Source organism: Sander vitreus, chromosome 14 (assembly GCF_031162955.1).
Source record: "Sander vitreus isolate 19-12246 chromosome 14, sanVit1, whole genome shotgun sequence".
NCBI classification, from domain to species: domain Eukaryota; kingdom Metazoa; phylum Chordata; class Actinopteri; order Perciformes; family Percidae; genus Sander; species Sander vitreus.
In genome coordinates this window covers 22329139-22401227 of record NC_135868.1, presented here as the reverse complement: position 1 = coordinate 22401227, position 72089 = coordinate 22329139, and the positions used below count along the sequence as shown (strand labels likewise).

The 72089-nt window shown below is 41.3% G+C and overlaps 4 protein-coding genes across 5 annotated transcripts; 1 reads left to right on the top strand and 3 right to left on the bottom strand.

Moving 5' to 3' along the window:
- Positions 1 to 16109: 16109 nt before the first annotated feature.
- On the bottom strand, positions 16110 to 47481 carry lpcat1 (lysophosphatidylcholine acyltransferase 1). The gene is made up of 14 exons (XM_078267627.1): positions 47238 to 47481; positions 38134 to 38273; positions 36890 to 37104; positions 35266 to 35378; positions 35067 to 35127; positions 31403 to 31461; positions 28731 to 28765; positions 27833 to 27887; positions 27068 to 27150; positions 26805 to 26930; positions 20852 to 21005; positions 18501 to 18599; positions 18283 to 18424; positions 16110 to 17226 (listed from the first exon to the last, which is right to left on the bottom strand). Exons 1-14 carry the CDS (start codon positions 47322 to 47324, stop codon positions 17099 to 17101), a joined length of 1497 nt encoding a protein of 498 aa, XP_078123753.1. The 5' UTR covers positions 47325 to 47481; the 3' UTR covers positions 16110 to 17098.
- Positions 47482 to 50509: 3028 nt separating this feature from the next.
- mrpl36 (mitochondrial ribosomal protein L36) lies at positions 50510 to 50893 on the bottom strand. Its single transcript, XM_078268332.1, has one exon. The coding sequence runs from the start codon at positions 50891 to 50893 to the stop codon at positions 50510 to 50512; it is 384 nt and encodes a 127-aa protein (XP_078124458.1).
- A 1358-nt stretch (positions 50894 to 52251) lies between these two features.
- ndufs6 (NADH:ubiquinone oxidoreductase subunit S6) lies at positions 52252 to 53647 on the top strand. Its single transcript, XM_078268141.1, has 4 exons — positions 52252 to 52433; positions 52650 to 52703; positions 53140 to 53262; positions 53507 to 53647. Exons 1-4 carry the CDS (start codon positions 52290 to 52292, stop codon positions 53573 to 53575), a joined length of 390 nt encoding a protein of 129 aa, XP_078124267.1. The 5' UTR covers positions 52252 to 52289; the 3' UTR covers positions 53576 to 53647.
- Positions 53648 to 57930: 4283 nt separating this feature from the next.
- irx4b (iroquois homeobox 4b) lies at positions 57931 to 63428 on the bottom strand. Of its 2 annotated transcripts, none has more exons than XM_078268122.1 (6): positions 63173 to 63428; positions 62571 to 62759; positions 62171 to 62277; positions 61666 to 61822; positions 60965 to 61118; positions 57931 to 60611 (listed from the first exon to the last, which is right to left on the bottom strand). In XM_078268122.1, the coding sequence occupies exons 1-6, from the start codon at positions 63215 to 63217 to the stop codon at positions 60028 to 60030; spliced, it is 1236 nt and encodes a 411-aa protein (XP_078124248.1). In that variant the 5' UTR covers positions 63218 to 63428; the 3' UTR covers positions 57931 to 60027. The 2 variants fall into 2 exon arrangements, with proteins under 2 accessions (XP_078124248.1, XP_078124247.1); XM_078268121.1 differs by having other exon boundaries at positions 57932 to 60611; positions 62171 to 62283.
- Between the last annotated feature and the right edge of the window lie 8661 nt (positions 63429 to 72089).

The window sequence follows — 72089 nt, the reverse complement described above, 5'->3', positions numbered from 1 at the left end:
ACTATTGATGTCTCATTTGTTATTGGCTACGATGAAGATAATGGAATAAAGTAAGGATCGAGTATCACTAGTGCATAACAATAAACTTGTCATCGGCATACCTAAATGTGTTCGGCTTTGTTAGTGTTTGGTTTCATTTAATCAATCTGTTCCACAATGGCAACAATTTACACCTATTTGAAACCTACTGCAAGTGGTATTTATTATATGTATGTTCAATCAAATTGTTCTTAAAAGGGTTGCATTTAGTGCTGGTGCCACTGAGGAATAAGATTCATTCAGCTTTTAGCTGCTTTAAGCTTCTTTTAGCTAGGTTTTGGTTCTCCAAGCCACACATTGCATGAACTACTCATACAAATAGATCTTACATTTTTAATCTCTCTTAAGTGGCATTAAAGTGATAAAAAGTGATTCCTGATTTCTGACAGCAGGACTGAAACACGTTAAACTCCTGAAAAGGTGACATTTTAGAGCTACAACTTTTAAATCACAGGTTCTGGCCAATGTTTTGCTAGCAAGGAATGACAACAAGAGCAGCACGTGTAGCCTAACTAAATGTTTGCAAAAGTGAGTACTACATGCACAATATGAAATGTATTCATATAATTTGCCTGTGAGATCTGGCGTGTGAGGTGTAGTTATGGGTACAGCGTGCATGGCTGTGTGTGTGTGTGTGTGTGTGTGTGTCTGTGTGTCTGTGAGCTGTGTTTCTGTCTGAATGAGTACATCGTGTTACTTTGGGAAGATGAGTCACAGCTGTGAGTGTGACTCATCTCATCTCACCAACAGGAGGGACACCTAATGGAGACAAACACACACTTACTCTAGGTCACAACTTGTCCTCAAAATGATATTTGTTTTGCAGCACTTGTATGCTGTGTTTACCGGCCTGTTGACGTTCCAAAACCTCCTCCCCCCCCCCCCCAACGCAGTTACTTGTAGCAAAGGAGGACACAGAGGATTAACAAAACTTGATGGACTCTTCAGAAGAGGTAATTATCTTCAATCAAGTTTCTGCGCACGAAAGTCGCCAGACTTCACCATTTTGTAAACTTAGCCCTACTGAGAAATACAGAGAGAGTTGTGATGCTTGAAGCCTTTTTTTTCCTTCCGTCTCTTTCTTTCTTCCTGTGGCAAAATCATTAACACATCATGCCTGCATATGAGCTAGCATCAGTGTCATCGCAGGAACTATTTTCTGTCTGTGTTGTCAACATGCTCTTCGCACACTTTGGGCGCACGTTTGCCCGGCTGATTTACTGGGTTTGTTAGCAGCTGTATGTATGTAAGTGCATAATGAGATGGAAAAGTTTAAGTGGTGGCAGCGTTTCCTGTGAAGAGGGAGGCTGATACACTCCACTGACTGCAAAGCTCGGTGTGTGAGTCACACTGTTGTGGGAGAGAATCACACAGCCCAGGATTGGGCCGCAGTCTGCTCAGCTGATTGGCAGACCCATCCATCCCAGTGGGTGGGTGCTGTATCTCTGGGTGCCTGGGAGTCTGCTGCACTGATAGGATACTGTAACATCTCATCTGCTGTGGAAAACCGATAGGAAGCGGGAATGTTTCTCAAACAGTGTTTTGGGTTGGGTACTCTTTGGACAAAAACGAGACTGTTGGCAGTCATCTGGAAAGAATTATTCAGTCCGTATTTCTTTTATTTTTAATTTATTCATTATTTGACCAGGAAAGCTTGACTATGATAGGCTACATCTTTATAAATGCTGAGAAAATAAAGGCATAAAAAATAAATAAACGTCACGTTAGAAGCTACAGTAGCAAATGTGTATGTCATTTCAGTATACTCCGATGAAGTTCAAGGAGCCGAAATGTGTTGCAAACAGATTTTTAAGGAAAACAAGAACAAGAAAACAAGAACAGCTGCCTTGGCCTTGGTTGGTGTTGCATTTTTCCTTTTCCCACAGATGACAGTGCAGATGATATGACACCATGTTGATATATTTGAGTATGTACACCCAAAGATGAGTATGTTTTTGACAAAGATCTGTTCATTTTATACATCTTTTGCTTACAGGGCCTAAAATACGTTCGCAGTCTTACACAAAGATGCTGCCCAAATGTAACACAAGACTAAAAGAGGCTTCCACACTACCACAGAGTAACTGGCCCAGGGGAAGATGGCAGAGGGGAAGCAGTTTTTTGATCAAGGGGGATCGCTGGGCAGCCGGCACTGCTTTTAAAAACGCTTTGCCTTTTTGGGAAACAGTCTTGCAGGTTGGCGGTTGTCAGGACGGTTTGCTGCACGGCGCTGTGAAACCAAATTAAGTCTACAGCTAAGCTAACAGATCCGCAAAGCTACTAAAGGCAAAACGTGTGAGCATGCTAAGATGTTTATTATAACAATACTAGCATGCTGATGATTAGCAAGTATGTTTCCCATGTTCACTGTCTTACTTTAAACATTTTTGCTAATTAGTACTAAACAAGTACAAAATATAATATATATTATTATTATTATTTTTTTTTTTGCAACTCTCCATGCTCACTCCTCTGCACGTGCGTGCAGAAATCATACATACAATTTTATTTTGGGACTTCCCTGTTGCCGTGCTACACATATGGAAGACAAAGTTAAATCAGGCGGCTTCTTCGAGCAGGTATCATGTAATGGAAAAGCAACTTTAGAATCACCAATCACATTGCCACAAGTGGATGTTCTGGTGTTTATCACACCTGACAATCATTCCTGCTGCTGCTGCTGTTTCTGTTTCCACTGCCTGCTCCGACCTGCTACTGGCTGCTGTTACTCTCTCTGCTATCTGCACCCTCCCGCCTCCTCCCCCTCCGCTGGTTTCTTATTACCACACTTACATTGACATCTGTTGCCTTGTGCATTTACAGTATGTGTCTCTGATATCTCAGCGATCTGTATCTGCTCGTGTGTGTGTAGCTCTTGGGGGGATTTTATGTGCTTGCCTCAAAACCGTGTGCAACTTGGATTCATTTGAGATGCAGCCAAGGAGTAACACCATCCACAATTGGTGCAATTTAAATGGGCTTGAACCCTTTAACATTAAGTGTGAAAAACACACAAAACAATTCAAAATTTCATCGAATTTAATAAAGATGTTTTAAAAAAGAAGAATTCTTTCAAACGCCAATGCTAAACAGATGTGACCATTGTGAAGAACAAGAGCTGGACAGGGAATATGAGTAATTTGCTAGAGAAAGAAATGCCATGAGAGAGGAGAGGCAGGGATAGCAGTCTCACTATCCCTCTCATTTGTCACTACATGCCTTCAGGCTGAAATTAGCATTTTCCTCTAAAAGAGTTAAACATGCATACAGCTCCATTACAAGTGAAGCAACAGCAGGCAAGCACATTGTCGATGAACTCATCCGAATTCGAGAAATGGTTATGGTTGACCACGCCGATGTCTCACTCATCACGACATGAAGAGATGTTTACCTCCGCAAGCACAACTCAATCTAAGCATTTGCAACGGCCACATTCTTATCGGAGCAGTGCATTATGATACAGTCCATCACCATGAAATACTCAACTGCAGCCTGTATGTGTGCAGGAGTTTGACAGAACGAACAGCAATATGGAGAAACTCATGTCAGTTTGTGAATGTTTCCATGCAGTATCATTTTACTGCAAGGGTACTTCCAGTTAGGTGCTCTAGCATCCCACTACAACATATACCATTTGAGGCTGTATCAGCCCTGAGGTGTATTCTCCATGCATTCAAGATGAAGTTCTCTACATCCCACAACCAATCAGCCTTTGCTTAGTTGATGTAAAGGCAGTTACACACCAACCAGACAGCCGACCGTTGGCAGAAAAGGCAGTTGGACTGATCAGTCTCCCCAAGTTGGTCAAAAAAGTGCCTCGGAACACACCGAAGCGACGAGACGTAATACGTCTCCATAACAGCAGGTGGCGCTAATCTGTATTGTTGCCCAAAAATGAAAACTGGCAGCTGATTGGACGAACGTGTCACATGGGTCTGGCTGCTGCTTCCGGATTTTGGATTTTTCAACCGGCCATTAATGGTGACTCATTCAGCAGAATACGATCTCACATTGTACTAAAATAGTTCACCGAAACGTGTTCCTGAAAACATTTTAAGTGAGAAATAGGCCGTGCAGTTGCTGAATCTGTCTTCATTTCAGATCAACAAAGGTCAGTTTAAAAGATTTTCGTCAGATTTTGAGAGGCTTGGTCACGCTCATCCTGCTTGCCATTTCCGGGTGAGTCCCGACTGCACTGTCTCCGACTGAGCATGTCAGGTCGGCCAAAATGAAGGCTGACAGCTCCTCCAACGGACGAAGGCACGGAACACACCAAACGGACTCGAGTCACTGACCTCGCCATTATCGGCCCGGTGTGTGCCATTAGAGTTTCTGAAGATGAATCAAGATCTGGTGGGCAGACTAACACCCTGTTTCATCAGCCAAAAGTCTCATTACACGAGCACCTCCTCCCACAGCAAAAAGAAAAACTGTGAAGAACGGAATATTTATAGCTGATATATCTTTTAATTATTTACAAATGAAGAGTGCACAAAATGAATTGGAAAACGCCAACTCTAAAATGACTTGATTATTAAACTTGACTTCATAAAGTAAATTAACATTAAAAAACCAATGCCAATGAAACAAACATGAACTTAATTCAGAGTAAAGTAAGTTGATTAGTTATCAACCTACGTGCTGTGACACTGGAGTGGGTTAGGTTAAACCCTAATCAACATTGTGGTTATGTTTAAACTGATGCTGCTACATTTGTAAGGCAATTAAGTTGTTTTAAAAAAAAACAAATGTGAACAAGACTGTGTTTTGGAAAAGTTTAAAATGTTTAATGAACTTTTGTTTGATGTGATTCTCTGGGGATTGAGTTGACATTTGTGGTTTTGAGTGAAATATCACAACAATTATTGGATGGATTGCCATTACATTTGGTACACACATCCATGTTCCCATCAGGATGAACTTCAATAACTTCGGTAATCCCCTAACTTTTCATTCAGCGCCATCATCAGTTCAAAAGTTGAATTGGCCCAATACTTTGGTTTTGACATTTCTATAAGCCTCAGCTATACTTTGTGTTTAGTGCTTTGTTAGCATGCTAACACGCTAAACTAAGAGGTCGCATAAAGTTGCATAAAGTAGCCTGGACCTCTATTTATGCAAATGAGGAGCAGGCAACTCGACGCCACGTCCCGCGAACGTTGCCTCGACGCTACCACAATGCATTGCCAGGCTGCACGCATAGACAATGAATGGGAAGTGTGAAAATGACGCAGCCTGTGGACACATACCTTTAGTCTTGTTAAAGTAATGTCGCCTCAGTTATGGGAAATGAATTAACCTTATTGAATATAAAGAAAACAGTATTTTGAATTTCAGATGTTGAAAGGAAAATGTTAATTTTCGTTTATTAGTGCTTAAATTGTTTCACTGATTGGCATTTGTGTAATTATAATTCAGTCAATCCATTACTTTTTTTTTAATTCAAATGTTATTGCCTGTCAACAGGGGCTTCGGACCCCCAGAACTCCCAGTACCCAGGGCCTTCATGAGGAGGGCCCAAAAAGATGCTAGAATGAATAGCTGTGGATGCGGGGAGGGGCCCATACAAAATGCATTTCTACAGGGCCCAGAATTTTGTGCTACGCCCCTGCCTGTCAACAACACACCTGGGAACAATCTTTGGTTACACTTTACTTGAAGGTCTCTACATAAGAGTGACATGACACTGTTATGAACGTGTCATAAACATTATAAACAAGTCATAAATGTTTATGACATAACGCTATTGTTTCATTCGGTTTTTGTCATGACAAGTTAGGGTTAGAGTTAGGGTTCATGTGTCATGACAGTGTCATGTCACTCTTATGTAGATACCTTCAAGTAAAGTGTTACCCAGTTTTACATCTTTGCATTTCTACCAGGTGTTGCACTTTTATTTTATAAGACATCTTACACCGATACATGATGCAACAAGAAACAAGAAACACAGAAAGTCAACGGTACTGAAAATTAAATATTCAAAGCTAAAGATCTTAAAAGCTCCCAAAAGTCAGTTGAAACCTTATAATTCTTCTGTCGTGATAATAATATGCCCATACACCCACTGTGATTGAAGCAACAACTCACTGCTTCGCTGGTGCTTGTCAAAAGTCATTCATTCATAAAGGAAATCACTGAGTGGAGGGGAAGTTGAGGAGAAAGTACGAAAAAAAAAGTAAATTAAAACACTTCATCACAAAATAACTCCAGGAATACATTAAACATTAGATATTGATGATATATAACAATGTTGGATGATCTGGTGGACTTTAATGTCTATTTTAATAACTTCATTTTAATAACTAGCAAAAGCCTTTTTTCCAACAATTTCCTGTACTGTGTTGATCTATCTTGATTAAGTATTTATGAGAGGAAGGTGATAATAAGGCAGTTATATCCAAGGCTGCAGGTATGCAAAGACGGATGTTAATCAAGTGGTATTGTAGTAGTAAGTAGCATTTTGGATTATGTGTAATAACAAGTGGAGATCTTCAGTAAATGTTGAGTTCTGTTAAATGTCCTCCTTTTGATTAATAACATAACAGTGTATCTTGATAGGCAGCATTTGCGTAATACTAATTTACAGGCTGTGAATGTAAATATGTAAGAATGCTCCACTTAGTGTGCCAACGGAAGGCAACACTGTCATCATCAAGAATGAATGAAGTAAAATAAGTACTTTCGTGTTTATAACAGCTTGACTGTGTCTCCTCTCCTACAGTATAGATTATCTCTTTTTCACAATGTCAATTTAAAGTCAACAGAGAGGAGAGTCCAAACACGGCACTCACCTAATCAAAAGTTTACATTGGTTTTTTTTTCCACTGCTTTGTCTGAAACCAATCAGGAGATTTGGCACAGTCAAACACCTCTTCATATTTGCAGTCACCATTGGTTTGTTGAGCATTAAAAATGTTAATTGGAATTTTTTAAAAGGAAAGAAAGTATCGTATTACCGTCCCACCTCCTCCAGTCACAGCCTGTCAAAATGCAATATTCCAAATTAGATTGTATTTGGATAATCTTTTGAACTGTAATAGGTTTCCAGCCAGCAGGCATATTACTATTGGCACATCATTATTAAACAAAAGTGACACCGAACCATCACTTTGCAGGCGGCGCCAGATAAACGTTCGACACCGTGCAAATAATATTAGTTCTGCTTCCAGAGTCACTGGCTTATCTCTGGGATGCTATATTGGGTTCATATCCCTGTCGGCTAGCGAGGGCCTTCTGACGGAAGTGTCTAAATTTATGAGTAGCCCATATGTGTGAGGTGCACGTATGAATAGGCTGCTGTGTGTGTGTACTATGTAACATGTGTGTCGCACATAACGCTTTTAAATGTAAATGCTGTGTGTGTGTGTATTTGTGTGTGTGGATAGATAAGTGTGTGTGTGTGTGTGTGTGTGTGTGTGTGTGTGTGTCTGCTTGTGGGTTTGTGTGCAAAACTGGACACATTCATATGTAAATAAGCATAATAGTGTATGTGTGCCTGTATATGCAGACGCGACCAATATCATGGCATAATGAGATCCGCCACTGTTGGTTACCCTCAGACAGTGGTAATTATGGCTGCAGTGAAAAGGACTGATGCTGAAGGCAGGATGGACGCTCACACACTAACATATTGAACCACACACAGGCCTCCGTCCCACTGACAGCCTGCTGCAGGCAAAATGACGACCTGTCCATTTGGCACCGGGATGGGAATAGGAGTGCTGCTAACTGAATATGATAAATTAGACCTGCATCCGCTTTCTAATCAGCTTTACAAAACCTTCATACCTGTTATAATATTCAACACCAGAAAGATACAGGACATTCACAGTGATGTCAAGTCAATAAAAAAAACTGATAAAGAACCTTAATATAAGACAGCATGATGCAGAGCTAGCAATAAAAACAAGAAATATGAAACAATCCATATCATGTAACTCACTCAGTTTGATAATGCTTCCAGGAATGCCAAATTGAACATCATATCTCCTAACAGTTGGTAAAGCAGGCTATAGCTTGTGTTAAATCGACCAAAAGAATAGTCCTTTATCCAGATGAAGCTTGGTTTGTAAAACAATGTGTCCCTTAAAGACCAAAACCAACGATTTATTCTACCAACAAGTCATATTTCTCTGTGCCATAGAGATCCATTGTTGACTAAAAACAAAAAAATCCAAGAAGCTTGCTTGCTTGCCTGTCTGTCTGTCTGCCTGCCTGCCTGCCTGCCTGCCTGCCTGCCTGCGTGTCTGTCTGTCTGTCAGACACATCAATGAGCTACACTATTGGTGACATGTTCCTTCATTACCATAAACATCAGCACTGTTGTTTATTTTGAGTCAATCCCACAGACACCTAGCCAGACATCGCCAGACCAAATTGCGAATGCGAGATTGTCTCAACAAATGCACTATTTACTACGGTTTGAGTGACATTTGGTAAAAACCACAGGGCCCAGCTGTTTTTAGGAAACATAAAAAACTTTACACTTAAAAATCTGTTTTCAAAGATTTAAGTCTTCAGTATAAACCAATGAGCTTGGGGCAGAGAGCCACAAATGGTGTTTGGTGTTTTAAGCCCCAAACGTTGCCTTCCAGGCAGCGCAGCAATGATTATGTTTAGGGTTAAGGTTAGGGTTACGGTAGCTGCCTGGAAGGCGACGTTGGGGGCTTAAAACACCATCGAGTGCCACAAACAGGGAAGGGAAGTTGGAATTTAAGTATTGAGACTGATGCTCTGTTGGTGATGGTCTGTAGTGTTCATAATAGCTTGTAAGGGTATATGCCAGCGTCTTGTCTGAACTTTAGGACCTTAAAGCCACTACATTTATAATTTTTGTGATTATACCATCTTGAAAACTAAACGTTTTTGTTCGACAAAACTATTGTCTATCTTTGTTAGTTAAAAGTTAGACAGTTAGAAATTGGCCATTGTCATTTATAGCCTACATTATATTATTGCTGGCAATTTCCAAAAAATGCTTCAAAATGTTTGATTTTTGAATGTACTTCCTGTACCACCCCAGGTAATTAATTTCATTTGAGTGTGTGAAAACCAATTAACAGACTCTTTAAACCGTTTTTGATAAAAAACAAAACAAAACAAAAAAAACAACTCTTCACTTAAGGTCCACTTACAAGTTGTTTTTTAGATTGAAAGCTCAGACAAAAAACTAATAAGTGGGTGAGTTAAGATTTTTTTTGTCAAACTACTGTTTTGGAGGTCAAGCATGAACTGTCATGCTCAATCTTTAAAATCATTGAACATTAAATGTGTTAGGGTCTATTATTGTTAATGCAGTTTAAGTGGAGTTTTGCATCAAAATGATGATATAGTCAATAAACTGGATTAATGTCAAATGGGATGGATTACACAACTAAAGTTTATGTCATTTTTTATGTAATTTGTTTGTACTACTGGAAAACCAGAGTATGCATTGAAAGAAGGACATTTATTAAACATTTTTAAACACTAGAGCATGAAAAATAGTCAGCAGTGATGCAAAGGATTCACAATTGTAGCAAATGGATGAAAACCACAAAAAGGAATGCTCCTTACGCCACCTCACTCAAAGTGTTTGTATCCAGGGCTGCAGTACCCCGTCTCCAATCATACCATTAGTCATCACTGGAACTGTCTTTGTCCTCGTCTTTCTCCTCTTCTCCTATAGAAAGACCAGGCTGTTCTACCTGATAGGCTCTACATCCTGTTTGCACACTGACAATCGCATCAGCCAAGTTCTGATTTATTTTCTTGGTACTCGCCTTGAACCTTTCAGCCACAATCTCACTCTCTCCATCTCTGAGTACAATCGTTGCCTCACTACTTGTCTCAATGGCTAATGGACTCCACACAGCACAGTGTGTCTTTTATGCTGAGGGTTCCTTGATCAAGGGCATGTTTCAATGCCACATATACAGTCATGTGAAAAAACGAGGACACCCATGCTAAAGTTGATTAAAAAGAGGAATAAAAAAAATCATCTTTTGGAAATTGAATTGGTCTTAATTAAAAAAATGAGGAAAATCCAACCTTTAAGGACACCAATTTTCTTTGTGAATGAATAATGTATCATAAATAAATAAATGTTCTTCCTTAAAATACAGGGGGCATAAGTAAGTACACCCCTATGTTAAATTCCCATAGAAGCAGGCATATTTGTATTTTTAAAGGCCAGTTATTTCATGGATCCAGGATACTATGCATCCTGATAAAGTTCCCTTGGCCTTTGGAATTAAAATAGCCCCACATCATCACATACCCTTCACCATACCTAGAGATTGGCATGGTTTTATTTCAGTTAGCCTGATAGCTGGTTTGATTTGCATTGAGAGATGATCTTATGGAAAGTACCCCATGCCAATCTCTAGGTATGGTGAAGGGTATGTGATGATGTGGGGCTATTTTAATTCCAAAGGCCAAGGGAACTTTATCAGGATGCACAGTATCCTGGATCCATGAAATAACTGGCCTTTAAACATAAACATCTGCCTGTCTCTATCGGAATTTAACATAGGGGTGTACTTACTTATGGCCCCTGTATTTTAAGGAAGAAAATTTATTTATTTATGATACATTATTCATTCACAAAGAAAATTGGTGTCCTTAAAGATTGGATTTTTCCTATTTTTTTAATTAAGGCATTAAGATCAATTTGCAAAAGATGATTTTTTTATTCCTCTTTTTAATCAACTTTAGCATGGGTGTCCTCATTTTTTCACATGACTGTATGCAACATAAAGGAAAAAACCCGTTGACCATCAGCATGCAGCACTCAGAGAGCAGACACATGCAAGAATCTTTTGTCAACAGCTTTTTACTTGGATACATTTTGAATGTGAGGTGAAAGGGGTTACAGCTGCTTGTCAACATATGTCATTTATGAAAACTTCAAACCTACTTATTGAACATGTTAATACAATACAATACCGCTCGCTTAGTGTATTCTAAAACTCAATTATCATAGCTGTAATGTAAATGGGAATGGAAAAGAAACATCAAGTTTTTTTGGGGTGTCTTGCTGTGTGTCTTGTCTAACATGTTTGGATATAACATGGAGGAGGGATGTTCAAAAGTGAGCAGGTTGGACCCTTAAAACATGAAAAGTGAGAAGAAGAAGAATCTGATAAAAGCATGCATCCCTCCTTCAACACCTACATCACTGTTTTTGGAGCAGGCAGTGCACGAAACCCTCGTAAGGGAAAAGAGGAGTGCAGTATGTGGTATGAGGCCCAAACAAAAATACAGTAAGAGTGTGAAACCTCCACACACACAGCCCACAGATGTCATGCTGCTCTTTACACCCAACCAGAACAAAATCGCATAAAAAGCCCCAATGTGGAGTATTTTTAATGAATGTACAGTACATCATTGACAAAAGAGGAGATAGAGATAAACAGATGAGGAGGAGTGGCATCCTACTTCCTTAAGTAGTCAGTAGGCTGCATAGGTGAAGGGTGGTTAACTCTAGGGATGGCAAAGCCATTGTGTCAGTTCATCAGTCTGTCGGTCCACTGCTCTCGCTCCAGACTGAGATATCTCAACAACCGTCAGATTGACCGCCATGACATTTTGTACAGATATTCACGGTCCCCAGAGGATGAATCCTAAAGACTTTGGTGAGCCCCTGACTTTTCCTTTAGTGCCATTATGATGTGAAAGTTATCACACATTGAGTACAATCTCTTAACATCTTGCAATGGATTGACACAAAGGTTTGTTTATGGTCCCCACATGCAGTATCTTAACTTAAGGTCCCATGGCATGAAAACTTCACTTTATGAGGTTTTTTAATTAATATGAGTTCCCCCAGCCTGCCTATGGTCCCCCAGTGGCTAGAAATGGCGATAGGTGTAAACCGAGCCCTGGGTATCCTGCTCTGCCTTTGAGAAAATGAAAGCTCCGATTGGCCAATCTGGAATCTTCCCTTTATGACGTCATAAGGGGAAAGGTTACCTCCCCTTTCTCTGCTTTGCCCGCCCAGAGAATTTGGCCCGCCCATGAGAAAAAGAGAGACATCATGGCTTGCAAACGAGCGAAGCATGGCAGTTGGTCAAGGCCACACCCCCCACCCTCCACCTTGCCCCCCCTCTCTCTTCCCCAATAGCATTTAAAGCTACAGACACAAAAATGTCCCATCCTAAGGAAAGCTCATTGTGGGACTGGCTCTAGTGGCTGTAATTCTGCACCAAGGCTGAATTTCGGGAAAGAGACTTCAGATACAGTATTAGGGGACCATTAAGGCCTATATAAAAGATACTTCAGATACAGTATTAGGAGACCACTAAGGCCTATATAAAAGATACTTCAGATACAGTATTAGGGGACCACTAAGGTCTATATAAAAGAGACTTCAGATACAGTATTAGGGGACCACTAAGGTCTATATAAAAGAGACTTCAGATACAGTATTAGGGGGACCACTGAGGTCTATATAAAAGAGACTTCAGATACAGCATTAGGGGGACCACTAAGGTCTATATAAAAGAGACTTCAGATACAGTATTAGGGGGACCACTGAGGTCTATATAAAAGATACTTCAGATACAGTATTAGGGGACCACTGAGGTCTATATAAAAGAGACTTCACATACAGTATTAGGGGACCACTGAGGCCTATATAAAAGAGACTTCACATACAGTATTAGGGGACCACTGAGGCCTATATAAAAGAGACTTCACATACAGTATTAGGGGACCACTAAGGTCTATATAAAAGAGACTTCAGATACAGTATTAGGGGACCACTAAGGCCTATATAAAAGAGACTTCAGATACAGTATTAGGGGACCACTAAGGTCTATATAAAAGAGACTTCAGATACAGTATTAGGGGACCACTAAGGTCTATATAAGAGACTTCACATACAGTATTAGGGGACCACTAAGGTCTACATAAAAGCATCCAAAAAGCCATGTCATAGGACCTTTAACTTCAGTGAACCCGACATTTTAGTTTTTGAGGGAAATGTCTCCACAACAATTAAACCTGTTATTAAAATTTGGTACAGACATTCATGTTCCCCACAGGATGAATTGTAACAAATCAGATGATCCTCTGACCTTTTACCTTTTCACGGAAATTAAAACAATGAAGGCAAATGAAGGCCTTTATTGGTGTTGGTCTTTCTATTAATTTGCCAAATAAATTGATTAGGTTTGGTAGGATGTGTTATGTGCTTGTGTTTAATTAGTAACTGTTAGCCTGTTAGTACGCTAGACTAAGATAGTGAACATGGTAAACATCAGCATGTAAGCATTGTTATTGTGAGCATGTTACCATGTTGACAGTAGCATTTAGCTCAAAGCACTGTGACAGCAACACAAGAGTGGAACTTACCTAACGCCTCCCCAGACTTTTGTCCTGCTGCACAACCATAAAACTTGCCAAAGATTTATTATCAGCTGAAATATGCAGAGCAACAACTTCTGTTACGATGTAAAATAGGCATTCAGGGACAACAAGGTGGAATGTACTGTATTAGTGCTGTTAAACATCTAGTCACCCCAATGTTCACTACATATGATTTTAAAAGAAAATTCATCTCTAGAATGTTTCTTTCCTGATGGGAGCATTGCCTTTCAGTCTGAAATGAATATTCAAATGCAGTTGAAACTGAGGGCTTTGATTTCCTTGTAAATAATAATAATAATTAAAAAAATGAATACATAATTCACAATTGGGCAATACTTTCCACATAACTGAGTTATTTTATAAACAGATTGACTGGCTGTGAAATAGTGTTGCCATAGTAAAAACTACATTTCTCCAGTGATGATTTCATGTACTATATTTGTCAGCGAACTCAGTAGGCTGATGAGCATGATAATACCACAACATGAAGCTGAGTGGCAGCAGACACGTTTGCTCAGATGTGTCATCAATCATTCCACCCAAAATACATTTCACACCAGCAGTGAATTGTTAAGCAGAATCAGGTCACAGCCAAAACCCACTGAAACACAGCTTGAATGATGCCAGCTGAACAGGAATTAAACAGTGAAAGTCCAAACATAGCTACATTTGTCAATTAAAGGGCAGATTATCCTAATTTAAGAAAGAAAACCATTTTGTTTCAAGGTCCCTCTGATCTGTGGTTCCCCACCTTTTTTGTCTGATATATTCCCACCATCTGTTACGTTTAGCTAACCATTTTCACCATTGATCAATTACTTTTGGCGAACAACTTTAACCGTTTATTCATTACTTTTAACTATTTGAACAATGTATCCATGGCTATCTATTTCAAACATGTATCCACTACTTTTAGCTGCTCACTTGCTAACTAGCTTTCATGCATTCACTTAATACAGAGTGTGGAACTATTTGTTTCAATAAAATCTGAATTTATATTTTTTTTTAACTGAGCTACTCCACAATCTTGCCACATACCCCCCAGGGTACATTACAGATGTTTCAGACCACAGGTGCCATTTGATGAAACCTGTACTGTCACATTATTCTGTATTAAAACCCATCGGCCAGTAAGATACAACTTCAAAAGAACTGCCAGTGCAGACCTGCACATCCTGGCTCGGAGAAAATAATTCCCAGGCATACGTATTAATATATAAAAAGGTAGCACACACCTAAGAATTGGCTAATCTTAATTTCATCAATTCATTCTTAAAGCTCTGGTGCGTAACTTTTTTTTATATTAATGAATGTCCATTACATGCATGCCGTTGCCAAATGAGTTGCTACAAAGCTAATTAGGACGATCAGCTCCACAGAACTCTGTGTTTCTCAGTATGACTATGTTCAGAAGATTGTCGTCCGTTGACTTTCCCGCGCAGAAACTCAAGTGAAGATAATTACCTCTTCTGACAGAGTCCATCATGTTTTTTTAAATCATCGATGTCCTCCTTGGCTACTAGCAACTGCGTGGAGGAGGGGTGGGGGCGTGTGTGCGATCACGTAAGGCTTGACTTTAAATTGACATTAGTCAACTTTGTCCTGAAGATGTGTGTGTGTGCTACCTTTTTACCTTTGGGTATTCAACGTTGGAACTTTGGTTTAGCACCACAAACAAATACTGGGAAGGTGTATCCTCTCAAAGACCTAGCTAATGCTATCAAGAGGCTCATCCACTTGGCCTGTACAACAAAAATAAACGAGACAACCGTTAGCTGAGCTGGGTCTCTGACCCTGCAAAGTATAGTAACCGCAGGGGATCTCCAGTGGCTGTACTGTGATGTTTCCTCAACTACAGTCACCGGGATTGTGATGACTGATGGAGATGGATCCACGAATACTGTGAACAGATTCCAGCCCTGCTACAGTATGTGGTGGGCTGTGGCTGCTTTCTTTCATGGCAGATTCCCTGGAGGCAGGAGTATCTGAGAGACTGCAGAGAGGCTCTGCTCAATGAGCAATTTATATGTTCTCAACAAAGCTACTTCTTTAGACCCTGAAGGCAGGTCTTAATTGTTAGACGTGATATCTCCACTCCCCCTCTGCCTCTCCTTTTTCTTTTGACTGTTTTCCTCTCCCTCCTAACACCCACCCTCCCTCCCTCCAGCTATTAGGAATTGGATTTGGAGCAGAACGATCCATTTAGTCTCTCTCCTCCATCTCTATCCCTCTTTCCCTGCTTCCACACCTCCTCTGTAGGTTTCTTTCATCAACGCCCAGGCTTAATCTGTCTATTTTTACCTGAAGGAATGAAAGGAAGGGATGAGGTAATGCTTTTCCTGTCCATCAGGTGGGCAGCGGTGCATGGGTGTTATGGTGTGTATAGTTTAGGGAGCTAGCACCACCATGTGGACTTAGGAAAGATGAACCATTATGAAAGCAATAGCAGGGAGGTATAGTCTGGAGAAATGTATCGGATGATCACCTAAAGTGATCAAAAGGGAAACACAAATAACTTGAACATAGAAACCACAATTGAGTAATTAAACAAAGTTATTAATAATACAATTTAAACAATGGGGGCTTTGTTAGTTCTGAGAACCACTGACTTGATCCATATAGAAGTCCCTTTGAGGACGTCCAAAAGTCACACCACCTTGAAGTGAATGTGTGAAAGCAGAGCTCCACCTAGTGGATTAAGACAGTAGGTGACAACAACACAAAAATGATTGTTTATTTTATTTGTAAAATGAATGCAATAGGAGCTTTGGTTTCTGCATTTAAGACTCTTGAAATGACACTTTACAGGAACATTGCAGCCATAAGGTATAAAATGTGTCAGTCCAGCATAAACCATCTGAGATCGATTTTTAAACCGGCGTAAAAATGCACGGTCTCACACTCGCGTGTAATATCTGTCAGAGGTTTAACGGGAGGATTTACTATATTATATTTACTATATATACTCAACAACCATCCTCTTAAATGTTTTTCTAAGAAAAACTAGACCGTTATTTCCCTTAAAAAGGTGGAGAAAAACTATTTTTGGAAACATTATAGACATTTAAAAAGATTAGGCATAACATTACTCATCATATTACAAAAAAACATAGCTGGATGATTTCATTGGTATTCCTTGTCAACTGTTTTTTTTGCAAGGGGTTGTAAATCTACGGCAGTGACACAGCTGCTTGAAGTTAAGGAATAATTTCTCTGGATTAAAGTAAGTGGCAGATTTTTCTAGTATTTGTTATGTAGTTTAGTGTCTTATCTGTCTTAGCACAGAATGGCAGCATGATTTATATCCTGATCCTTCTTACCTGAAATTAGGTTTCTATGTTTCTATGTGCACTGAGAGCAGCAGGATGTCCATTTGTCTGAGATCAGACAAAAGGGCTAAAAGAAAATACATATAATATAAAAAATAAATAATATATCTGCAGCGCAAAAAAACAAAAAAGTGTTTTTTATATCATATCATAATGGGGACAAAAATACAAAGGAAGGCAAAAAGAAAGTTTAGAAAAGAACTGAGATAAGCGATTCCATCTTGTGCTGCACTGACCTATCCTCACTTTGTTAATGCTCTGTCTATTTCTTTCTTTACCCTTACTTAAAAAGGCACAGAGGTGCTAGGAAAGCATTTGGAGATGCTGTTACATCGGCTAGAGAAGAGAGTCAATAGAATGGTTGCATTAGAGTCCATTCTTCAGTCCTCTTTGTTGTGCTTTTGGCCGTTGCAGCTCTTCGGCGGCCCGAATTTGCGCGGATGGTTTTCAAAATCGAGGCAATCCTGGACAAAGTACGGGTGCTGCTCTATATAATGATGAAGTTCATCTGCAAAAGGAGGCAAAACAGAAAATGGTGATAAATGTTATTACTACTGTCAGTGAATGTTAGGACTTTACATTATAAAACATGTCTGATATTGTTTTTATTTGTTTGGTAAAGAGGAGAAGAAAGCTATTATTTCCTATTTAAAAGGAGACATATCATGCTCTTTTTCAGGTTTAAACTTGTATTTTGGGTTTCTACTAGAACATGTTTACATGCTTCAATGTTCATTGTCACTTTTTTTTTTTTTCCTCGTTCCCGCTCTCTGAAACGCTCAGTTTTAGCGCATGTCACTTTAAGCCCCCTTCCCTAAAAAGCCCAGTCTGCTCTGATTGGTCAGCGTTTCCGGGTCTTCTGCATCTGCACTCTCAGCGCCTCTACATCGTCATTGTAGACGGGGAATGACTGTAACGGCAATGTAGCGGCACTTTCTACCAACACTATAGATCGTTAAGTTGTGACATCACAACCATACAGAAGTCCTGCCGGCTCGTTTGAAGACACCCCTCCTAAATACGGCTGTGTGCATTTCTCTGTGGATTGAGCCTTCTGATACTTCACACAGTATTCACAGTATTTATATAGCATTTCGACCTGCATTATAATAAATAAAATAAAATACATGGAAATCTTACTTTTTACAATATGGGGCCTTTATGGAGCGATGTATAGCATTTTAACAGCAATATGTTTTTTGTAAGAAGCATTAGTATAATTACTATGATTCCAAACCAGCTTCAAATCGTCTGTAGACTGCATTTTACAATATGTGGAAATCTGCCGGATTGTTTCATGTTAAACGGAGAAATTGCTTGTTGCTTATAAGAGAAAGAGTGTACAGAGTTTCCAGAAGAGACAGATGGTGGATGTAAAATCCTCAACAGACGGTACTACCTCTTCAGTAAAGCCAAGAAGAAATCAAATGTGATGGTGACAGCACGGAGGAAGCGGGGGACACACTCATGGATGCGTGTCAATCATCTCCACAATGGTCTCATATGTACAAAGGTATCATTATTCATTTTGTACTAAAGTAGAATGACACACACTGAGCCCTACCGTATGTGATCTTCGCTGAGTCAGGTCTGTTAAGCGCTAAAAACAGACCCGAAAGTTCCACCTCTTTCACTCCCAACATTATTTCCAAGATGGCAGCGAGCTCCTCCTCTAGGACGTACCCGTTCTCCTCGCTCTCATACATCTGCAGAACAACATATGTATTCAGTGCAATGGCATTCAACCTATGTCAAACCAGATTCAATGGTAAAGGTGCTTACCTTAAAGGCCAACTTGAGGGTCTCCATTGACTTTGACGGTCGATGAACGGTGGACAGAGCAATGACATAGTGTCTGATGTCAATCTGCCCATCACCACGCTGGGAAAAACAACATATCGTGAGCAGTAGCAAAGGAACAAATAGGATCCTGTATGAAAAATGTCATTTGTAATCATCTCTAGCTTAAAATCATGTAAACTCAACTGGAAAAACAGCATCTTGAATTTCAAAACACATTTTCACACAAAAGTTAAAGTTAGCTTGGTCGTTTATCAATGCAAAGCCCCAATCAGGGCTAATTTAACTTAGTGGCATTTAGCAGAGTTCCTATTCTCCACAGGGTGGAGCTGATCAGTCATTGTCAGACCAGTTCAACCCACGAAACATGTCAGCTATATGATAGAAAAGTAACAGCAGTGGTTAAGACCTTTGGGTGCTTTGTATCAGTGACACTGTGTCGTTATTAAACACTGAAGCGCTTTTAGGAAAGAGGTAGAGAAGACGTAATCTGAAACACTGCCCTGCCTAAATTATCACACACAAGACCTAAAAGCTAAAAAGGTAGGAAGGCCAAACTATTACATTACATGTCATTTAGCTGATGCTTTTATCCAAAGCGATGTCCAAGTAAGTGCTTTCAACCCTGAAGGTGCAAACTCCAGACAACAAGTAGTAAGTGCAAGTACATTTATGCTTTATATAAGCAAAACTACAAAGAGCCATATGAAAGTGCAGCTTCAAGAAATATATATACTTTTTTTTAATTTATTTTTTATGTTTATCCGAGGTGTAGTCGGAAGAGATGCCTTTTTAGCCTTCGGCGGAGAATGCGTAGGTTTTCGGCCATCCTGATGTCAATAGGGAGCTCAATAACTGAAGATGTATAAATCACTGTCAGGACACTTTAAATGATAACATGTTAAGGTATCAGGAACCTCACAAGGATGCATAAGCAGCAAACTTCTCCGATGTAACCAGGATTTCTAAAAACTTGAATAACTACTTGCTAACTAGTCTATATCCACGACGTTCCACTTCCGGGATTGCTCCTCCGGATTGGTGCCTCCGGAAATCCCACCGGATGTCACTCTTTTGAGCTGGATGTCCGTTACCTTCCACTTTCTTTGTGTTGGTATTCTAAACTCAGGTGGATTTCTGAGGACTATGGTTAACTGCTCCTCAGATCTCTGCAGGGTAAATCCAGACAGCTAGCTAGACTATCTGTCCAATCTGAGTTTTCTGTTGCACGACTAAAACAACATTTGAACGTACACGTTCCACCAAAACAAGTTCCTTCCAGATGCTATTTTGCAGCGGCACCGGGCTTCTGTCTGGCGCTTAGCACCGCCCAAGGCGATTGTGATTGGTTTACAGAAATGCCAATAAACCAGAGCAGGATTTTCTCCCATCCCGGAATGCTGTGTGGACTAGCCTAGAGTGCGGATCGGGCCACATTTTTCTGTCCGAGCCCGGTCTGGGTCCGACAGAGCAGTAACCCAGCCCGGCCCGAGCCCGACAGTCATTAAGATATTTATGTCCGAGCCCGACACAGTTAAAATCTCATTTTGTTCTCATACTAAGGACACACGTACGTTTGTAGGAAGGCATTCGTAAATGTCAACAGATAAGCGCATCAGCGCACACGGGGCAACAAGCGCACGTTAACACAGGCGCGCACCTACATAATAAGCTTTTTTAAATTTTAAATGTGCAATGCCGTATCGCGCTGATGTGACCGAGCCCGACCCGAACCTGAACATCATTTCTAAATATCTGTCTGAACCCGGCCCGGCCTGCAGGGTACCGCCGGGTCCCAATGGGCTCAGTTCAGGTATCCATCCTCTAGACTAGCCAGACCCTCCTCCGCCGCGCTGTGAAAGAAGGTCTGACAGTGCGAGACTGCCCGCTAACTAACTGCTGTAGGAGGCCATTGATACCATCAGCCCAAATATTTGAGCTGTTATGATTATCTGCTACATTCCCCTAATATTAGTGCCATGGCACTTAAAATACTTTTTTTTCTGTTCCTGTATGATCTGTTTTGCAAAGTGACTTCTCTCAATTTGATCTGAGGTCTGGCCTCTGGCTCAATATAAAAGGTATTTTAATGCATAAAAACAACTTCTTTTTTTGTGGCTAATAACTAAACATGACTAAAGTATTTTTTTATTAGAGCTCCCAAGGTTTAGAACATCGTGCTAACCAATGTAGCTGGACCAACATCATCTTGTAATCTTCACCTTTATAGTGTTACATATGTCCTCTTTTACCAGTTAACAAGTAATCTCATTATCTGGTACTTGCCTGTGTTTTTTTTATGAAAAAAACTGTAGCTGAATCTGTCTGTTTACCTGGTCAAAGAGGCTGTGGACTTGCGTGAGTGTGTCTGAAACTGGCAGGTTGAGGAACTGGGCAAAGTCCTCTAAACTCCGCCTGTCTCCCCGCAGCTTTCTGGCTCTTCTGGCCTGCTCCTCCAGCACATTGTCTGTCCTTCCTGCTCTCAGCCTGTTAATACACAGTGGACCAGAGAGGAAAATACAAAGAAATCACGGTCCCCTATCGGATCACAACAAGCCTGTTGCCTGGTTTGACGGTAATTAAGTTTTGAGCAGCACACCACAAAGCTTGTACAATCAAGCGTTTATCATTTTAGCCATATTTCAAAAATTCAATCCGTCTAAACTTTTTAAAAAGGCACAGAGACCATTTTACACGCCTTCATCTGTTCACGACAGGATTACTGCAACAGCCTCTTTACTTGCCTGAACCAAAAATGTATTGATGGACTCCAGACTGTACAGAACTCAGCTGCCAGGCTTTAAACCAGAACCAAGAGGCATGATCACATCACTCCTGTTCTAGCCTCTTTACACTGGCTCCCAGTAAGTTATGATAATTCATTATTCATTCATTTAATTTGACGGACTACTTTTAAGACTCTTCGTGGCCTCTCTCCCTCTCTGACCTCTCTGTGCTGTGCGTGCCAGTACGTACTTTGAGATCCACGAACAGAGGTCTATTGTCTGTTCCAGAGGCCCGGCGGAAGACTAAAAGGAAGGGACAGATTGTTGCAGTCCGGGCCCCGAGGCTCTGGAACAATCTGCCTGAGGATTTCAGATCAGCTGAGTCAGGGGTTTCTTTTAAGTCCCTTCTGAAAACATACTTTAATTGGAGAGCCTTTCATGATTTTACTGGAGTTTTTATTTCCTTTAAAAAAAAATGTTTTCTACACTGTATTACCTTGTGTACACTCATTTTTGTTTATTTAAAACCTGATGATTTTAAGACTTGTCGGTTGTATTTTGCTGCCGTGTGAAGCACTTTGTAACGCGGATCATGAAGAGTGCTCAAAAAAATAAAGATTATTATTATTAAATTATGAATACATAAAACGATGGTTACATACGTAACCGCGGTTCTATGAGTTTCGGATGACCGCCAGAGGCGTTGCTTTCAGCACCTGGATATCCATCGCACGCATGTGCAGGTCGAGTATTTGTATCAACAAAGTCACCTGTGACCTGGGTGACGTATGCCCTGTGCTCCGGCACAAAGGGCAGGCCCACCCAGGAAGTGACCTCTTGGCAATCTTCTCGTGGAAATTCCAAGTGACTGCCGAGCTCTGGCGGTCATCCGAAACTCATAGAACCGCGGTTACATACGTAACCATCGTTCTATTTCGTTTCTACCGACCGCCAGAGGCGGTGCTTTCAGCACCTGGATGGCTAATATCAACAAAGTCAGGAGGAATTGTTACCTGCCTGCTAGGGATGCTGCGAAGGTGTAGGAAGTACCGCTGCAGCCACTGGGTTATGTGGTACAACATTAACCCTGTAGAATCTAGCAAATGTGCAGGGTGAGGCCCATGAAGCTGCCGCACAAATGTCAGAGAGGGGCACGCCCCGCAGGACTGCCCACGATGTAGACACATTCCTGGTGGAGTGCCCCTGAACAGGAGAAGGGCTTGGAAGACCACTGCTCCTGTAAGCATGGCCGATGGTCTCAGCTATCCATCTTGACAGACGCTGTTTGGACAGGGCAAGGCCCCGTCTTGGCCCTGTATGCCAGACAAACAATGCGACTGACTGCCGGATTCGGGCGGTCTCCTGAAGATAAATCCTAAGTGCCCGTACGGGGCACAAAAGCTCCGTGCTCAACCCTAGTTCCGACCCCCGATCTCGGGGTTCAAAGGCTACCAGCCTAAGAGGATGGTTGATGTATGAGGACGAAAAGGTCTTTGGGAGAAAAGAGGGGTTCCGCCATAAGGTTACTCCTGTACCCCCCGGATGCCAATGCAGACACTCTACGTTCATGGAAAAAGCATGTAGCTCTCCTACCCGTTTTGCTGATGTAATGGCCAAGAAAAAGGCTGTCTTCATGGACAGCCAGTTCAACTCTATACCTGCCAAGGGGTTCAAATGGGGGTTTGCACAGTGCACGCAAAACAAGGGGCAAGTCCCAGGAGGGCACTGGGTTTCGCCGAGTAGGTCTCAATCGCTGAGCCCCTTTTAGGAAGCGGGTCACCAGAGTGTGGGACCAAATAGTCACTCCCTCCACTCTATTGTGCATAATTGAGGCCCCAATCAAGGAGTGACTGGAGAAAACTGAATATACCCGGTATGGAGCATTGTGTTGGCTCCTGATTTTGAGCTTGGCACCACTTGGCAAAAAGCTTCCACCTATTAGCATAGAGCACATTGGTGGAGGGTGCCCGGGAACTGTGAATAGTCTGCACCACTGCTGGCTCACAGAGCCCTAGCAATGGCTCTGGCCCTTCAGATGCTGTAGGGCAAGCAGAACCGCATGCAACTCCAACACATTTATGTGCTGCCCCTGCTGCCAACGATTCCATTGGCCTCTGACTGTCCGACATTGCCATACAGCACCCCACCCCTCTAGGGAAGCGTCTGTAGCCACTACTTCTCTGCGGGAAGGTATAGACCCTAAGGGGACACCCTGAACGAGACGCACAGACGGGTGAAAACCCTGGGTGCCAGCGAAATCCCAAATGGGAGCACATGGAACTGATATGCCCTTCCCTCGAACGCGAAGCAAAGAAACTGCCTGTGGTGAAGTGCAATGGGGACATGAAAATACACATCCTTCAGATCGATGCTAGTGAACCAGTCGTTCTGTCGAATGCCCTGTAAGACCTCTATAGTGCACAACATGTGAAATCTTAGTACCTTGAGATGGTCGTTGAGAGTGCACACCCCAGTGCAGCAATGAATTTCTCCTTTTGCCGTGTAACGGGATATGCGGAGCGATCGTGAGGTGTCCGAGCGAGCACACTCATGCACCACGATTGTCAAACAAAGGAAGACCCATTAAACCAGAGCAGCGGCAAAAGGACCGCTTCTTAACCAACTCAATTACGGGGTGGCTACTCTACGAGCACGCGCCGCCAACGCCAACCTTATCTCACGCTATAGTGTCTTAACAAAGAAGCAAAAGCTGAGCCTAAATGGCCTGCAGCCCAACAGCGTTAACAATTACAATAATAACTATAACTAATAAATGATACTCACCGCGCCATTAACTTATGAGCGCGTACCCAACAACTGGAGAGAGAAAAAAAAAAAAAAAAAACTCTGATGACTGACCGGGAGAATTTGAACGAACGCATTTAAAGCGAGACCACTACTGCATTCCATTACAAGAAAAGAAAGTTTGCAGGAGGGAATCTCCCCGTATCTTCGCCCTTCTCAGGAACGGCATGAACACCGACACAGCTGACTATAAGTCGGCCAAGCGGCGTGGCCGTAACACAACGTTAACTCTTCCTAACCCTTATGTAATGAGTGCAATCGTGTTAAGGTGGCTAGTCGCAGTCTTGTGGAGGGCGTATATTCACAGCTCCAACCCGTTTGGGTAACAAAACTCCCAGCAACGCCAAACTCTGTTTACTGACAACGCGAGAAGATGCAAGAGGTCACTTCCTGGGTGGGCCTGCCCTTTGTGCCGGAGCACAGGGCATACGTCACTGAGGTCACAGGTGACTTTGTTGATACAAACACTCGACCTGCACATGCGTGCAATGGATATGCAGGTGCTGAAAGCACCGCCTCTGGCGGTCACTAGAAACGAAATAGAACCACTTTCACTTTGATTGGCCTGCAAAACTTAAAACATCTTAAAGATTAAAGCAGATAAAGGATAAGTGAGTAATGTATTCATATTGTATTGTATATATTTAGGGGTACTCACACCCAGGCTACAATGGGTCTGATAGTTGGCACTGTCTCAGTTTGGCCTACTATTGCACTCTGAATTGAACTTTCTAATATATCGTGTTTGTTTTTAATATACAAACTATCAAATATGTATCTGCAAGACTTTATTTTTCTTCCTATAAAGATGTTGTCTTCATCACAACTCGATTAATTGGCTGTTGTTCTTATCATAAAAGCTCTTTCCAAAGAAAATAATTAATGGAGGGTACAAAAATAAATATCCAAACCATCCCTTTAAGTGCTCTTGTGAGAAGTCACTTGCTTACTTTGACGTCAAAGTGACACATACAGTACATGAATACAATTATGAGCACTTTGACACAACGGCTCATTTTTGAGCATAGCTAAATGAAACTCTTTCTGCATAAAATCTTACATTTGAAAAACGATACATAAATGCAGAAAAAAAGATAGCTGTTGAAGAAGCGTCTCTATGTATTTATACACATGACGAAGTGAGTCATATATTTCCTACAGAATAATGTGACTCACTTTAAAGACTCTTACTCAGTATATAATGAAAGAAATCATATTAATGTGTGTGCATACTACCCATGTAGTGCTAACAGATTATCTTAAAAGGTCCTATGACATGCTGCTTTTATATAGGCCTTAGTGGTCCCCTAATACTGTATCTGAAGTCTCTTTTATATAGGCCTCAGTGGTCCCCTAATACTGTATCTGAAGTCTCTTTTATATAGGCCTCAGTGGTCCCCTAATACTGTATCTGAAGTCTCTTTTATATAGGCCTCCGTGTGGCCTTGACAAACTGCCATGCTTTACTTGTTTGCAAGCCATGATGTCTATCTCTTTCTCATGGGCAGGCCAAATTCTCTGTGCGGGCAAAGCAAAGAAAGGGGAGGTAACCTTCCTCCTTATGACGTCATAAAGGGAAGATTCCAGATCGGCCCATCTGAGCTTTCATTTTCTCAAAGGCAGAACAGGATACCCAGGGCTTGGGTTACACCTATCGCCATTTCTAGCCACTGTGTGACCATAGGCAGGTCTGGGGGAACTCATATTAATGTTAAAAAAAAACAAAGTGAAATTTTCATGCCATGGGACCTTTAAAAGAGGTAACTGCTCCCTTATTAAAGCTAACTCGCAAAGAAGGTGAAAAAAGATTCCTCTTGAGTGTCTCTTACATTTATGTGCTCAAATGAGAAAAGCAAAATGACAGGTGATTTTATAAATACTCCTCAATAAAAACAAAATATGTAGGATTTCCTCCTCTATACCACTCATATCTTCTCTAATTAACCAAATAATTACATGACGTGCTTACGAGGGCTGGGATATGCTTTTGTCCCGATTCGATTCTTTCAGGATACATGGGCGCCGAAAAATACATATTAAAACATATAAATTATAGGGAAAAGAATTTAATTTAAAAATCGTCCCGAAAAAAAAAATATCACGATACATAAAACATTTTCCCCACCCCTCGTGATGCAGATATCTGAGAGTTCTTAATCTTAATGGCTCCGCTGGATATATAAACTGATTGCAGAAAACTAATATCTGTGACAATATTCAGTCTTGGCAGAAAATCTGTGCAACATAATATCAAACCTTCTACTCATTTGATTTGAATTGAATTGATTGAATCATAGTATTCATGATAAGGACCAGGAGCTCCATGTGTGTGTGTGTATGCGTGTTCTTGTTTAACTATATTCGTGGGGTCCAAAAACCGGGAATACAGTATACTTGTGGGTCCGGACAGCTTTAAAGGGCTGTTTGAGGGTTAAGACTTGGTTTTAGGATTAGGGTTAGAATTAGGTTATGGTTAGGGTAAGGGTTAAGGTTAGGCATTTAGTTGTGATGGTTAAGGTTAGAGTAAGGGGCTAGGGAATGCATTATGTCAATGAAGGGTCCCCACAAAGATAATGCCACAAACCTGTGTGTGTGTGTGTGTGTGTGTGTGTGTGCGTGTGTGTGTGTGTGTGTGTGTGCGTGTGCATGTGTGTCTGCCCTGCCACCAATAGGTATCTTCACCTTCAGTGACCGATTCTTGGATCACAACCCCCCTCCACCCAGTCCGACCAGTCGATCCAGTCCCTTCACTCACCCCAAGCGGCACACCAGCTGGTGGAACTCCAGCAGGCTGCTGAGGTCATGTATGCGCAGTGGGCCCCGTGCAAGGGTGATTTCACGGTCATCAAAGGACAAGTCTGTGAGTGGCAGCTCCAGTGCTCTAACAGGATGGAGGGAAAGAGTATATGAGGCTCTTTACACTTTGCCTGGGTGTTACAAACACCCAAAACAAGCAGGTGTGGATGATCAGGCGCTGATCAGAGACACTTATGCAAACACACTTACACATGCACTTACTTGGCCATGAGCTTTCTGACATTGTTGGCAAACAGGGCAGGGTTTTCCTTTTCCTCTTTTGATGGAGTATAAATAGGCAAGTACTAAGGAAAGAGAGAATGTCAACTTAAAAGGGATAGGGAGAAGCAGACGGGTGTCCAGGCACAGAAGCTAAGCAATGCACTGCTGTGGACGGGGGCAGCAGCTAAACGTGTTCGAGCCACCTTAGAAAAATCAATAATAGTTTAAGTGTACGCTATATTTAGAATATTTTCACCGCTTTACATTTTGACAAAAATTGTAATTCTGCGTCGCACAACATGGAAGTTGCTGGTATACCACTGTATCGATCGGTTTGTCTGTGTGTTGTGGGACTTTGGTGTTTTAAAGGGTTAGTTCAGAGTCAAAGTCAGACAATAAAACAGCCTTTGCAGGCATCGGTATAGCAGCAACTTCTGTGTTCTGTGAGGTCAAATTAATGTCTTTGTCAAAATTTTAGATTTCTTTTTTTTTTTATGTGGCTGAGCTATGTTTTGATGCTTCCCCGTCGACCGATCTACTTTAGGTAATACACTGACTTTGGATAGTTACTTCATACAACCCCAATATCCTTTTAATGAAACTGTGTACTAATACACGCTATAAAAATAAATATGGGATTACACATATCACATTCTTTCCAAACTGAGAGCAATAGTAGCTTAAATATGTGAAGAAGACTGAAGATACTGTACCAAAGAAAAGTAAACACAATTGAACTGACTTCAGGCTTACTAAACCTCTCACCTCTATATCCATGGGATTATGAGGTTGGCATAGAGTGAGCCATAAGATCTTGAACCTGGAAGACAGAATAGTTGGCTTTGTCTATACATGACGAAATAGTATCGGGAAGAGAAAAATAATATGATGGATGGAGACGAGAGATACAGGAGATAATGGAGGTTTCTCTACAGCGTCCTACTGTGTTCATTCTTAATGGAAAAACAGGTCACTGGTGTTTTAACTACATACTTAACTGACGGCAGTAGAAGCTGTGTGTGTGTGTTCTTGTTTAACTACATTCATGGGGTCCAAAAACCGGGAGTCCAGTATATTTGTGGGGTCCCGACAGCTTTGTGGGGCCAAAATGCTGGACCCCACAAGTTTAAAGGGTTGTCTGAGGGTTAAGACTTGGTTTTAGGATTAGGGATATAATTAGGTTATGGTTAGGGTAAGGGTTAAGGTTAGGCATTTAGTTGTGATGGTTAAGGTTAGAGTAAGGGGCTAGGGAATGCATTATGTCAATGACGGGTCCCCACAAAGATAGGAAACACACTGTGTGTGTGTGTGTGTGTGTGTGTGTGTGTGTAGTTCTTGTTTTGCTATATTCGTGGGGTCCAAAAACCGGGAGTCCAGTATACTTGTGGGGTCCCGACAGCTTTGTGGGGCCAAAATGCTGGACCCCACAAGGTTAATGCTCTGTTTGAGGGTTAAGACTTGGTTTTAGGATTAGGGTTAGAATTAGGTTATGGTGAGGGTAAGGGTTAAGGTTAGGCATTTAGTTGTGATGGTTAAGGTTAGGGTAAGGGGCTAGGGAATGCATTATGTCAATGACGGGTCCCCACAAAGATAGTGAAACAAACGTGTGTGTGTGTGTGTGTGTGTGTGTGTGTGTGTGTGTGTGTCAAAGACAAACACTCACGCTGCAGGACCTTGCCACGTCCATGTAACAGTATCCTGCGGAGAGGAAAGAGAAAGAGGAAATGGTTTAGAGAGAACACAGAAACAGGAGGTCAATTTCCTACTTTTCTAACTTCCTGGAACTACCGTTATTTTTGGCAGTTGTGTGTGTCTGTAGGTTTTGAGGATGGCTGAAGACCAAGTCACAGATGCGCATTACTTCTGACTAATGGCTAAATACTTTGATGCGGATTTATACTGATACTTGTTGCAACACTTTTTAGTCAGCATCTCAAATTACACTTCCATTGTAAGTGCTGCAGTTCGGCATTACTTAAAGTCCCCCTCCACCCAGAAATGTGTTGTGGTTATTGTTCTTTCACTTGGGTCTTTGAGCTTCACCGAGCAGATGGATGGATGTGCAGTTTGACACTAGAAGACTCTGTTTCACAGTCATCTGCCTTGCTCCCGTTACATTTCAGTTTAACACGTGTTTTGATCATGACTTTGTTACATCACAACTACAGTAGTTTGGAGGCCAATCATGATCCAGTATGCAACTTACACACAAGTGTGGTGTGGGAACGTGTTGCACCAAGCGCACATACCTACACTGAGGGTAACAGCAAAGTAGGAGACACTGGAATCAATTTCCTGTCAAATATCAATATTTTTTATAAGTGTGTCAAATATCAGTGCTGACTTTTCTGATCAATATGCACATACAACTCTTTCATTGTGACATGATAATGTAACTTTCAACATAGTCGGATAGGGGGAAACAACTGATTTTACACATTAGGTCCGTCAACAAGTTTGGGAGTAGAGTTGGGTTGATTTCCAGTTACTGTTCTAATTATACTGGTCCGGTCCTGTGTACGAGCTGAAACCGGTTTGATTTTAGACAAACCGGATGAACAGGCATTCGTCAAAAATCTGTGCGTGGTTAGAAAGGAGCTTAACAGAACTTCGCAACCTGCGCCTCATCTCTGCTAAAGGGTAGAGTCTTGAGGCTACATTAGCCGCTAATAGCATATTATGTCTGAGGGCCCTATCTTGCACCCGGCCCAGCGCAAAGCCCGATGCAAGTGTCTTTGCTAGTTTAAGACCGACGCAGTTGTCAATTTCCCGTCCAGCGGCCACATTGTTTAAATAGCAAATGCACCTGCACCCATCTTGGCGTCCATGGGCATGCTGGACTTACAGGGAGGTGTGTTCAGGTGAATTCTTAGCGTATTGCTATCTTGAGGAAGCGGGAAGTGATCGCGCCATTGAACAACAAAAACCTGGTCTAAAGTCAATAGCGCAGCATTTCATTGTTATTTTAACAGCAAATTAGTGAAATGTGCCTAGGCTTATGCACAGCGCGCGCACACACACACACACACACACACACACACACACACACACACATAATAGCAATGCGCCAAGGTACAAATGTGCCTGGCTTTTAAAGGGAATGGGAGATGACACTCTGATTGGGGCGTAACATGTAATACACCAAACACACCTATGAATTAATGAAGACACTAAGTACAACCCTTTTGAACCATGCGCATGGACCCTTTTTTTCCACCATCAAACTAGCAAAAGTGGATTTGTACACGCCCTAAACGCACCTGCGCCATGTGCTTCACGCTGTGCGCTTAGATCGTTAAAATAGTATTTATAAAAAGTATTTTGATTTTCCACTGTAGGTGTTTGACACAGGATGACCAAACCGTTATCGGTTCCCTGTCAGTACTTCACATGTACCTACCTAAGTGAACAGAACACTAAACTGTTAATGCAGGAATGTATTATTTTCTGCTTTAAACGGGCCGTAAAAAACCAAACGTGTGAACACAGCTTAAGATTGATAAAAAAAAAAAAAAAAAAAGCATACAGATCAATCCAAGGCAATGCAGATAACATTTACAACAGGCCCATGCAGGACTTATACTAGCTTCTCTTCCTGCTTGCTTGTGTTGCACAGGTGAATTATAGATTCAGAAAGTTGAATAGGTTTTGATTTGGCTTACTAACAATCAGGATTTTGTGTGCTTTGGTTTCAATGCTTGTGGCTGGTTGTATTGGCTGGATTGTTTACTGGCATTTCCATTTCCAGTTGCAAAGCCACCCTACAGCTAAATGAACACATGGAAACAGATGGAATGGAAACACTTGTGGTGGTGTAGAAACAAAGAGTCTTATTCAGGTTTTCTTTGCCTCACTTAACTGCCTTGCACTGCCACGCTGTCAGTGAAAGTCAGCACAGTGACTAAACTCAGCACAAAGGGAAACAGTGACAAAAGCTTTATGGGGAGACAGACAAAAAAAACTAGATAATAGGAACTGCATAATTCATGAGAGAGTCAGGAGAGGTGCTGAGAGAGAGACATGACACCTGTGTGTGTGTGTGTGTGTGTGTGTGTGTGTGTGTGTGTGTGTGAGACAGAGAGAGACAGATAGGATGAGAGAGAGAAAGAGAGGGATGAAATATCACCCTACTAGAACATGAAGTCATTCAACACAAGAGGGGCACATACTGTACAAACATGAGAGGATGAAACCATGACATCACAGGCGTTTGTCAGTATGTGTAGGTTTGAGTACATGGTGTATGTACTGTATGGCTGGAGTCAGGCTCTAAACTTGACCTATGTCCCAAGTATGGGGCAGATATCCAAACGACTCAAAAGAAAGTGTGTTTACCAGTTTGTTTGGGTAGCGTAGCACCACAGGCTGCACTGGGACTCCTGGTATAAAAGCCCCTGAGAAAGATAAGAGAGTAGGGAGTTGGATTAGGGAGGTGGTGAGAAGACAAAGCTTACAAAATGAAATTACACACGTACTAAATGGTTTTGGCCACAGGGTTTTCCACAGATTTGAACTGACTTTTAAACAACAGAGAGAGGGCAATGTACTGGGCTGAGTCGTGTACCAGGTTAGATGAATGACAAGCTCCCAACCTGAGGATAACCTCCAGCCCAGGCAGACAAGCTCTCTATTGAAATTCTATTACGTCCTGCTGACAGATGAGCTGACAGATGAGCTGATACAAGCTACATACTGTATTTATTACTGGAAAAGGCCCTATTCAAGCTACTGTGTGAGCTTTGAATAGGTGGGGATGGGCTGGGATGAGAGCAGTGGGAGTTAATCAAAAGCAGTAAAGTTGTGGTTCGGTAAAACCAAAACAATGAGCTGATGATGCTAAAATGCTCCGTAAAGCTGAGGGGAACTGCACAGACACGTAACAATTATATGTTGTTTGGTTACTGCAAGTGATTCCCTTCACATTACACATTTTCAAAATTAATCATATAGGATTTAAGGCTGTCCTGGAGAAAAAAATAAATCTTAGTCGACTAATACTCATATGATTTTGAAGACTAATCTTATTAGTTGATTTAATCGACAGATGTAAAATGTAGATGTAACTGTGAAATTGAGTTTCTCCACAAAGAATCGTGCAAAAGCACAATTTTAAATCTTGTGTTTACCAGAAATGTGCTTATAGAAATAAGTAATTTAGCATCTAAAAAGCATTTTAAAAATGACTCATCGACTAAAGAAATCTTAGTTGACTAAAGGCTCTGACGCACCAACCCGACGGCCGACCGTCAGGAGGAAAGGCAGTCGGACTGACTGACTGCCTCCCCGAGTTGGTCCAAAAAGTGCCTCGGAACACACCGAAGCGGCACCGACTTGAGCGTACGTTCTGCGCGTGAGCGAGACGTAATACGTCTCCATAACAGCAGGTGGCACTAAATCTGTATTGTCACCCAAAAAATTGGAACCGGCAGCTGATTGGACGAATGTGTCACGTGGGTCTGGCTGCTCCCGGATTTTATTAGTAGATCGTTCACCGAAACGTATTTCTGAAAACATTTTAAGTGAGAAATAGGCCATGCAGTTGCTGAATCTGTCTACATTTCAGATCGACAAAGGTCAGTTTGAAAATTTTCGTCAGATATTGAGAGGCGTTAGTCACGCTCATCCCGCTCGTCATTTCCGTGTCAGCGCACCATCCAATCAGATTGGCCATTGAGTCGGACTGCCCGCCTTCAAATTCAACAAGTCAAATCGGCCCAAATGAAGGCCGACAGCTCCTCCGACTGACGAAGGCACGGAATACACCGAACTGACTCGAGTCACCGACCTCGCCAGACTGTCTGACGGCCGATTATCGGATTGGTGTGTCAGAGCCTTAAGATCAAAACGACAGATTATTCGACTAATAAACTGAGAGGGAGCAGACTTAATAGAATTATTGATTTGTGCAACTTTAACTGACATAGTTTTTTAAAAAGATAACTATTCTTTCAGATGATATAAATATCTTATTATTGTGAATATATTATTTAGGGATAAAACTAAATAAAAAGACATAATCTGTTTAGCATTATCTAGAAAGGAAATATACAGTTGTGCAACTACACAACCCATTTTGTAAAAGTTTAATTAAAAAGTAAAATTACAAGGAAAAGTAAAACTTAAAGAAATGAGGTTAAAATATATTTAACCACCTGGCCTCAAGATGTGTAAACATGTTTGTTAGTAATGGGTGAGGTTCTACCAGTTTAACACAACCTCTGGAGCTGGTGGAGTAAAAAGGTGGAAAATTAAACATGGAAGACTTCTGAAAAGAACAATATTGGCCCCAAATATTGGTCTAGCTGCACACGAGACTGTGAAAGAACATGAGATTGATCACGGTCTACACCCTCTGAATAATAATGTGACTACAGTAAGGGGACAGACAGGCAAGTGACGATTTAATGAAAAGGACTTTTGAAAACGACAAAGGACTGGAGGTATCTGCAGATCACGTCATGCACAGGTGGCACCATGCACATTAAAACACAGACACACGTATACATACATACTGCCCTGTTGTGCTGGGAGCCAGTGAAGAGACATAACTAGAGTAGACACAGCCAGATAGGACTGGAAACGCACAACAGACAGATCAAGCTGGACAAACACACAGACACACGCATACACAACCAATGCAGGACAGAGTGTGACCAACAAGGCTTACTGGGAATGACAGAATTACAGACTGGAAGAAAGGGGATTAGACAGAGCAGGCGGGGAACAATGGCTGACAGCATAACACACACGGGATGCGAGCAGAAAAACAAGCCCCCGAAAGAGATGGATGCAACAGTTACGTGTCCTGTTGAAGTGTCCCTAAGCAAGAGACACTGAACTCAAACCTGCTGGGCCAACATTAAATGAATACGCCCTGACAGCTAAACCTGGAGTTGACAGCTATGCGCTCAACTCCTTGCAAATTAAATTAAGACTGAAGTGATCACACACAGCCTCTCCAATAACACACAGACACACCCTTGTTTGGAAATTACCAAAAACCACAACCAAATACTGTTCCTAGCTGTGGTTTGGACAATGTTTCTGTCAGCTACTCTGCATTATATTGTATATGTATTAATATTATTCTGCTCACCACCTGTAAATACATACAGTAAGAAACAACACCTTTGGACTTACATGTGTGTTGGTTGAACAAGACTAATGCCAATGCCTACACTTGCAGTATTTGCGAGTATTCAAGTGCCTACTTGTGTGATGTTGCTTCATTAATAAGGACATCTCGTATCTCATGCAAATACAAATACTGGTCATGGCTCAATTGAGCTCAGGTGTTTTTGTTGGAACATATCAATGAAGACAACAGTTTTACAGATACAATCAGATGACAGTAAAACGCACATTCAGGAGCTGAGAGGAGTAATATAAAAAAAAAGCAATTGATTTGCATAATCTAGGGTATACTGTACTTAAAAGCACCATAGCATGATATGTTGAATACTTTGTCTGATGAACATGTTTCTCATTCAGTCAAATCTTTAATAAAAAAAAGGATATTTATTATTTATGTCGACCGTGTCGGATATTATTCTTATCAGTCCCATCGAGGTGAATTCATCATGTCATAAACTATGATTTCTTCATGTCTGCTGATTAATGTCAGTCATAAAACCAGCCTATAGGTGCATCAGCGCTAACTGATGGCGCCAACTGGACTGTTGTGGTTCAGCAGACCGCGGTGAAATGAGGGATACACGTATCTCTGAATACTGCTCTGAAGCGGTGTTAGGAAAGGTGTGGATTAAGTGTGCTCTGTGTTGGCAATTGGTAATCTGCCCTTGCATGAACATGCACTGAAATGCTCAAAACCACTTATGAAATGATAAGTTATTATCACACGTTAATGCTATTTGCTGTAATGTGAGGAATAAGAAACAACCATGTTTACAATAAAATGTCACCACAAAAAGGTTGTTCCAAATTGGTAGGGACGGACACACACACGATGCCTAAAGCAGGAAGGGGATTGAACACATACCAGCCTTGAACAAGATGAGCCCCGACCGGTTGGTGCACGTCCCTTCTGGGAATATCATGATCTGGAACACACACACACACACACACACACACACACACACACACACACACACACTTGTTCATTGTTTATAAATTGCCCTTGATCTTTGTGAGCTGAAGTCAGATGCGTGTTTCTCTGTGTGCACCATCATGCACGTTACCTGAGGCCACTCCCCTCCAGACTGGGCTCTCCGGTTGATCTCCTCGACAGTTTTTCTTCTGGAATCCTGATCCGACCGAAACACAAACACCGGCCTGATGTAGCTGATCAGAGCTGGCAGTATGATGGTGAAGAGAGAGAGATTTTAAATGTATGCCAGCACAAGAGAGAAAACACAAATGTGTGAGTAAGTTCATCTTCAGCACTTTTCAACTAGAAGAAACTAGAATATTTATTTTATATTTATTCAAGCTATTAATGCCAGTCAAGGGACTGGTGTTGGAAATTAGCTTTAGCTGTATATATGTATATGGTATGAGACTAGATATCGTCTTAGATTTTGGTTATTTTGATATGACATAAGTATTGTATTTTCCAGGTTTTAAAGGCTGCATTACAGTAAAGTGATGTCATTTTCTAAACTTACCAGACTGTTGTAACTGTTCTATTATTTTCCTTTACACACTTAGTCATTATATGAACATTACTGATGATTATCTATCTAACATCTCATTGTGTAAATATTTGGTGAAAGCACCAATAGTCAACACTACAATATTGTTGCGGTATCGATATCGAGGTATTTGGTCAAAAATATCGTAATATTTGATTTTCTCCATATCGCCCAGCCCTAGAGCGCACACACCTGTGGGAGAGCTTCATAGAATAGAAACACCAGCACTGCGGGCTGGTGGCCAGCGACAGCAGTCCTGGACAAACCTTACTCCCTGTCTCCGGAGCTGCCGTCTGCTCTCCTCCCGGCGAAGTAGTGTCTTAGCGGCGGTGAGTGAGGCAGAGGAACCACAGGCTGCGCTAGCTAGCTAATTTGTGTCTAATTTGTGGTCTGATAAACAGTAAATTCATCAAATTCAGTGTGCCATATCGCTAATTTCCAACCTACTGTAGCTGTCATACTATGCCGAACCTGACTTTTTTTTCTTTTTCTTCCCCAACCTGAAAGTTTCTCTGGAGAACACAAAAGTATTTATCTTTTTCTTTTCTCCCCCATGTCCCGTTAGGGTCTCTGTAGCAGTTCAACATGAGTATAAAAAAAACATTGTGTAGTTCAAAGTGTATCTGGCTTTAAAAAGGGGCACTAGGAGTTCCTGCATGGTCACTTCTGTTGACGTTCCAAGTCAATTTCAAACAAAACAGAGCAAGCTCCCCCCTCCCCCAATGTTTTCGTAACTGTCATGACTAACTGACTGTCACTAATCCCCACCCCCTCCCCCAACCATCTTGTCGGTGATTGGCTGGAGTGGTTTGTTGTATTTTGGTGCCTATCTTGTGCCTCTAGTGTTTGTTTGACGTTTACGACCCCTGTGTGTTCTCCCGAGACCGGGCTTTTTCACAGTGTGTTCAGGGGGCAGGCAGCTAGCGGATCAAGGAGAGATGCCTACTTTGAGACAAAAATGAAATAGCACTGAAACCATGCAGGAACTCATAGTGCAGCTTTCAACTCTTTTAATATTACAGTCTGGTAACGTCTACACAACATTTGAAATCATGTGCCAGCAGTTTGCATGAAATGGAAGATGTGTTTTAGGTTATTATGGCACATAAATGTTGTTTCTTTCGGTGGATCAATGGGTCAAAGAGGTGATGGAAAAAGTGTAATTACTCACTGCCCCAGACGGGAATGCTCTTGCTCTCCAGTTTGGTGACTATGGAGCACATGGTCATGGTGACTGGGATGGCATCAAAGTAGGAGGAGTGTGGTGCCACAGTGAGGATGGGAACTTCAGAGGCTGCTGCCCGTTCCCCTTTCACCTTGATCCAATGGAAACCTCCGCAAAACCACATGGCTCGCATGATCACCCGTAGACACAGGTCAATAAACCTGATAATAAAAAATTTAAAGTGTCAATTCACAGATCTATGCACTGTATGCATTTGCAAATTTGCCTACACACTCGCAAATCTCAATATGGATTCGGTTTTGGTTCCATATGGTTTTTTTACACATTTAAAAATCTGATTACGCACACAGTTTATTTAACACATTTGCAGATTCCTGTACACATTATCAAATCTGAGTACGCATTTAGAGATTATTTTACACAATTGTGCTGACAGCACAACTCTATACACACATTTACAAATAGTTTTGCTCCATTAATGGCCTCATATTAATCCAGTTGCTCTAATCTGATCACTCACTTCAAATAGGTTCATATAGCTCCTATGGATACAGTATAATCTAAGGCTGTGCAATGAATCAAATTTTGATGGCCATTTGGTTTCCTAACGATCACAAAACCAAGCTAATATTATTTTGCATTCTGCAAGTTAACTCTTAATTTGTCTCGTGTTCTGAAGATGAAATCAAAAAGTTTACCGGGAAAAGAATTAAGGGAAATTTCACAGTTTATGTTGTTTTCACTGTTGATTTGTTTAACTGCTTTTTAAAATTTAATAAATGCAACATCTTTACAAAAGTCAATGAGTAATCAAGTTAAATAATCTTGATTTTAATATTGGCCAAACTAATTGTGATTATGAATTGAGCAGCCCTAGTAGATTAATGAAATTAAATTAGCAGACATAAATCCTTTTCAGTACACACCAATAAAAAAAAAATCAGCAGATAAGATAGACTTTATTAATCCCACCATGGGCAAATTCCTGTTTTACAAGAGTGGTTATCAAAAGGGCTTGTTTGTTTCAATGGGTTTATCATAAGGCTATTTACAGGATGCTGTAATTTTCACACATTCCTGTATAATCCCCATCACACACACACACACACACACACACACACACACACACACACACACACACACACACACACACACACACACACACACACACACACACACACACACACACACACACACACACACACACACACACACACACACACACACACCTCCTCCACCACGGCTGTGGCTCAATGACAAAATCAGAACGTCCCAGGGCGGCTGTGAAGGCGAAGGGCCACGCCAGCAGCATGAGGGAGGACACCAGCAGCAGCCGAACGGGAAACACTGTAACTGACATCAGTCCTATCTGAAGACAGAGAGAGAGAGAGAGAGAGAGAGAGAGAGAGAGAGAGAGAGAGAGAGAGAGAAAATAGAGAGAGATATGAGCCGTCACATTGGTATCATTCCACTGCACTTCCACAACACTGTCATTTGACAGTGTTCTCCTATTCAGCATAAGAAAATGCCTGCAGCACGTCCTACTGCATCAAGACAAGGAGAAGCATATTCCAACAATCACGCTCTAAACACAAACCCCTGGAGCTCACACTGTACATGTCCAGTATGTAAATGTTTAAATATTGCCAAAATGAAGACTGAAAAACAGAACTATTTTGATACAAACATTTAGTCTCCATGTGGCAGATAGCCACATAGATATACTTTTTTAATTATATATTATTTAAATGTAATATTTAGTGTTTAATAAATAATTGTTAAATGTAGTACAGAGTCTGTAGTCTATCGCACAAATACTCGACAAATGCTGCAAACATTTGACAGCCAGTACAAATTTCCTGGGAGAACATGGGTGAAAGACGACATACTAAAGGAGGTCAAAGACATATTGTGGATATTTAAAATGTCTTCCAGTTCCAGTGTTAAATATTCTTTAGAAATAAAAGTTTATTGATCTTTGAAAAGGTGTACCTGCATTATTATGCCATTATCATTATATTAGATGAAAATGGTCTCAGAACGACAATATTATCGTTTATCGCGATAATTTCTGGGACAATTTATCGTCCAGCAAAAGTTGTTATCGTGACAGGCCTAGATCAGTCTCCTCAATAGGGTGGAGAGAACAGCAGAAACACTTTCCCAGAAATATTTAACCTCCAGGCAGTCCCAACCCATGTGAATAACTGCCAATGTACAATAGTTTATGTTGATTTATGAGGCTTTTAATTTGCTGTCTTTAAATATCACAAGGAAGTTTATCTGGTTCGTAGTTACTTTTACATGATCCCATGAATTCTCTGTTCCCTTAGTCAAGTCAAGTGGGTTTTATTGTCATTTCAACAAATTTCCTTTGTATATAGTGAGACGAAACAACGTTTCACCATGGATCAAGTGGTGTCACACATTTAAAATATATGAAAACGACATTATATACAAACGACATTATATACAAATGACATTCAAGAAAGGCTACATTTAGTGCACACACATTATAGACTTTACATAAAGTGCAATTACTACTTAAAGTAGAGCATTTAAGAGACAAGGGACAGGACAACAGACAACAAAAAGACATGCATAAGTAGACTTGTAACAGAGCACTGATTGAGGTAGGATATATAGAGTTTTAGCAGCATAAAAAAAGGTGCAGGATTGCATTTCAGTTCTGTGTGAAACAGTCTGACTGTTCGTTGGACAGTCTGGCGAGGTCAGTGACTCGAGTCTGTTCGGTGTGTTCCGTGCCGTCGTCCGTCTGAGGGGCCGTCATCCTTCATTTTGGCCGATTTGACATGTATAATCGGTGGGGCGGGCACTGCCGGCAGTCGGACTCAAATGACCCATCTGATTGGTAGAGTGCTAACCCGGAAACGGGGAGCGGAATGAGCGTGACTAGAGTCTCTCAAAATCTGACGAAAATCTTTTAAACTGACCTTTGTCGATCTGAAATGAAGACAGATTCAGCAACTGCATGGCCTATTTCTCGCTTAAAATGTAAATGTATGGTATAAAATGTATAGTACAATATGAGATCGTATTCTGAACAAGCCGCCATGACAGTCTGTCTTTGAATTTGAAATTTGAAACCAGACCCACGTGACGCGTTTGTCCAATCAGCAACCGGTTTTCATTTTTGGGCGACAATACAGATTAGCGCCGCCTGCTGTTATGGAGACGTATTACGTCTCGTCGCTTTGGTGTGTTCCGAGGCACTTTTTTGACCAACTCGGGGAGACTGATCAGTCCAGCTGCCTTTTCTGCTAAGGGTCGGCCATCTGGTTAGCGTGTCTGCAGCTTAGGCACAGCTAAATTAGCCTGGTCCTACCAGACTCTCGTACATTTCATTTGTGCAGAGAGTCTGGCCACTCTCACTCAAGTGTTAACTTCCTTTAAAACTATTGGATCTGCCCAGAGCCACTCTAGAGCTGCCATAACCAATCGCTAACGTTAGGTCGTGACGTCGGCTTGGCAGCGCTAGCATTAGCCTTAGCCAACTCCTTCACCACTAACGGAGCAAGCTGGAAAATCTAACTTTTCCCGAACCCCGTGGGGAGGAGGGCCACAACATCATGGCCACCAACAAAACTCAGCAAAGATCTGTTCTTGCTCGGGCTTTAACTACAACTACAACTCAAACTAGCGCACGACCTCAATGTCATCGTTCTCAGCCACTCCCTCTGTTAACTGATTGGACCGGTAAAGATTTGGCCGGAGAAAACCCGCGAATATACCGCAAACCCAGACGGAGTACTGAAGGAAAATGAAAATTGAGCGGAAGTACGTAGGAGGGCTGAGCCAGGCTACAGCTAAATGCTATCAGCATGCTAACACGCCCACAATTTATCTGGGAACCATGAACGTCTGTGCTAAATGTTGCACCACTGCTGGGACTGACTGACTAAGAGACAGATGGATGTTGCTGTCCCTAGACCAATGTTGACTGAATAGCGAAACATCTTTCCATTTTAAGGTGGGATTTTTACTTGGAATAATTTACCATTACACACAAAATCCATAACATATTTTAGTTTATTTTTGAAATCTTGCTTGTTATGTCCCCTTTAATAATTATAAATCAATGTGACGACAATGATTTTATTACGGTTTTTGTTTGCCATTTGTCAGGTCCCTCTTGATAAGGACGATGCCTCTCAAGACGTTATCCTGTAAACAAAACAATTGTTCAGAAATGTAGGGGTTTGCTGACCGTTTGGTATTATCAGACAAGGGGTTTTGCATAACACCAGTGACATTTTACTGTACAAATAGTAAGGTAGGAAAAAAGATAACCCAACTTTGCAAACAGTGCATGAGGCTACGTTCAATGTAAGGTCATACAGTTTAAAAAGGGATAGTTTGGATTTTTTGAAGTGGGGTTGTGTGAGCTACTTCTCCATAGTCGGTGCATTACCTACAGTAAATGGCGGTCAGCACGCCCCCAGTTTGGAGAAGCAGGCAAGAGTACCGACACAGAAGCTAAGCAATGTACTCCTGTGGACGGGGGAAGAAGCTAAAAATATTTCAGCTACCATTACAAAAAATATATAATCTATATTAGTTTACTCTATATTCAGAATATTTTCACCGCTTTACCTTGCTGTCAGCCCTTTCTGACGGGGAACTGAATCTGTTATCGATGATCTCTTCAAAGCCACCAGACTCTCTTGACAAAAGTCATTTTACCTCGCAGAACACGAGGATTGCTGGTCTACCGCTGCCACGATAGGTTAGGTATTATTGTGTTATATGTCGGTACTTCTGTCTGCTTCTCCAAACTGGGGGCGTGCTGACCATCTACTAATAGCTAGCTAATACACTGACTATGGAAAAGTACCTCATACAACCCCATTTCACAAAATCCGAACTATCCCGTAAAGTCACGGAAATACAGTTCATTGAAGCCAGAGCTTCACAGTACAGATGACGTCATGCCTTTTCTCTGACTGTATAATGAGATGTGTGTGTGTGTGTGTGTGTGTGTGTGTGTGTGTGTTCACAGGGTCACAAAGTCACGGCCTACAGTGTTAATTCAGACTGTGTGACATTTTAAGCCTCTTCCTCCCCCTTGTCTGACCTCTGTTTGATCTCATCCCGCTTTATTATTCCCCTCTCCTCAATCTCCTGGCCTGCCTTACGGTAATCACCAATCGCAGGGGAATTCCTCTCCTCAACTATCCATCCATCCATCCAGCAAGCATTCCATCCATCAATCTTCCACTCCCAATGTCTATTTGCTCAGCTGCACCTTCACTTATCATGCTCTTCTCCCTGTAACAGTTTCTCTCCTACTTTGCATTGATGTGCTTTTTGGGACCACTCTGGGGAATCATATCTAACTCCCCTCCCAACCTGCCCCGTCTTTCCTATGAGTTTCTCTCTGCGGAGGAGACCAGGTGCACACTGCAGGGCTGTATTAATAAATAAAGTGTATGGGGGAGATTTACGATGCTTTAACGCCTCTCGTTGCGTTCCCATCCCCATGCCTGACGCACAGTGCGCTCATCATCAGAGCTTAATGAATCCATCTGGGAGGATCCGCTGACATTTTCTCAGGAGGTGGCATGAAAATGAGCTGGGGCGGGGTAGAGGGGAGCAAATGCTAGCGTTTTATGAGAGAACCAGCCCATCCTCGGCTGATGATTTTAAATCGTCTGTAAAAATTTGCTTCTGCAGTGCTGGGCTCCCGTACCACACATCCTGACTCTAATATGAAGGCATCGTTAAAGTTTTATTGTCGGAGTGCGATCGTTTGTTACTGTACTTATGTTAAAAGCCTCATCTTATGTGCAAGTTTCAACATAGTAACAGAGTGTGCGAGCACTACTCAGTCTGTGAAAACAGATTTATATTGTCTTCTGTGGTCTCTATATGAAAATGGAGATGATGTCATCACGGTTATCTCAAATTGGTTGGCTGACTTTTTAGAATTTTGAACAAAAAGGCTGTGTTACAAACCTTGGGTGTGGAATTTCAAAGATGGGTATTTACAAGGTATGGAGGTTCTAACATAAGGCGATATTGAGTTGCACTGTGGGAATTGTAGGATCCAATTTTTAGGAAATGAGAATACTATGAATATAGTTAGAAAAGATGCGTCAAATAAGCAAGAATACTTCTACCCAGTCAATAAACATGTCTGCAGAATTTTTGTAAAGTATTTGAATATTAAGACCAAAGGTCTTCAGTCAGTAAGACATTATAAAATACAACTGTGTGAATGAATACAGACAAACCACAATTAAACTGACATTTTTAAAGGAATTGATTCATTTTGAAGACAGACTTATTATTATAAATAACCATTATTTCATCCTACCTCTTCTTAGTTTTTATTTCCAGCAGTTTTTATTTCAAAATGTCCATCTTCCAAGGTCTGTTTTTATTTCTACTTTTGCCATAACTGACTGAGTTTTAATTTATATTTTAAATAAAGCAGCTGTTGACCAACAAAACAGAGATATAAAATGAAACCAATTAACTAAAGCTTTCCTGTGTTGTTCTTCTGCCCACCTGCTATACAGAAAGTCTTTGTTTGGAATAAAGAGAAGCTAAAGCTCATAGTTTGGCATGAGCAGTAATAGCTACTGAGACTGAACAGACAAAAACACACCTAAAAACACAACAACAGAAATATCTAAGGAAAAGGTATAGTACAGAACACACTGACGTACTGTGATTTCCGGGAAGTGCCGATTAGAATACACTACAATAATAATCTCTTAACCGCAAAGGCAACAAATTGTATCTTTGTACAAAGAGGCAAGCATATATAAATATGATGGAAAATGTATTCATTGCTGGTTGTGGGTTTTTTTCTAAATATGACCTTTATTTTCTAACTTGCACTCGGTATCTCCCAAGATACAATGCCCATTTAGGGTTTTCCATTTTACATTGTATCCATTTTTTATAGTTCATATGCCAAATTTAAAAACAGTATGTTGCAGTGCTTTTCTATGTATTGTTACAAATCAACAATTCTGATTAGTATCATTACTTTCAGATCTGGACTGCCACTGACTGACTGCACTCTTGCATACTTTTCCATAGCCACGCCACATAACACCCAACTCCCCTGTGCAATGTGGCCCAGCACACTTTTTAAGTGCTCTGTACCCTGCAGTGAAGGCGAATTGCCCTGGGTTGATTGTTTAATGAGCCAAGGAAAGTGTGCTCTGATTTCCACCTGGGCACCCAGAAAGCACTCACTCTACTGTTTGTCATGTTGTTGGTGTACAGATAGAGATGTTAATAAATAAAACTGACGCTATAGCTAGCTAGCAAACAATGTCATATTTTGTTAAGTAAGAGCTACAGGCTAACTGACTTTTTAGCTAGCTAGCAAACAATGTATCTAATGTTTTGTTTTATTAAGGAATAGCTACAGGCTAACTAACTGACTTTTTAGCAATCTAGCAAAAAATGACATGTTTTATTGAAGCTTTGAAGCAGTAATCTTGAAGATGTACATTTAAATAGATGTATTATAAAACACTATCACTAAAGGAGGTAAGAAACACACAATGGTGATTGAGCCTATGGCTCACTAATAAAAAAGGTATTGCAATGAATACTATGAATACAGTCTACTTGTATATGTTGTACATTGTTCTTCAAGTTTGAGTAGGTCTCTCTCTCTCTCTCTCTCTCTCTCTCTCTCTCTCTCTCTCTCTCTCTCTCTCTCTCTCTCTCTCTCTCCCCCCTCCCAGTAGGTGCACCAGTAGATTCAGTTTTAATACTAAAATAGCCGAACAAATATTTGCCATTTCTCTAGAATTTTTTGAGATATTTACTGAGATTTGAGAAGGGTCCCAATTCAGTCTCTGAACTTCGCAGCTCTATCAAAAGTCACAGGTATTTTGTCTGCAAGCAGGCAGAGTTGGCAGCCGTGTCGGTATGATGTTCACTGTTCGGCAATGTGTGTGCCTCAGCTAAAATGTCACTTGCTGACATGGTTGGTCTACAGTACTGCTGATCGTGTTTGCTGGAAGGTAGAAAAAACATATTCAGGAAGACCAAGTGCCAGAGGGGAGTATGTGCTCATGCATCAAGAAGCATGTGTTGTCTCAAAATGACAGACCCACAGATTAAAAAGGAGCCACTTACTTAGAAATACACACGTTACGTAGATCTAAAGCCTATGGCGTTGACGTAGGAAGTCAAGTTTTTGTTCAAGCAGAGCTTGTGTTTGTTTACTGTGTGTGTGCTTGCACATGACTAAGTCCACACCTCACTGCCACATTAAAAGCAGGCAGTGGGAGGTGTGAACCAGGCACAGAGACACACATGGTCCAGCTTACATTCACTGGACTGCTGCTGTCATCTGGCACAGACAAACAACTGTTTACAGTCTACAGCAAGCTCCAATAGAAAAACTGACATGTGCTAATTAAGGCTTTCTTCCAGCAAGAAAAACACTGGAAAAAAAGTGTAGCTATAGAGCATTCATACAGCAAGCTAAACTGATGTGGATAGAAGGTCTTCACAAAGTCAAGCTTAAAAGCATGGTTTACTGCGGTAAAGCATCCAAAACCAAATAGGCAACCAACCAATAGGGGTTTACCACTTTTCTCAGAATGTAATTGTTGGGAACTGGCAGTGCCCACATAAAGGCCTATTTCCTGAGCCTTTTGCCTTGTGTGTTTTGCTCTGCATGAAAGCAGGCAAATCTGGGCCCCCGGAGCTATGGGGAAGCAGATAAACCTGATGGGGCAGAGCAGAGGGAGTGTACTTCCTCCTCTTGTCAGCTTTTGTGACTGCAAAACAATACACAAAACAACATTTTTGACACTTTTTTTCACAGCAACTTGTTTCAGGGAATTTCTTTGGGAAGAATGACAAGAGGGCCATTTGAAATGCTTTAGCGGTAATCGCACCTTCATAACAAACCCTCACTAACATTTATTAATTTTATATTTTCATAAACTAGATGAAATTAGTTTAGTTAGACTACATTCCGTCAGACGATCCTACCAATTACTAAGAATAAGAACCCTATTGATCCATTGGTTGGTTAATAAGGATGCATGTCAGCCAGTCTGCCCACTTCCAGCAGTGAGAAACCATCAATTTCAATGGCTGATTTACGATGTAGGCACAGCTGTCCATCTGTAGCAAAACATCCAGTAACTCACATTCCACTTCCACATTCATGGAGCATTCTTCTGAATGTGCTACCACTGTATTTAATTACCAGTCTTAGGATGAACCAGCCCTACCTTGACAGATCCTAACCCAAACCATTAGTCACTCTTGCTATGCTATCCTGGAAAATGATCCACTGTAACGAGGACTATCTGAGTACACGTGAAACTTAGCTGTCAGCTTGTTTAACCCTGTGCTAAAACCCCATTGTAAACGCTGTGTGTGTGTGTGTGTGTGTGTGTGTGTGTGTGTGTGTGTGTGTGTGTGTGTGTGTGTGCTTCCCATTCGAAAAGTGTGTGGTTAAAAATCTAATGCAAATCTCTCATGCAAATGTGGTCAATCAATATTCAACTCTGGCTTGGCTGATACATCCAGGAAAATGTGGTGTAGTGGCTGGCACCATAATGACACCAAAAGTTTGAGTATATATGTATACATATATACTATAAAAACCGAGCACATGAGGCAGCATAACAGTTACGTGATTGATGACCAAAAATGTATGTGTAAAAAACATAACTATTCGTGTCCTTCCTAAATCTGATATACATGTAAGGCTGCACAGGTGGTGCTCTTATCTCTGTGGATATTACCAACCGTACTAAGGGCACACGGGCAAGATTTACCATGGACCCATATGGTTGTTTTCAGGACAATACAAATGCATACTAAGCCAAGAATACTAAGTTAAATCCTAAATTAACAGATGGCATGCATTATATTGAGCTATGACATGATGTAGCTAAGAAAAATGCAACGATTATTTCAGAAGTGTTTGTTGACATCCTTCAAGGACCACTTAAATATGAGCATTGCTCTCCACTATGACTACAACCAGGAAAACATTGTGGAACTGCATTTCCAAGATAGTCACAAGATTGTTTCACTGCTCCTGAGTTTGATGAACTTCTTCTTTCCAATATTTGTTTTTTGTAATACAAAGTTTACACGTTATATGATATCACCAACTTTAAACTGGCCCACAAAACACGACATGATAAAAGTGTTTGTCAGCCCTAACCAGGTGGGTAGAGTTTTGGTATAGTAAATACACTCAATACTGTCCACAGCATAGCCTAAACAAGGCACTTGACAGTAGCTTCAGATGAAGGAATGATATGATATATTAGAATAATTAATTAATCATTCGTCAGCTAAATTGTCTTACCTTTATTTTCTCTGTCATGGTGAATTTCAGCTTGTGGACGAAGGGGTTTCTACCCAGTCTGGAGGGGCGACTGTTTGATGACTTCATTGCTGAGGACAGGAACTTACACACCAAAATAAAAAATAAAAGTCGAGTCCAAAATGTCCCGTAACGTTAGCTGACTTCTTCGTTTTTATGATGTAGGCGAGTATCTTCTTCTGCTTTCAGCCTTCCCTCCTCTGACTAGAGGAGAGACTGATGCTAGGCGGGGAGGGAGGGATGAAGCGCTTGTAGTCAGATGAAACGACGTGACTTCCGGTTATAAGGCGTGACTTCCGGTTGTAAGATTCAAAATAAAGTGGCTGTGCCGGTTCTCAGGCTCTTTTCCATAATGTTCCCCCTTTGAACAGTTTGTTTAAGCCATGTACCCCCTAACCAGCGAGGGAAAAAAAGTATATATAAAGAGGAACAATACAGCGATGTCAGCGATAGATTTACTAAACAACAGCCTTGTACCTGGAAAACATTTGGATGCTAATGAATAAAGGCGACAAAAACTTTTTTAAAACCCGACAAAACCTTGGAAAAAGACGGTAGAAAGAAGGAAGTAAGGCAAGAAGAATAGGTCGAAAATAGTAATAAAAAAAACAAAAAACAGTAGAATGAAGGAAGGCAACACTAGGGCGACAAAAGTGACAAAAAAATCAAATAAGCGACAAACTTTGAAAAAACAACTTTGAAAAATGAGACAAAAACTTCGAAGAAAAAAAAAGCAGGAAAGGAAAGGCAAGAATAGGTCAAAACAAACGACAAAACCTTCAAAAAAACGGTGACAAACTTCAAAAACAGCGACAAACTTGGAGAAAAAAAATAACTACAGCCTTGTAACTGAAAAACATTTTGCAAACATTTTTTATCTGAATACATCCATGCTGCAGTCCTCCAAAGTACCCCTATGGTACACGTACCCCCATTTGAGAAACACTGTCTTAATACATCCATGGTGCCAGGCTGTGCAGGCATTGAGACAATGCAGTGTATTTTAAAGCATATTTTTAATATTACAATGACAGAAAAACTGCTCTGTCGTAGCACGTCAAAACGATGGGATAACAGGCAAAAGCAATTATTTAAAAAGGTGGATGCAAGTTTGAGAGAGTACCTCTATAATGTTCCAAAATATTGTAGTTGAGCATGTTTACAAATCCAGAATTTTCTTCATCTTTAAAACAAAAAATAACATTTGTAATAACAATTCTCCAAAATTTGGAATTGGATTTAGATTTTCAAAATATACATTAAGCTTACATTGGCAAATACTGTAAGCAGCGTCGTGTTCAAGCTTTTATTTTGAAAGCAACGACCAAATCTGGAAACCTGGTGGCACATGCACGCACCCAGAGCTATGGCTCTGCACCACTGTCTATGCTCTGCACCCACTCACGCTCACGCCCGTGTCACATGATGTTCCCTCATAATAGTAAGGGCCCAATCCAATCTTAGAATAAAAATCAACCACTTTAACTCCTTACAAATACAACTGTACTGTACATCTTTAAGACGTTATATGCACTGAAGATGTCACTAAACTCAATAAATAGTGTACCACAGACATTTGAGAGCCTTAGAATTTAGAAATGGTGCAATGCGATTTATTATACGTGTGCATAATTTGTACGACAAAATAAAAAATATTAGCTCCTCTTTTTTATAACAACGTAAACCATTTGAAGAGGGGTGGACATTTGAAATATTCAAGTCACTCATGTAAGTGACAATTACTGACACACAGAAACACACTCGAAAAGATGATGAAGGTAAAAACTATGTGGCTTTCTGTGGAATGTGTGTTTGAGATGTTTGGGGTGATTTGCCTTTAGTGAGATTCAGTATGCACTTGACGTCAAGTTTCCTGCTGCATTTGATCCACCCATCAATTTCTGTCTTTTATTTTTAGATAACAGCAACTGCCCATTTAAACAGACTGTGTTGTTTCTCAAAGCTGCAGATGGCCGATCATACTGTGGTGCTGAATGATTTTTTATTTATTTTTTACCAAGTCTATGTGCTCATTTCGGCATTGTAACCCTCTGACCAGTGTTTCTTCTGTGTTGATTTTGTAGCGGCAGCCCACCATGGCAAATTTTCTGTTCGGACAGACCTGCCCCCACTGCTAAAAAAAATCCTAAAGGAAACACTGCTCTGACAGCTGCATATATAGTTGCTCACTGACCCAGAGTCGAGATTAGTCATAGGTGAGCTATATCTTGCCCATTTCTTTCAAAGGAATAATCCTACCTACACACACTTGATTACAGTACTTCACTATCTCTGCTGCCTGTAGGCTGTAAGGTAACACGTTTGGAGCCACACAGAAAGCATATGCTTGTCCATGACCATGTATTTCAGTGAAATGCCACTGAATAGTTGACAAATACTGGCTCAATGCCATCCTGATATGCTCTCTATGAATTGAGTATACAAAAATTCAAATGCAAAAGTATAGTATTAGTGCACACAAGCCAGTGTTCCGTGTTCCTTGTTCCTCCATCAGTAAATATTAACCTTTAGGACAACTATTCAAGTGGGGTGGCAGTCGTAGGCTCAGTGTTTGTTGCCAAACACCTTTCAACCCAGTCAGGTTTGACCGCTTCATGGCAAATTTGGATTGTGTTCATGTAGCGTAGACTTTGGCTCCCTCATGTGGAAAAACAATGGAAAGGACTTTGACAAAACAGGCTAATGTTTTTGTGATAAAATATTAGATCCAAGTTAGGCATCTTCATCCCACGAACAGGAAAAAAAACAATTACTCCCATGATTAGTCATCAAATTTGCTGAATGTTTTTGGCTATAATCAGATGACTGCTGTGTAACATGGTGCTGTGTATGAAAAGTAAGATTGTGTTTGCAATGGTTCAAAGAGAAACTAATAAATGCATATTTGTGCATACCCCTGTAGTTCCAAAGCCTTACCTGACTAGGCCTTTATTTATTAACTAGGAGAAGGGCAATACGATAATTTTGGAAGCTTAACTTAATTAAACTAATTGTATATTAGCCATGTTCAAATGTTGTGTTAAGAGTATGATGGTTAACAGAAATCTACAATTCAGTTTCTTCACTGTGAAAAAATGGTGTGTTTTGGGCATTTGCTGTTAAGAGGGAAATAGAAGAGTAGTGAAAAGTGCTATGCACATTCTTCATCCAAACAATTTATTTTTGCTTCACAGTTCTTCTAAATTCCTAAATTCTAAATCTCAAAGCAAACTTCTCATCACTCCTTCAACATTTTAGCCCTGCCTCTGCTTGTGTCTCGGATTGGTCTTGCAGAACACAAACAATCGGCCCCTCCGTCGAACAATGAAACAGTCTTTGCAGCGCCTCTTCAGGGCAGACTTGGTTTTCATCCCTGCAGAGGGCTGGATGCATGGAAGATGCTGACACTGTCCCAACAGAGATGGTCCACACTGAGCAGAGGAGCCAGACAAGGGGGGCTGGATGGAGCTGATTCTGGCTAATGAGCGGAGTAGTGTGCGGGGAACTGTGGTGAGGGTGCAGAGACATCTGTAGGCACTAGCTGCTGGAGAGAAGGAGGCGGCCCCATTTAACCGGCTCATCTGGGCCATTTGGCGAGTCAGAGAGGTAGCCACGTGCTTCAAGAGGAGAGAGGCCATGGTGTCAAAGGCTGCATAGGGACACATGAGACACAATTCATATGCAATTACAGTTGCAAATAATAATCTTGTGACATAAAACTATATATTTAGTCTGGGGTTTGTTTGTGTCATGTTGTGATCTGACTTAAGTACATTTATTTTTCTCAGACACTATTATATGACTCACAACAAGAGGAACCATGGCATGAAAGCAAAATGAATCATACCCAAAATATTGTTCCATTATCAATATTTAAATAGCCTAGTCAACCCACTTTGAAACAACAAAACAAACAGCTTCACTATTCTATGACTCTTAAAAATCTACATTAGGGCTGGGCAATATATCGATATTATATCAATATCAATATATGAGGCTAGATATTACCTTACATTTTGAATATTGTAATATCCTGATATGACACAAGTGTTGTCTTTTCCTGGTTTTAAAGGCTGCATTGAGTAGAGTGATATAATTTTCCGAACACACCAGACTGTTCTAGCTGTTCTATTAATTGCCTTTACCCACATAGTTATTATATCAACATAACTGATGATTATCAAAAATCTCATTGTGTGCATATTTTGTGAAAGCACCAATTGTCAACCCTACAATATCGCCACAAGATCGATATCGAGGTATTTGGTTAAAAATATCGGGATATTTGATTTTCTCCATATAGATAGATAGATTTTTATTGATCCCAAAAAATGGGAAATAACGGTGTTTCCCAGCTCTAATCTACATATGCAGCCAGATTCCTACAACATTGAGCAACTCAATGCAAATGGATATGCAGCCTTCCATGGACCTGTGTGACATATCTAAAAGCTGTTAAACACGAACGTTAAATGACTCCAGCCCGATGCCACTGTATGATCGCTACGAGACATGCTATGGAGACGAGCATGCAGAGTGACCTGCTAGCGTCAAAGCCAGACATAAAAAACGGCCCACATATTAGTCCCCGACATAAGACAATCTTATCACAAAATCAAATAACGTAAACAAACCTTTCAGAAACCCCTTGTAGGTTTAAAACAGGGGATATGTCCCTGAATGTTGCGTTTTAATCACCACACCGCGACCGTAAAGCTCTTCTTGCTTGTGGAAATACAACTGCTTCCGGTGTTTGTGCTTTATGGATTGTGATTTCCTCAGTTTAGCCTCTCAGGCAGTTATCCCTTTGTGGCTTTGGTCATATTTCGCCTCAATCACTATTAGCACAGTCTAAATCCAAAATCGCTGTAGTCTTAATTGTTATCTTTTATAACATGTACCTAAATGCAATGACTCAACTGGAAAGCTTGTTCACGGTAGTGCTTTAAACCTGAGAGGCAAAACTCGGAGAATTAAAATTTCCTTCACAAGTGTCCTCTGCAAGGCAGCTTGGGAAAACAGGCTGTCGTAAACATGGCGGCCGCTGTGGTTAGAGTTCTGTCCTTCAATAAACATGCTAAGGTGCTTGTTTCACCTTTGAGGTTGTCTGCGGTGCCTGTTCGCCGCTACAGCCTCGAGGTTTCCAGCACCGGCGAGGCCATCACTCACACCGGACAGGTAAGCTTAAAAGTAACTCTCTCGTATCGCTTTTACTGGGTGCCCTAACGTTAGCTTAGCCCTGCGTCAGTGTAGCTTAGCTAACGTTACTAGTAGGACCACTGAGGTTACTGTACGTCCCTCCATATGGCTTCACTTGGCTCATTAACGTTTTCTTTTAACATTTGGGGTTTAGTCTGTTGCCTCAAATTCATAGCGTCACTGTGTTTCTCTCAGGTGTTTGATGAAAAGGATCCCAGGAGAGCCAGATTCGTTGGCAGACAGAAAGAGGTAAGAAGCAACTAACAAACAAGCTTTACGTATTCATGTGTTCCGGGAAAATTGGTCGATTTCAACTTTCTTCTGTAATCAATATGGTATACAAATGTGGTATGTTCTCGCACACAAACATACCTGCAAAGCTTCAGCTGTAATTCTGACCCAGAATCCACCTCTTTATCATTCTTGAGCACCCAAAATCATGCCACGGGAGACACACACCTTCCAGACAAAACAATGTCATGTTAATGGATGGAACATAGCTCTTTCTCGTGCCCGTCTGCTTAGGAGTATACAGCAGCTCCCCTGGATGTAAAACCAGATGTATGCTAGCACAATGAATAGATGGTACACACAGAGGGATAGCCGTCATAATCAAAACATCAATCATGCACACCGTTGCAGTCTCACTGTGTCTAATGTTTTGTTAAACCTTGTTTGTGTCAAGGTGAATACCAACTTTGCCATTAAGTTGGTGGCAGAGGAGGCAGTGACTGACATCGAGGCCCGAGTGGTGTCCTGTGATGGAGGTGGAGGAGCCCTGGGCCATCCCAAAGTCTACATCAACCTGGTAAGAGCCTGCACACACTGTAAATACTGAAAAAATCATTTGAAGTGGTCCATTTTGACAAAACCTGAAAAGCCAGTACTCTGATTAAGGAAAACAAGATAATCTGTTATGATGTTCTATGATATTTTCAATAGTTTGAGTATTCCTATAAATACATTAACAGCACGTTTTGCAAAAGTCCCCAATTATAGATATACTAACCTTCATTTTTTTTTTTTTTTTTACTTTATCTCTCTTTCTTCAGGATAAAGACACAAAGGTGGGCACATGTGGCTACTGTGGATTACAGTTCAAGCAGAAGCATCATCACTGACACCTTTCCTCTGCCGTTGCTTCTCTGTGTAAATTGCCATATTGGTTAATAAATTATATGTTGTCTGTCCAAGAGTGTATTCTTCTTAATGAAACCTTATTGAATCAATGTTGCAACACATCTGTTTATAACTACATAGTGTATATACACAATACAAATGTTTTTTTCGAGGGTTGTTTTCATCTCCCCTTTTCTATGGCTATGCTCACACTGCAAGCCTTAGTGCTCAATTTGAATTTATTGCGCAGGTTCGTTGTTTTTGTTTGACTGTTCACTATATATATATATGTGTATATATATATATATATATATATATCTCAAATGTGGCCAATATCAGATTCCAGGGTGAGCTGCTACATGCCCAAAAGAACAATAACAAAGATGTTGCATGCTGTTTATTGGAGGTAAACATGGAGGCCACTGAAGTCATCATTTACAGTTTAATTTATAAGTTGATGTACAGTGAAAGTGAATTGGTGAGCAGGTGATAATGAGGATAAGGAAAAAGGGAGCCGCATTTTTAATGACGGCTTTTTGTGGTCACTGGCTGCTACTTCTGTACGGAGGGGTGTGTGGATTCGTAACGTGAGTTGACGCTCGCCAGCGCAGAATTGTGACGAATGTTGATCTACAGCGACGTATATGTTGCATGAATTCCAATATGACTGTTCAGACTGTGTCGCATAGCAAAAACAACAACAGACCTGTATCTGATTTAGGCCTACATATGAAAGTTGCCCAAATCCGAATGGAAAAGATTAGATTCCATGTGATTTTTGCTGGTCACCCTTAGAAAAAAAAAAAAAACTGATCTGAGTCACATAAATATATCACATTTGGGCCACTTTGCCTTCAATCTGAGGGACTGGTTGTGCAACACTGACTGTGGGATACAGGTTAGTCATTCAGTTTAAATTTCAGGATGCAGTTCCCCCTGTGAAAGGCAGAGGTCAACAGTGTCCTGCAGATGTCTTTTGGTCCTGTACTACAAAGACGGCTACGTTGTAGACATTTCTTTATGTTGCTAAAACCAAAGCTATTTTTTTGTAAAATTGAGTTTTTGCAATAAAAATGTAATTGGTCTGAACTATAATAAGAGCTGATGAAAGTGGCACTGCACCTTAAAGATCTGCTCCATTGATATCTGCACGAGTAGGATTTATTTCTTTCCAACATCTCAGAACACATGAATAACTGATTGTGTGTGATTGCAGTGCTTTGAACTTGCCTTTATCGATAAGCAGGCTAAATATGGCTCATCCACTGTTTACCGTAAGAAGCACTGAGAGAACCTTTAGCATTCCCTGTGCATCGGTCCCACACAATCTGCCATGTAGAGTCTCGCTCTGCCAAGCCTGGAGGACATCAGGAGGGAGCCAGCCTGATAAGACACAGTAGCGCGGAACAATACATGTTTGAAGAAGATCATATATATATTTCATCAGGCTTATTCTCCATAGACCTCTGCATGCCAAATTGGCCTACGCTTGGCTCAGGCTCCAGACAGCACTAGCCTGTTCTGTCCCCAGTGATGCAGCCAGTGGAACTGCATTTTCCACACCATAGAGCTCAGGTTGGGAAGAGTAGTCAGGCTGATATAATTGGCCCTGGTGACTTCTGGAAGTGAGGCTCATGCTGTAGTTAACCTCATCCATAGTCAGACCACTTTGGATGATTGAAGGGGAGAGAGGTGCATTGTTAAAATGAGGCAGGCGAGCCAGGTCAGTGTCAGAGAGCTGACTGGTTGGTCTTGCGGTTGGTAAGTCTGAGTGGTTCAGAGGTGGTGGTTGGTTGAGTTGGAGGCATTGCCAGGGGCAAAATCGTCAGATGAAACTGAGCATATGAACTGTGCTGAATTAAACAGCGCTGTGTTTTTGTGCCGGATTTAACCGCACTCTTTAATTATTCACTGCTCTTAAATGCATCAGCCGGCATAATAGACTATTCGTTAACATAATTTGTGTCAAGTGACTCCAGATTATGAAGTTGGATTCAACCAATTTTCACACAGACTCATTCATGGGTTCAACCTTAAACTGTCAAATCCCAGTATGGGGGCTATGGCTACATCCAGTTATCTACTTTCTTTCAGCATAATATTAGAAAATAATTGCAAATACAACTCTTAAGCAAAATATGACCTACGCTGTTGGGTCGGACCATTCAGACAAAGATAAGACTGTAATCATATTGAAAATCTCCTCACTGCTGAGCCACACAATAGATAATGGAGTTAAATGCCATTGAATTCCTTAGCACAGAGCCCCTTCACAACAATCACTCACTCTACATAAAAACATCCTCCTCCTCGCCGTAATTGCCCTATTAAAATATTTCTCCTTGAAGATGTGTCATATTACAGGCCCTCAGGCTCATTAGGAAGCTCCCTGCAGCCAATTATCTGAGCCTCCATGTGTAGAAGCCACTGTGACCAAAAGGGGCTCATAAGACAGATCTAGGAGCAGCCCGTCCTCCTCAAATCTATACTTACTGTATGAGAGGCAAAACAGAAAACTGACCTTTGGTCATTGTCTAGGGGCGACTCCACTCAGCTCCACTTTAAAGTCAGGTGGCAGAGCTTCTGACCTTTACCATGGAAATAATGACTTGTACTTGTGCCAGGAACTCAGAGGGTTACTGCAGGGATCGAGACACCTCTGGCGACATGTGACAGTTTTTGGAGGAGAGAGTTTGCACTCAGCACTTTGATAGCCCCGGGAAACCAAAGTGTGTGTGACAAGACGCAAGAGACTTAGAACTGTGTGTATATGTATGCCAGTGTGTGTGTGTGTGTGTGTGTGTGTGTGTGTGTGTGTGTGTGTGTGTGTGTGTGTGTGTGTGTGTGTGTGTGTGTGTGTTTGACTATGCGACAGAGGCACAGACAGTGTTGAAAGGAAATAGGTGTCAGACGGAGGGTGCAGAGAGGAGCAATTTGAAGTTGTCAATACTTCCTGTGCAGACATTCCACCTGAAATTTTTAAAAGTAGAGGTGAGTCAGAAAAGGGGCCACAGAGAATAGAATGAATAGCAATTAATTCAAGAAAAATACTTTTCTGAGTGTAAAAAAAGAAAAAAAAAGTCCTTTGCCTCTCTCCCATAAGACGCAGAAAGGCCGGATAACTGCCGGTGGTGTGAGCCAGACAAGTAAACAGTGTCTCTAACATTCCCCAACCTGCACAGCAGCACACTGAGGCTTAATCACATTATATGGCCCAGGGAGCAGGCCTTCGTGTCAGACTGGCTGTTGAGTGGCTCGCTTGTGTGTCGAGAGCAGACAGAGCTGAGGTGAGACGAGTGGAGGGAAGGAGGGAGGGAGAAGAGATGTGGATGGAGGATGGGGAATGAGAATGAGATGTGGGGTAAGGAAAAGAGGAAGAAGAGAAGATGGGTGATAGCTGGAGGATTAAGGGGGGGAAAACATGCGAGAGGTCAGTGGAGGAAGATCTTGAAATAGGGAGGTGAGAGAGACGATGGAGGGTAAATCTAACAAGACAAAAAAAAAGTACCAGCTATACCAAAAAGCTGTCATATTCTATGTATTGGCAGTATTTTGCATCATAGTTCTACTTGTTTAAACATCTTCACTAGTGTGGCCGCGTATCAGTGGGTAGAGCAGGCGCACATATACTTGGAGGTTTTTGCCTCGATGCAGAGGTCCAGGTTTCAAATCTGAGGATTTCCTGCATGTGTTCTCTCTCTCTCCCCTTTCTCACCTAGCTGTCCTGTCAAAATAAAGGCGGACAAAGCCCAAAAAATAATCTAAAAAAAACAAACATCTTCACAAATTTTCCCAAGTTCACACCACAATTGTTACACAAGTTAGCGACTAGCTGGTGAACACAGACGAGCATATAGCGTTAGCGTTATAGTTGCCACCGAAAACAGAAGTAAAGAGAAAAGGGATTCCAGAAAATACTTAACGCTGAAAACAAGTGTTCTATTGTTTGAATCAAAGTTAGGTGTCACTGTGTGTATTGTGTACTGTGTGTATTGTGTAGTTGTCCCCATGCTCTGCGCCAAAGAGACAAGTCATGTCTCAAACAGCTAAAGGTGAGAACAAGTACAACCTTATATCTCTTAACCCCATTCAGCACTGGCTCAACCTCTTATCTGACTGCCTTTCTACATCCTTCATGACACCAACCACCTCCTCCTTTTGAAGTCAAATCCACCTCAAGATTTTTTTTAAAGCAAACAAAAGTGTATAGATAGGGAAAAAGGAAGATTTTTAGCAAAAGTATATCTGCAGCCAACCACAACGGGCTCCTGTCAGCGAGTGGAAGAAAGAAAACTTTACAGAAATAAGTCAGATGTCATTATTTATCATCCTAAATCTTACTTATTTATGAGGCAGAAACAGAATGAAATTCTCGGTTGAATTCATCCTGAATTATTTAATGTGAAATGGTTAATTCCATACAAAGCCCAGGAAGATCCCTCCTCTGTTCTGATAAATACTTTATCACAGTTCCTCAATCGAAAACAGGAGGAGAAGAAAGATGGGGGAAATAAAAAAAACAACTTCAGTTTCTTGTTGTGCTTTGTTTTAGAAAGTGTTGATTTAAATGATTTCCGTGCTAAATTTGTGGTTATTGCCAATAATTGAAGTTGATGGAAATGTTTTTTTTTTTATTTATTTTTTTATAAAACATTTAGGCCCGCCTTATTTCTCTGTTTATTTCAATGCTGTTTCTTGTTATTGGTTCTATGAAAAACTCACCCAAGTGGATAAAGATATGACAATTACTTAAAATTACTTAAGAGGTTTCACGAGGCATTTTGCGCGTGGTGGATTTTCTTGCAGTCCCGGGTTGACAAAGTCTAAAGCCGCCTAATGAAAAGGGACGCATCGCTGATTGCAGCTATATCTGGAGTCGAGGTGGAAGTGGCATCGATTTAACAATTTAGCAGCACCCTCCTCTGTGTGTTTCCATTAGTCACGGCTGAATACCACCCACTTCCCCCCTTTCACTCCCTCAAAACACACACACACACACACACACACACACACACACACACACACACACACACACGTCCAAAGCTGCCAAGGTATATTCCACTGTTTCCAAACAGGATGTACATCATCTAAACTGATACCGCTGGTGGCTCCAGCACAGTGCACAGCTAATGTAAGGACACAATTAGAGAACTTTGCTATGCCACAGAATACACCTTTTATTTTTGTGACTCAGTGCAAGTGCAGGCTATAGTGCAAGTGTACAATATTGTATATTTTTCATGTGAGTGAACCGTACAACCTTGCCGCAGGAGCGTGTGTGTGGTGACACTTGTTTGCTCGAAGACATTTGACCATTAATGGGACCCATAAGAGATTGTAAGTTGGAAGAGATTTAGAGCCTTTTCAAAATGCCAAAATAGGATCATATATTGTGAATTGACCGTTCGCTAAAACCCCTACCCCGATCACCAATTAAACAATCACAGCTTAGCAACCGCAATAGGGCCCACCAGGTCTGTCATTCTTTTTTTTCTACATGTTGAAGTGGTGTACATAGGTCCGTAGTAAGTGTGATACTCTGCTTTCAAAGAGTTTGAAAGATAGTGTTTTTTTCCGAACTTTCGAGCAAAAGTTAAAGAAATAGATGAAACTGCATTTGTCTGCTCTAAGGTAAGCTGTAATCATTAGAATGTCTGTCTAACGAGTTTACTACCTACAGTAACCAAGCATTACTTCCAAAGCCAAGGAGCACATCAGTAACTAGCGTTAACCATATTTTTTGTGGGGTTACAAAGTTCTGTTACACGACTAGCACATCCACTGTGTAGCATTTTCCCACTGTGTGGAACTCATTCCTGGATGCTATTAGAATGTTGGCAGATCTTTACCGGATTTGGGGAAGTTTACACTCCAGCCAACGAGATAGCGTTACATTTGCTAGGTGCATTGGTTTGTCCTCAGCATAAAAGCCTGCATGTCTTCTACATGGATCATCAACTGGTAAGGACGCTGACTTTTTGCCTGGGACATGTCTGCCTGTCTTATAGCGCAATATCACATATACGTGTGCGTATTTCCCACCCCTTTTACAAGATTCAGCTGTAAACATTTAATAGTCAGCCAAAGTCAGGTTTTCTAATGTAGACCTACTCATGGAGCAACCTAGCTAGAGATAAAAAAAAATCTGCCACCAACACTCACCGACACTCTAGCGATGCTTGTTCGCAAGAAATGAGAAGCCTGCTTTTGTTCTACCTTCGTCTGGAATTCCAGGACCCATTGTTTCAAAAATGACTAAAGATTTGAAGTGCCACCGTTATCATTGCAAACTGCGTGTGCTGTGTGAGAATGGAAATCTTGACAGACATATAGTAACTAAGGGCGGTGGTGCTTAGCGAACGGTCAATTGGTCAAGTCACAACAACAAAATACAGAGTTTTTTTTCCAAGTCCAACAGTCTTTGAAATATTCCATTGACAATGTGTTGGTTGGCCTACAAAGATGACGTAGACCTAATAAGTTCAAAGGACTGTCCGGGTGTTCTGCTGTCTATCACGGCATCATTCAAGCCTTTCCACGCCTCAGCTGGTCTGAGCTGTTGGAAAGGAGGACCATGGAAAACCCCATCAACCCATTCTCTGAGAGTGGCGACTGGTGACTCCCGTTCCCTGTCTGCCTTGGTCAGCGCCATATTGGATGGATACCCCGGAGAGGAGGATCCGGTCGACGACAGCATGCAGGGAGGGTACTCTGGCTGCAAGCTGCCGTTCAAAGACGCAGCAGTGCGAGCAATGGACCAGATTTTCGGCTTAGCGTCTGTACTCCGGAGGTCTGGATTAGCATAGAAGGAGTTGTTTTGCCGATGTACCGGTGTGAGTTTGGGGCAGTCTGGAGACAATCTCTCTTTTCTGTGCAGTGGGTCTGGGTTGTGTGTGCGATGCCTGTGTGGGAGGTCTGTGTTTGGGTTTGCATCACTGTCCTCAGGTAGAAACTGTGGCTTCGGTTCACAGTCAGAACCGTCTGACTCCAGCAGGTCGAAGTCCTCCAGGTCACTCTGCAGGTCTGCACACTGTTGATCTGCAATAATGAACCATACAGATAACACCCAGTCTGTGCACGCTCATTACATTGGAGCAAAACCCCGAAACAAATGTAAGGTATTTTTTACCCCTCAGTTGAAGGTTAAGAGTAAGTTACAGTAAACCATAGAGCTTTTATTGTGACGGGAAAACGGAAGTGGATGAAGTGTTGTATTGGCTGGCTGTTGACTGTGTTGTGTTTTAATAAAGTAGACATGCAGTGCCATCTTGGTTTCCGGCATTGGAAGCCCCGTGTTTCTTTATTTTATAGTCAAACCTGAGTCTAGGCAATAATGATAAACCCTCGGTTACACAAGCTAAATGTGCTGAATGATTTTAGGCCCTGCTTACCAGGAAGGTCTTTGTCATGTTTGAGTGGCTTCTCAGCTTCGTCACTGTCATCATCACAGCCCCGATCGTCAGAGCTTTTACAAGCCCGTGGTGACCACGTCACCTTGTTCTCCTTCTTCAGCCTCCTGCGTGCATTGGCAAACCACGTAGACACCTAGAGGGGAGAGGGGGAAGGAATGGAGCTTAGATAGGAACATAAAATGTTCCTATATATTGATATTATGATATTACACATGCTATTATACTATGTTATGACATTATACAGGAGGGAAGCGAAGACAGGGAAGGAAGTAAGAGTTGGATTAGGAACCGGAGGGTTGCTGGTTCAAGTCCCCATACGGACCAAAGTATGGTGGTGGACTGGTAGCTGGAGAGGTGCCAGTTCACCTCCTGGGCACTGCCAAGGTGCTCTTGAACAAAGCACCGAACCCCCAAGTACTTGGGCGCCTTTCCATGGGCAGCCCCCTCACTCTGACATCTCTCCATTAGTGCATGTATAGGTACTGAGCATGTGTGTGTAATTCAGGCCTGTGTATAATATGTATAATAATAACAACAGAGTGAAAACATTGTAATTCCACTTGCAGGATTAATAAAGTATTAATTATTATTAAATGGATTGAGGGGAAAACAAAGATTATCCGGCAACTAAAATTCAGAGTGCCCTTACTGTTAATCTATAATATTTTACTGAAAGCTACCTGTGTAAGGGTCATCCTGGTGATGATAGCAAGCATTATCTTCTCTCCCTTTGTGGGGTAGGGGTTCTTCTGGTGCTCCTGCAGCCAAGCCTTCAGCGTGCTGGTGGTCTCTCGGGTGGCATTTTTACGGCGGGAAGCGCCATCAGAGCAGGAATACCTGAGCCAAACGGTGACAAGCAAAATCATATTTAGCTATGTCGTACCAAAGATAAGTGAATTACCTCCCTCATTTAGGAGTAGGGATTGACTTCAAATCATATATTAATGATGTCTAAGGACAAAGACCATACTAAAAAACACACATATAACCTTGTTCCAGTTGCACACATTAAATCCCCAGTATGGGTATAATATAGTGTAATACTTGTCATGATTCCAAGACTTACAAGAATACGAGGTCACTACAAATGAGCTACAGACACTAGAAATATTTTTCATCAGGGAGCCAGCAGTGGAATGAAGATATTACAGTTTAATTAAAGTGCAATAACAGGAATTGACTTACCCATATCTGTCATATGGATATTGTCCAATTGTATATTCATAGGGATAGTAGGCAGGAGTCTGAGATGTCCCCACAGTTGCTGCTCCGTCTTTGGGATCTAATGGCCCCTGAAAATGTTTGCAAATAACTGATATAAATATATGCTTCATCAGAATGCTTAAAAATATTCCAATACACAAACATGCACTCTGATACTATAAAGAGTGACTTTAGCCTGAAATGACCTTGCTTACTTTGATTTAATGTTTTATATCATACTGTATAGGTATAGTATTTAAATATCATTCTGGAAAATGTGCAGTCTTCAAGGAATGACACTTTTCTTTCTTTTCTCCAAAATACGCATTTAAAAAAAAGGCAAAATGAGAGTGATGAACTATAAGTGAAATGTGGAACTCACTCTGGAATAGAGAGCGGTGGCGTCGCTGGTGCAGGGGTTATAGTAACCTTGGCTCTTTGGATAAGTTCCGCTGTAGACTCCAATGCCGGGGCCAGAGGTGAGCTGGTGGCCCGGAGAGCACAGCACCGGGTGTGACGGAGGAGTTCCCGGCTCCAAACAACCGGCCAGAGAGCTGGAGGTCATCAGGAACTTTGGCAAGAAAATTGCAAAATTAACCTTCCGTCCCATTAAATTAGGCCTATTACTGAGAACGTTCAAGTCATTAAAGAAAAAAAAAGTGTATTGAGTAGTTTACGCTGCACAAAGTCTACAGCACAAGTCGTGTTCTTCAAGTCGTGTTCTCTTTTGTTTAGTTTATTAATGTTTCTAACATAAGTGCAAAACGTTGGATCGTGTGATTTCAGTTATTTTAAAAAAGGAGAAAATGCGCAGAGTATAGATAGCCTACTGCCTGCTAGTGCTACTCACAGATTTTGACACATTTTGTGAAGATAACATGAGACTTGTTAATGGATATTTAAACAGCGTAGTAGTCTATAATCTGTCAAGTACAATAAGTTCAAGGAAGAACAAAAAACATGTTACAAAAGTAGTGACTGTACCTGCGGTGTGGTGGAGTAGGAGTATCCCAGCTGAGAATAAGCCATGGCTCAAATCAGATCAAAAGCAGGAGCGCAGACCCGGGGCGACATCCAACAGCATCCGAGCCAAAGGTAGACTCTTGTAATACTAGTTCACAGCGAGTTCCAGTCAGCTAACTTTTTCTTGTTTAAAAAAAAAATGTGGATCTCATCTACCGCGCAGACATTTACGCACTACTTTCATTTTACGCACCACGATGAACAGTCGATAAAAGTAACTTCCCTTCCAGTTCCGCCTCATTCGCCAAGCTGCTGCAGCTTCTACAGTAGGCTATCCCTGCTATCTTACAATCCAAAGCGAGTGTGCCTGTGTGTGTATGTGTGTATGTGTGTGATCAAACCATGCATCTCCCTGTGATGCGCTCTTTGGTTTTAAGGCGCGTCTATCTGACGTCAGCCCGGACTGTGTGTGTGTGTGTGTGTGTGTGTGTGTGTGTGTGTGTGTGTGTGTGTGTGTGTGTGTGTAAAAAAAATTCCCTCCCAGTTTTCTTTCAGCTCTTGGAGAACAGTTCAACCCCACCAAGAGTCCCCAGGCGTAATGGGAATGTGATCATTTCACCTTTCCAAATAAATACACATACAGCTGTATACATGCACACACACACACACACACACACATACACACACACACACACACACACACACACACACACACACACACACACACACACACACACACACACACACACACACACACACACACACACACACACACACACACACACACACACACACACACACACACACACACACACACACACACACACACACACACACACACACACACACACACACACACACACACACACAGTGCTATGGCCAGAGGGGGGATCAGGAACGTGATGCCTTGACACCACATTGACACAAGATGATTGATGACTACAACCTGATATTAGCATAATCGTTTTGCACTGTAGTTTAGATAACTTGTCACCACGGAGAAATCTCCCTGTCATCCACATATTCATGAGTGGGGAAATTTCAGGTCTCCTCCAAGCAAATTAATCAAAGAATAAACACTCTCTGCATTCCCTTGAGTAAGCACCTTTACCAACTGAATGGCTTGTCATGTTTTTAATAACAAAGTCCAAAGCCGCCCCTGTGAAGTGGAAACATTTCTTTCATTTTTTCTCAATCCACTTTAAGATCTTTATTCATTTGTTTCAGGGAGGATGAAGAGTAGGCCAAGTGCAAAAGGAATAAGGGGAAATGTCAGAGGAGTTAGTGATGTTTAAAATAATTGGCTTTTGTGCAAAGGGGCAGAAGTAAAAACGTTTAGAGATAGACTGATAATAGATAGAGAGGAAAGGAATTAGGGACTGTATGAAAATTATAAGTCAGGAGAGGGGGTCAGGGAAGCGAGAGGTTGTTTTTTTTTTTGGTGAAAGGGAGGTACCAGATGCTCGGATTCATTATTCTCTTTTGACATTTATTGTGAAAAGAATTGAAATTGATCCAATTGTTGCATCGTAAACATAGCTTTTACTGTGTGCTTTGTTATTGGTTGTGTTTCATGTCACTATGGACTTTTTCTGTATTCCTCCAAACCACAATCTTTTCCTAACCTTAACCAAGAGCTCTGAGTGCCTCAACATAACTATAAAAAAGTTTAATAATGCTTTAGTCACTAAATGTGGATATTATAAACAAATAAAGTACCTTTTCATTGAAACCTTTACTGATACGCTCAGTATCAACTATTTTTTCAACTTGTACAATAGTTATATTTCCTCATTGTGTTAATAGAAGACGTCATTCGGTCGGCATTATGTTTCCTCAAAACATCATATTACCTAGTGCAAATTAGTTGTATATGAATATAATTTCTAGGAGAAAGGGTTGCAGGTTGGGACAGAGCTGCCGTTCTTCCTGGTTCACTCCTTCTGCGGTTATAACTGTTTACCAGCTCTTTGTCATGTTTTCCATAAATATATTATTTTGAGATATTTCGGGGCAGTGTATTACGTTTTGTTTTCTAGGTCAAGGGTCCAAAGAAAATGTTAATAATGTTGGAGAGGGTCTTTCTTTTTTGTAAAATGAAATGTTAGAATCATCCACCCCTGACTCTAATCAATTTTGTACAGTCCCTTATATTGGCGGAAAACGGAGGGGAGAGTCGAAATGGGAAAACCATGAGAGGTTATGAAGAGAAAGAAGAAATAAGAGACAAAAGGAGAGTCGGGTTAGAAACTTTTACGTGCGAGAAACCCAACAAGCTTAAAGAGTCAAACTTGGAGAGCATAAGGAATGGTCAATAGTCAAGGGATCTGAAATGGAGCGAGGGGATGTGGAGGGGTAAAAGGACAAAATATTCCCAGTGCACCCAGAGTAGGGCTGGAACAACAGAGCTGCATCACCAGAAAGCATCTCGGGCCCCACTGGGGAGAAGGCATCTGTGTACCGGCTCTTGATTGACATTCCATTTGTCCCGTGAAAGGTGCTCATATACTGAACATGGACTAACTGTCTCTCCCTCATCTGTGCTCAAAGCTTGGAAATGAAGTTATCTCCCCACGCTGGCGTTGCACGTCTTCACACAAAACACATGTCACTCCCAGAGAATGGCAATTTGTTTAGGGCACTGACATAAACATGACTGTGTTTAATCTTGGTTTCATATAGTTCATGGGGAAGATAACGGGTGAGCTATAGATGGATGAGCCAACAGAAGAAGCCGGGTATAACTTCCAAGCTTTTGTTACCTTCTTCCTGGGCTCATGCATTGCACATGGAGGAGCAGATTGATTATATTATTTCCCTCTTTTTGAATATTCAATGAACTACTTATATATTAATATATAGTGTGTTTATAAATTTATGGCATTCCTCCAGTATATATTTCTTAAGACTCTGAGTTCGTTAGACCGTGATTATATCTTTTTGATCTTGCTCCCCTAACATCAATCATTCATTTAAGATGCTCCTCCAGAAAAAACAGAGAAAGGAAACACATTTGTATTCTCTCCTTCCTGCATCCAGCTCTAGCTATTATGCAGTAGGTGGGGCATGGGGGGTTAATGATAGAAGCATGTTAATGTGAGTGGAGGAGGAGGGCTAGGAGGTGCAAGTGTTTGGAAGAGAGAGCCAAACAACTCCAATCACAAGTTCTTTCAATCACAGTGCGCCGCATTTGAATATTTTCTACCCTAAAGTCTGAAATCTATGCAATTTTAATCACTGTTTAACATGTAGATGCTTTTTGAGCCTTCATCTTGGTTTAAGCTAGTTCACCTTGAAAAAATATCTCTGTGCGTGGTGCTGATGGGCCCACATTGAAGTGAGAATGCTTCTAAAAACCTGAGTGAAAACAGGATTTTTTTTTTCTTGAGCCTTTTTTTGGTGAGGCAATCTTAGTTAGAGTGGAGAGGAAATTATATGTATAGTGCTATCCTGGTTACAAAAAAAGAGAGGACGACAATTGGGGGACATATGCTTATTCGCTTTCTCCTTCACCCATATATTTCTCAGCAGCCGGTAGCTTAGCTTAGCATACCGGGCACTGTCCAAAACTTTCCTACCACAACCCACCCTCTGTTTAGTTCACATTTGTGATTTTACTGTGAAGTTATATTGCATTCATGTTACATCATGAGAATAGGAAGAACAGCAAAACCACATACCATTATTTAGTTCATGCATTATTCCAAGATGGTTAGCCCACTGCTAGCCCTGTTGTTACATCATTTAAAGATGTTAAGCCTAAATTTACTACTTTTGCAGTTTTGCTTATTTGGAGCAGTGTGCTATCAAGTGAAACAAACTGTGTATACTGTAAGTCCTTTCAAATGAACAGAAATATTTTGCATCAGGGTTGATATTGGATTTCTTTTAGATGTAGCTTAACTGCCAGCAGTGGTAGCTTATTGGTATCTCCAATTCTGGATATCAAGTCACATAGGCTGACGTAAATAAAACAACAAAATGATTTGAATGGGGCATTATATGCCAGATTATTTACTGGCCTGGCATTAGGGCAGGGTGTCATTTAAAAAAATGGGATACCAATACCAGTACCCTTAAAGGACAAATCTGGCGCAAAATGAACCTAGGGGTTAATAACACGTGTACCGAGTCGACCGTTCTCTGGGATATGTTTTCATGCTAATCGAATGTGACCAGTTTTAGAGCAAACCGCTAATTAGCTTATAACGCTAGTCGTTGGGGCATGGATAAAGTAAAAAGAAATCTCTATTTCTATACCACTAACAAGGCTCAAAATAGCACCACACTTCCACGGTATCATAATGAGGGTCCCTACATGTAAACTGAAGCATTTAGAACTTTGTAAGTGTACAGACAGTTCATTAAAAAGATAGTTTATAAAGACAGTACCATTCACGCATACAGGCAGGCGCCATCTTGGGAAAACAGTCACGAGCAGTCAAACGACGAACACGAGCTTGAGCTATGTTACTGGTTACTGGTTACACGGCGTTCGTCGTTCGACTGCTCGTGACTGTTTTCCCAAGATGGCGTCTGCCTGTATACGTGAACGGTACTGTCGATTTCTTTTTACTTTATCCGTTCCCCGACGACTAGCGTTGTAAGCTAGTTAGCGGTTTTGCGCTAAAACTGGTCACATTTGATTAGCATGAAAACATATCCCAGAGAACGGTCGACTCGGTACACATGTGTTATTAACCCCAAGGTTCATTTAGCACCGGATTTGTCCTTTAAGGGGATACCAATACCAAAAGAGTACTTCATTTGATACTTGTTTTCCTACTTCTTTTGATACCTATCATGTAAATGAACGCGATCAGTTGTGTAAAATGCCACCACCACTCCTTCCCATCCAAATGATTTTTAGAAGAATACATTTTGAAAGTGTTCAAGTTTCTTTTGAACGTTTTGGTGGCATCTCGCCAAGCTAAACTGCATACTCCCTGAAATACACCACGCTCGACTCGACACCCCACAGACTGTATGGGTTGTAGCTGCTGCGGTAGTGGGCCAATCACACATCATTTTTTAAAATGTTTTTACCTGAATGAAGGTATCGTTTGACTAAGGAAATGTCAATACTATTACTTTGTACTGTGTTATTTCAGTCGATACTTTAAAGGCATCAAGTACCGATACCCAGCCCTACTGGGGATAGTGACTTGCCGGAGTCTCCGCTGGTTGCCTGGCAACCTCAAAAACAAGACAAGACTCCAGGAAGTCACTGTGCCCAGCTAACACGCAGCGCCCCATAAAACTACATGATGTTGTTTCCAAATTTCAGTTTTTGTACAGATTAAACACACTAGATATAGCATGTTAGTTAGTGAGCTTTAGAGTTGCTGGTGAACATTTGTTCACCAGCAACTAGCCAGGCTAGCTGTTTCTAGCTGTATCAATCTAACCCTTGACACAAAAAAAGCCAATACAATTATTTTACCAAAATGTCAAACTGTTCCTTTAAGATTATCTTCATAAAACTGATAACAACAAAAGGTAAGAAAGTTATTCATGGGATCTTTGTTCTTAAACAGTGTTCTGACGTGAAGTGGAACAAAAATGGGGAGAAAGTGGTTTCCATGCAAGACTTCCTCTGCTCACCGTGTTCTACCATCAGACACATGAACACAGGGGTAACCAGAGGTAACTTTTCCACCTTATTTCCAAGCCTCTGCTCTGTGAGAAAAGGAGGGATATTCAGAGAGAAAGGAGAGAACAGAGGACAAGCAATGAATGGATCATGAGGAAAAAAAAAAGCCCCTTCTTTTCACCACAAGACACGGCCTACCGCCGCTGCTTCTTGTTAAAGCACAATAGCACCAACTGAGTACAAGTGCAAACCAGGCTCGATCTGATCCACAAACAAGGCTGCCAACACCAAGTGCCTGTCTGACCACTGAGCAGCAGCCATGCTATCTGCTGCATCCTCTGCTCCTGTCTAATAAGAGCCCCATGGAAGATCTGGAGCTGCTGAGCTCTGAGTGGGATACTATAAATGCCCTGGTCTTCCTCATCAATGATGTAGGATAAAGGGAAAAGAGACAAGCTAACCCTCTTAGCCGCTGTGCAGTGCGTGCGTGTCAGTGTGTGCGTGAAAGAAGTGGACGGAGACAGACAGAGGCAGAGAGGGAGACAGGTTTAGGCTACAGGCAGCTCTTAAGAGTGTGTACAGTTTGCGTTGAGCCCTGGGAGGCCAGCCATATTCCTCCCTATCACTTCCACTTCATTACCCCGGGAGCGGACATACATTATTCAGCTCTTCAAGCCTCAGTCCACGGGGACCGATAGAGCCTTTAACAAACACTTTGAACCTATCCTAACTCTCACCGATCTTCTGTCTGTGTTTCACTATCTGTTTATTTGCCGTATTCGCCGTTCATCTCTCTTGGTCTGCCTTGATTTCTGTTCATTCATATTCTTTCTCTGCTCCTACAACACATCTTTTACCTCTTTTCTGACCAGTTGTTTTTACAGTTTTGTTTGTCTGCTATCATTATTGTTTGGGTTCCCACAGTAAAAAGAATTGCGAAGTCAATATTTATTTCGTTTAACCCGCAATAACAGATTATTTTTGGCCACTTGGGGGCAGTGGAAACAAGTTATGGACACAGCATTGAAATATCATCAGCTTTTAAATTGATATGGTTAATTTTATTATAGCAAACAGTTGCTTATTTACATATCCAGCAGTTACAACGCAAGCAACATTATTCATTTAGAGTTGTGCTTTTGGTCAATATAAGTCCAATATTCATTCTTTTTTGGTTTCTACCCACTCCTGAGAAAAATGTTATTCACAAGCTACCTGGCAGTATATAAATAATTATAATTAAGTAATTAATCCAATATTTTATTCTGAAATGAGCCATTCTGCACAGTGAGTATTTTGACTTTTGGTACACTAAATGTATTTTGATGTTAAAAAGTCACACATTCAGATGTGTGACTTTTACTTGTAACATTTACTTCAGTAAAAGTGTCTTTCGATTACCACTGTCTAAAACATGATGCCAGATCAAAATCATATTCATGAGAAAGTCTCATAAATTAGGAAAACTCAAGTATCAAGGTGATAAAACAATGTACAAGTAGGTTTTTTTGTTTGTTTATTTTTTGTTTAAAGAGGCCCCCGGGGTCTGCGGAACATGAGGGTTTAGTCATACTTACATCTTTGTAATGTGAGGTTGTTTCGTTAGCCGTAGACAACCAAGAATAATTTGTATTTCCTCATGAAAGAACTTTCATAATATATTATTGAAAAACCCTAAATTTCTAGAAAACTGGGGACCACCTCAGATCATTACACTAGACGGTTCACTTTAGATTGTTAGATTAGATAGGGAATACTATGAAAAGGGTCAATCTTTCCCCAGTGTTTCACATGACCACTTCAGTATCACTGCTTAGAGCTCAGGTGCCATCCTCTGGTGGTTTAGGGAACTACAACCTTATTGTTGTAGTGGTGGTGTGTGTGTGTGTGTGTGTGTGTGTGTGTGTGGCGGGGGGAGGGGGGGTTAGCCTGAGGGTGCAGTGGGCTCAGTTTGCAGTTGCTATTACCCGGGGTGAAAAGGTCTCCCACATATTTGTGACCAACGGCGGACAGTACAGTAGGTCTGCTTGTCTGCGTGCACACACTTGGGTGTGGTTGTCATGTTACATCTCTGACTGGACCTCCCAGGACTTTTAGCCGCCAGCAGTGTGAGGCTTAACATCCTACCCTATTGAGTCAACACCCTTTGTTTCAATGTGTTTTGCTACATCTTAATCAGCTTAGACATTTTTTTGTCACATTCCTACAGCATTTGCATCAGGACAGATCTAGATGCAATACTTTAATGTTCTTTATAGATTCAAAACATATTTTCTCATTGTATCCCACAGAAATGGCATAAAACAGACTGAATATATCACTATTGTATCAATCATCATTCTCCAGTGATTATCTCTCTGCCACTTTCTCAGTAAACGCCGCAGAGTGTCTGATCTCCAGATTCCACATCAGGAGATTCCTCCCAAGCGTCTTACTGTGTCCAATGACTGATCACATATCATCACAAGCTATTTCGCAAAGTATTAATCCACAGCAAATGCTCAAAAACCCATGCTATGAGGTTGACAGTGAGCTGCATATGATAGCAGTCGATTAAGTGCTTCTTTTTGGAGCGCTGGCATTCCCCGGAGAGGAGCGGGGCAATAATTTCCTCAGATTGCCCCTGTGGGAACGAAGCTGCTGGTTTTCTATGTCCACTCCAATCACATCACTAATGGAGAGGCGGGTAAGCATCTGTGACAGTGGGAAACCAGATCTTTGCTCCCCCAGTGTGTGTGTGTGTGTGTGTGTGTGTGTGTGTGTGTGTGTGTGTGTGTGTGTGTGTGTTCATGCACGTGCACAGGGAAAGGGGAAACCTGCCAACTGTTTATCTGCAAGGGACACACACACACACACACACACACACACACACACACACACACACACACACACATCTGAAGGGGGGACGCAAGCTGGACAGGGTTAATATACTCCATTAAGCTCTATTACCCTAAACGACTTGGGCAGATGAATAAGGACTCACATTACTCTGCAACTGTGTGCGTGAATGATAGTGATGCATCTCATGTGTAATTACACTGTGAAGATATGTGACCCATGAGTCATCTGTCATTATCAACAGAGTGAAAGACAGCAAAAGGCTTTTTTTTGCACTCTGGGTTACTGTACACTGGCAGTCCTCATCTTATCTTGTAATATGTATCTGTTATCATATCTAAGTCCGAAAAGTCTCCCTTCCTTAAAACAAGTTAAGAGTGTCCCAGTATGGGGAGATCATTTCAACCTGTTTCCAATATAATTCAATTTATTTTTAAGTGTCTTCTGTAATTTATGTATTTTATTTTTGCATTTATTTATTCATTTGGAACATGATTTTAATGCAGT

Excerpts from the sequence above, each read along its gene's own strand:
- mrpl36 (XM_078268332.1), bottom strand. The coding sequence starts at position 50,893 with ATGGCCTCTCTCCTCTTGAAGCACGTGGCTACCTCTCTGACTCGCCAA.
- ndufs6 (XM_078268141.1), top strand. The coding sequence starts at position 52,290 with ATGGCGGCCGCTGTGGTTAGAGTTCTGTCCTTCAATAAACATGCTAAG. Across the intron at positions 52,434-52,649 it reads CCATCACTCACACCGGACAG|GTGTTTGATGAAAAGGATCC; the intron begins GTAAGCTTAAAA and ends TGTTTCTCTCAG. Across the intron at positions 53,263-53,506 it reads CCAAAGTCTACATCAACCTG|GATAAAGACACAAAGGTGGG; the intron begins GTAAGAGCCTGC and ends CTCTTTCTTCAG.
- lpcat1 (XM_078267627.1), bottom strand. The coding sequence starts at position 47,324 with ATGAAGTCATCAAACAGTCGCCCCTCCAGACTGGGTAGAAACCCCTTC. Across the intron at positions 38,274-47,237 it reads CCATGACAGAGAAAATAAAG|ATAGGACTGATGTCAGTTAC; the intron begins GTAAGACAATTT and ends CTCTGTCTTCAG. Across the intron at positions 35,379-36,889 it reads GAGCATTCCCGTCTGGGGCA|CTCTGATCAGCTACATCAGG; the intron begins GTGAGTAATTAC and ends TCATACTGCCAG.
- irx4b (XM_078268121.1), bottom strand. The coding sequence starts at position 63,217 with ATGGCTTATTCTCAGCTGGGATACTCCTACTCCACCACACCGCAG. Across the intron at positions 62,760-63,172 it reads CCTACTCCACCACACCGCAG|TTCCTGATGACCTCCAGCTC; the intron begins GTACAGTCACTA and ends TTCTTGCCAAAG. Across the intron at positions 61,823-62,170 it reads TATCCATATGACAGATATGG|GTATTCCTGCTCTGATGGCG; the intron begins GTAAGTCAATTC and ends CGTTTGGCTCAG.